This window comes from Dreissena polymorpha, chromosome 5 (genome assembly GCF_020536995.1).
Source record: "Dreissena polymorpha isolate Duluth1 chromosome 5, UMN_Dpol_1.0, whole genome shotgun sequence".
Taxonomy (NCBI): domain Eukaryota; kingdom Metazoa; phylum Mollusca; class Bivalvia; order Myida; family Dreissenidae; genus Dreissena; species Dreissena polymorpha.
The window spans coordinates 9,260,082-9,332,170 of NC_068359.1; positions in this window are offsets into that span (position 1 = coordinate 9,260,082).

The window sequence follows — 72,089 nt, forward strand, 5'->3', positions numbered from 1 at the left end:
TGCTTCTTACTTTCATGACCTTCTATTTAACCGAAGAATTTACCAATACGCTTGCCATTTTATGACCCGGTAGTAACATGTACATACATTTGCGGAAGCTCTATACCATACAATTGCCTATTTGGTTGTCTATTTCACATTATGATGTCATTACATTTTTAAAATACCTATTTTTACAGTTGCATGGTGTTTATGTCCATGTGTCACTTAACGTGAACGAAATACAATTACAAGTATGCTAAAGCAGTTGCAAATATTATACGTATTACAAATGAGAACAAGAAAAATATACGTTTGCGAACCGGGTATATACAAACAATGAGCAACTACACAGCCATACAGTCATTCGTTTATTTAGTGGTGGCAACCAATTCTGTTGTTGTTGTTTTTTTATTGATTTTTCATTTTGATTAAAAAACACGAGAAATACTGATTTTTATATAAGAAAATAGGTCATTAATGTTAAGCCTCGGCCGGGTGTATGGAACAGCACGATAATTTGTGTTCGAGTACAGATAGTACAAACAGATGTACAAATCAGCACATACAAATTTCAAAGTTCAGTATTACTGTTTCCTCACTAATATTATAACTACAACCAAAAGTAGAATTTGGGCTGGAAATTAAGTTAAGAGAATCAGGGCCTTTGGGTCTGGTTCCTAATGTAACAAGATGTACTTGTACTTGAAAAGTATACATGCAGAAGATCCATTCTTAACATGTCTTTATTTTAATTTGGGAGTTAATATTATGTGTTGCTCAACCTCCACATTGCGCTCTACATTTATTCATTATTGTTTGTAAGATACGTCAAATAAGCCTTTAACATAGTAGTTAAATGCAAATACCTTTAACAGATTTTGACATGTTTGATGTTTCTCGTTAAATTGATAAAATTAATGTAAACATTGCTACAAAAGAGCACCAGTATCAACAAGAATAAATTTTACAAAGGAAAACAAGTAATTCATACCTGGACTCAAACCAATGACCCTTGCAATGAAAGTAAAGCGCCAAAAACACTCGACCTTCTGTGCTACTATGGTTAGAATCGTTATTTATGCTGTATATAAGCAATCCTTGTAATGTCATAAAACATCTCAATAACAACAGAAATCTCTCTTTGCCTTAACTGTCTGTTACATTAGCTGGAATCATATGGCTATAATCATATTGGAAAACTGTCTTTACTTATGCATCGGAGTTGTTTGATGCAGTTTATTCAAACATCAGTAAATATATGTCTTTTTTTTGCAAAACTTACTCTTCAGACTGGATTGCATATTGCTTGAAAATTATAACTGTTGTGATGAAACATTTCATATAAGTAAGCATTGGCACTTCTGAATTTCAGATGCATAACAAATCAAAATAAGTGATAATGTTGATACACAAATAAAAGGTCAGGGAATTCCTGACTCCATCTCCTACAGACATGTTCTTCATTTATTATGCTCCCCCAAAATGTATTTTGGGATGAGCATATAGTCGCCACTTCGTCTGTCTGTGTGTGTGCGTGTGTGTGTGCGTCCGTCCGTGCACAATTTTTGTCCGGGCTAATTCTCAGCAACTAATGACCGGAATTCAATGAAAATTTATGCGAAGCTTCACTACCAAGAGGAGATGTTCAAATAATCAGCGGGATCTGGTCGGATTATTTTTTACAGAGTTATGGCCCTTTGAAATTTTCCGATTACTGTACATATAGTGCTATTCTTGTCCGGGCTATTTCTCAGCAACTTATGACCGGAGTTTAATGAAAATCTAGGCGAAGCTTCACTACCAAGAGGAGATGTGCATATTATCAGCGGGTTCTGGTCGGATGATTTTTCACAGAGTTATGGCCCTTTGAAATTGTCCATTAACGGTACATATAGTGCAATTCTTGTCCAGGCTATTTCTCAGCAACTAATGACCGGAATTCAATGAAAATTTATGCGAAGCTTCACTACCAAGAGGAGATGAGTAATGGCCTTTTGAAATTTTCCATTAGCTGTACATATAGTACAATTCTTGTCCGGGCTATTTCTCATTAACTAATGACCGGAATTCATTGAAACTTTATGGGAAGTTTCACTACCAAGAGGATATGTGCATATTATCAGCGGGTTCTGGTCGGATGATTTTTGACAAAGTTATGGTCCTTTGAAATTTTTTATAAAATAATTATTATCCACCCAACTACTGTGCCCTCAAGACGTTTCCTTTTATCTGAATATATAGTGCAATATTCTGACCAAAAAAACCTTTGGGGAGCATCACCCGTCTCCGATGGTTTCGTGTTTATTTTGTCTCATTTTCAGATGTTCGACATCAATTTGAAAGAAAAATTAAAAGAAAATTGACTAAAGAAGAAAAGAGAGTTCCAAATGACGCAAACTTTCCTTGAGAAAATGTTTTGTAGTCAAGAAATAGTCCCAGAAGGGAAAGAGAAAGGAAGCAATACAAGAATAAAACTGAATCAAAACCCTTCGGAAGCAATAGGGAAACCAGATGGGGCTGTTCAGGATGTTCAAAGGGAGAGAACTTCAAGTGTGAAACGTTAACTAGAGCAGGACGCAGCTGCTCCTCCTGCGAAGAAATCTTCAATGCTGCAAAAAACCGTGAGGCAAAAGATGAAAACTGCTGAAACGAAGGACATTGTGACTCAACTTAAAGTGGCAAAGACATCCCAGGACCAAGGTGTAAGCTGCACTCGCTACCAATCTGGCACACCATTTCAGTACAAGGGAATCCGGGATGGAGAGCTGGAGGAGTTTCCAAACTCCAGGACTCATTTCAAGAGCAATGCTGTAAGCATCACCATCAATGATATGCCTTATACGAGCACACCAAAACTAAATGGAACACCTAGTATAAGCACACCAAAACCCAATGGTCCATCAAGTCCAAACACCCCAAAACACAATTGCACACCAAGTACAAATGCATCAACTCCAAATGGAATGCTCAGCACCAGCACACCAAAACCTAATTTTCCATTGGTCAGCAGTGCAAAGAGCATGGTTCCAGCTGCCAGTTTTACTTGTGATGACGGTTTGTTGAATGATTCTGCTGGCCCGGACAAATCCACACTATCACCAAGCTGTGCTGATATCTCACCTATAACAAAGCCAGTGAAGAGGTGCTCGTCTGCTGCTGCAAGGCCTGATTTCCTGGAACTGCTGTCTAGACGCGATGATGATGATGATGATGACATCATGATGGGGCTGGAGAATGCAGTCAGTCGCAGTCAGAAGGCCAAGTCAGGAGGTTCCACCAGGGGTCGAGGAAGGGGAAGAGGTATAGGAACTGGTATATTCCTGTTTTCATTTATGAAATAAAGGATTTAATAAAACACAATGTCTGGGGAGGGGCCTGAAAAGGGATAATTCAATTAAGTTCTTACAAATACCAAGCATCCATTCAAGCATCCATGTTCCTTATTTAAACAGTTTAAGCTCACCTGAGCACAACGTTCTCATGGTGAGCTTTTGCGATCGCCTTTTGTTCGTCGTGCGTTGTGCGGCGTCAACATTTGCCTTGTTAACTCTTGAGAGGCCACATTTATTGTCCAATCTTCATGAAATTTGGTCAGAAGATTTTTCTCAATATTATCTTGGATGAGTTCGAAAATGGTTACGTTTGCTTGGGAAACAATGCCTGCCAAGGGGCGGGGCATTTTTCCTTATATGGCTATAAATGTATGTAGTCAAATCTTGTTAACACTCTAGAGGCCACATTTACTGTCCGATCTTCATGAAACTTATTCAGAAGATTCATCCTAATAATATCTTGATCGAGTTCGAAAATGATGCCGGTTGGTTGAAAAACATGGCCGCCAGTATGCGGGGCATTTTTCCTTATATGGCTTTAGTAAAACCTTGTTAACACTCTAGAGGCCACATTTATTGTCCGATCGTCATCAAACATGGTCAAAAGATTTGTCCCAATGATATTTTGGATGAGTTTGAAAATGGTTACCTTTGCTTGAAAAACATGGCTGCCAAGAGACGGGGCATTTTTCCTTATATGGGGATATATGGCTGTAGTAAAATCTTGTTAACACTCTAGAGGCCACATTAATAGTCCGGTCTTCATGAAACTTGATCATCCGAATAATATCTTGGACTAGTTCAATTATGGTGCCGGTTGGTTGAAAAACATGGCAACCACAGGGACGGGGCATTTTTCCTTATATGGCAATAGTAAAACGTTGTTAACACTCTAAAGGTGACATTTATTTTCCGATCATCATGGAACTTGGTCAGAAGATTTGTCCCAATGATATCTTGGATGAGTTCGAAAATGGTTTTGGTTCCTTAAAAAACCAGGAGCGGGGCATTTTTCCTTATATGACTATATATGACTGTAGTAAAACATTGTTAACACTCTAGAGGCCACAATTATTGTCCAATCTTCATGAAATTTGATCAGAAATTTGGTCCCAATGATATTTTGGATGAGTTCGAAAACAATTATGTTTGCTTGAAAAACATGGCTTCCAAGGGGCGGGACATTTTTCCTTATATGGCTATAGTAAAATCTTGTTAACACTCTAGAGGCCACATTTACTGTCCGATCTTCATGAAATGTGGTCAGTAGATTCATCCCGATAATATCTTCGACGAGTTCAAAAATGATGCCGGTTGGTTGAAAAACATGGCTGCCAGGGGGCGGGGCATTTTTTCTTATATGGCTATAGTAAAACCTTGTAAACACTCTAGAGGCCACATTTATTTTCCGATCTGCATGAAACTTGGTCAGAAGATTTGTCCCAATAATATCTTATTATCTCAGGTGAGCGACTTTGGGCCTTTCAGACCCTCAGGTTTTTATGATGTTAACAATGTATACAAGAGAAGAAAGGGTGGGACATATTCATTGACATGCGGTGTTAAAACAGTGGAGGGGGCTCATATTTTTAATTAGTTTGGCTTTAACCTGAAACTCGAAGGGCTCCACTAGCTTAATCCCTGTATAAATTGTATCATTTAAACGCATTTTTTTTAATTTGGTGTAATTGTAATATTTTTATCAAATTTGCATGTTAAATGTTTTCAATTATATGTTAATTATAATTTCTTCTTGTATGCTTTATTGTCCCCTACCGGTTTTACCGGAGGGGACTTATGGTTTGCCCTCTGTGTGTCCGCGAGTCGGTCAGTTTGTCACACTTTTCTGGCTCCTGCGATAACTTAAGAAGTTCTTCATAATTTCATCTTGAAACTGGAAACATGGATAGATGGCAATATGGACATTATGCACGTCATAACATTTTCTTCCTACATCAAAAATTATGGTTGCTATGGCAACAAATACATGTATATTAAAAACAAATTCTGACAAAAGTGGTAGGTAGGGAACATATATTGCTTGGCAATAGTATTTTTTTCTCATAACTTAATCTATTTCAGTTCAAAATGATCATCTCTTGTTGTATGCTCTACAGGTCGAGGCAATTCTTATCAAGGGTCAAAGGGCACAGGTGTGGCCACTCCTAAAACAAGAGGCCGTTGGCGGGGCAGAGGTGCAAGGGGCCCAGAAAAAGCAAAGTATGGTTGAAAGTACTGGTATCTTATTATGTTTCTATTGCAAGACTTGCGTAACAAAAATAGTTAGTAGAACAGATCATGCCATAGGCTAGAAAGATTGCCTGAAATCTGAGTTAAAATGTAGCACAATTATAATAAATACTAGCCCTGAAATTCCATTTGTCACTTAGACATCTAAGGCAAAGTAGGCTTTGACCAATATGTACTGCAATTCTAAAAAATATACTAGTATTACCCAATGTTTTCTGTGCCCAAATTGTGTCTGCGCCCACATATTGGGAGACGGTTATATTTGCACTTTAATGTACATATTTACATCCCAAATCTTATTATTGTATTAAACTTCTCATTAAATGCTGGGAGGTTCTTGCCCATGTTTTCACAGTTAAATGACCTTAATATGCAGTTGACTGTGAAGAAAAAAAGTATGGCTGCAATGAGTCCACAGTAAAGTCTATAGTTTCCTGAAGTTTGTGTTTATCACATTCTTTAACTTCTATGTGAATAAATCTTAAACTTTCACTCTTGAATTAACTTTATGGAAAGATTATCAAAAAAGAGAATTTTGGTTGCAAAATTTAGGTCCTTTTTAGCTCACCTGAGCACAAAGTGATCATGGTTAGCTTTTGCGATCGCCTTTTGTCCGTCGTGCGTTGTGCGGCGTCACTATTTGCACTGTTTACTCTCTAGAGGCAACATTTATTGTCCTTTCTTCATGAAATTTGGTCAGAAGATTAGTCTCAATAATATCTTGGATGAGTTTGAAAATAGTTACGTTTGCTTGAAAAACATGGCTGCCAAGGTGCGGGGCATTTTTCCTTTTATGGCTATAGTAAAAAACTTGTTAACACTCTAGAAGCCACATTTATTGCTCAATCTTCATGAAACTTAGTCAGAAGATTCATCCCAATAATATGTTAGACGAGTTCAAACATGATGCCGGTTGGTTGAAAAACATGGCCGCCAGGGTGCGGGGCATTTTTCCTTATTTGGCTACAGTAAAAACTTGTTCACACTCTAGAGGCCACATTTATTTTCCGATCTTCATGAAACCTACTCAGAAAATTTGTCCCAATGATATCTTTCATGAGTTCAAATATGGTAACCTTTGCTGAGAAAAACATGGCTGCCAAGGGGCGGGGCATTTTTCCGCTTTATTATGGCTATATATGGCTATAGTAAAATCTTGTTAACACTCTAGAGGCCACATTTATTGCTCAATCTTCATGAAACTTAGTCAGAAGATTCATCCCAATAATATCTTGGACGTGTTCGAAAATGATGCCAGTTGTTTGAAAAACATGGCCGCCAGGGGGCGGGGCATTTTTCCTTATATGGCTATAGTAAAACCTTGTTAACACTCTAGAGGCCAAATTTATTGTCCAATCTTCATGAATTATCGTCAGAAGATTTGTCTTATTGATATCTTGGATGAGTTAGAAAATGATTACGTTTGCTTTAAAAACATGGCTGCCAAGGGGCGGGGCATTTTTCCTTTTATGGCTATAGTAAAAAACTTGTTAACACTCTAGAAGCCACATTTATAGTCCGATCTTCATGAAACTCGGTTAGAAGATTAATCTTACTAAAATCTTGGACGAGTTCAAAAATGATGCCGGTAGGTTGAAAAACACCACGGGGGCGGGGCATTTTTCCTTATATGGCTATTGTAAAACCTTGTTAACACTCTAGAGGTCATATTTATTTTCCGATCATCATGAAACTTGGTCAGAAGATTTGTCCCAATAATATCTTTGATGATTTTGAAAATGGTTTTGGTTGGTTTAAAAACATGGCCAACAGGGGCGGGCATTTTTCCTTATATGGCTATATGTTGCTATAGTAACACTTTGTTAACACTCTAGAGGCCACATTTATTGTCCAATCTTCATTAAATATGGTCAGAAGATTGGTCTCAATGATATCTTAGATGAGTTTGAAAATAATTATGTTCGTTTGAAAAACATGGCTTCCAAGGGGCGGGAATTAGTCCTTATATGGTTATAGTAAAATCTTGTTAACACTCTAGATGCCAATTTTACTGTCCAATCTTCATGAAACTTGGTCGAAAGATTCATCCCGATAATATCTTGGATGAATTCAAAAATGATGCCGGTTGGTTGAAAAACATGACTGCCAGGGGGCGGAGCATTTTTCCTTATATGGCTTTTGTAAAACCTTGCAAACACTCTAGAAGCCACATTTATTTTTCGATCTTCATGAAACTTGGTCAGAAGATTTGTCCCCAAAATATCTTGTTATCTCAGGTGAGCGACTTTGAGCCTTTCAGGCCCTCTTGATCTGTTTTATGCCCCCGGTCGAATGATCGGGGGTAAATTGATTTTGGCCTGTCTATCTGTCATTGTATGTGTCACAAAACCTTGCTCATAACTTTTGCAATATTGATGATAGCAACTTGATGTTGGGCATGCAAGTGTATCACATTTCACATTTGGAGTGGTGACAGGTCAAAGTCAAAGGTAAAAAGAAAATCAAAGCGGCGAATTAGGGGGCATTGTGTTTCTGACAAACACATCTCTTGTTTCTACATTGAATATATAGATCTAAAAATGTGAGCGTTCTACTCCATTTTTACTGGATATTTTTTACAGCGTTATATATATTTTTTTACCAATGTGGATAAATAACCCCATTTTCCAATACATGGGGGTAAATGGTTAAATTTTGCTTTGCTTGACGGGTAATCTGCTAGAAGTAAAACAATTATATAGCCGGGGTACAGAAACACTACTTCAATCATGTTAAACACAATAAACCATTAACTATGTGTATTCCTTCATAGAAGTAGGTTTCTTAAAGTGAATTCCATTGACATATCAAATGATTTACCTGTCAATGGCCGACGTTTGAATGTCGATTGCTTCGTCAGTGGCCAAAACATTATCAGCCTTGTATTGTAGGCAGATTTTACATTTAATAAGACGAACATCGTCCTTATCGTCCACCACCGTGAGCGACGGAAAACATTTTTGCCAACTTTCAACAGTTGTTTTATTAGCGTTTAAGTGTGTTCTGTTTTATTTGAAAACAGAGGAAATAAAATCATTCAGTATTGTCAGTACAATGTTTTAACTGGATACAACTTGCCGTATTAAAAGAATCAATTTTACTTTGAGAAGTAATTTGTTTGGGCGCCGAAGAAACCATGCTGACCTTTTCATGTAAATAAACACATACACGCTTGACTGTCTGTTAAAAAAATCAATACTAAATTTACCATGCGTCTAGATGATACAGAGTAAACATTCCGACTGGCTAACTATTTCTACAATCCTGCTCATAAATTAGCTCTAATTTTTACGATAACCAGTCTCATATTTTGGCGAAAGACAGCTGTTTATTTTTTCTGTTAACGTTGTACCGGTATGCTTAAATGTACGCAGGGAAATTATAAATTGAGCGTATCTTGATATTTCTTATGCGTATATTACGCTAATATGCAGCTTATCTAGAACGCTGTTTTTATCTTGCTGAAACATATGAAGTTGAATTTATTTCATTTGAAGTTGATTATTAAGACATGAATTTTGACTGCAACCAGTTTTGTGAGAATTATGGCCATATTTGTATTTTTTCCAACATTGCATCTTTAGTTTACTTTATTATTATTTTTTTGTAACACCCCTAAAACTGCAAGGTGAATTTCACACAAACTTTCAACATTTGATGAATGCATGGTGTACAAAATTGTAAATAAATGATAGCGACAAGTTTTTGTCAAATAATTGATTAATTAATGTTTATGCTTATATAATGTATATGTTTGGATAAAACATGTATTGTTGGGGCAGCAGTGTCTGAAAAAAAAATTATAGTTAAAGGTATCACAAATTAATGCAAACTTTAAAGTTCTATGTAACCCAGAATTTCACACAGGCTTATTAGCTCTACTTCACTGAAAAGACTGCGGTATAATACTCAACCAAATGTCGGTTTCAGCATTATATTAATATGTGTTATGCCCCCGGATCGAAAGATTAGGGGAATATTGTTTTTGACCTGTCTGTCTATCATTGGATGTGTGTCCCAAAACTTTAACCTTGGTTAAAGTTTGATAACGTCGTTAATATTGAAAATAGCAACTTGATATTTTGCATTCATGTGTATCTCATGGAGCTGCACGTTTTGAGTGGTGAAACGTCAAGGTCAAGATCATCCTTCAAGGTCAAATTTCAAATATCATTGTATATCATTGTATTTTTCTTTCCTAAAACTTTAACCTTCGTTTAAGTTTGGTCATAACTTTTTCAATAATAGCAACTTGAAATTTGACATTTTGAGTGGTCAAAGGTCAAGGTCATCCTTCAAGGTCAAAGGTCAAATTTATGGCTTCAAAGCGGCGCAATAGGGTGCATTGTGTTTCTGACAAACACATCTCTTGTTTTATCATATTTCATGTTTTAATTTATTGAGCTTTATGTTTAAGTTTACATATAGTTTTTGTGGTAGGTATATAAAGTTACTGAACGAATGTACATCATAATATCAAAATAGAATAGTCAAGCAATCTGTCTTCAGCTAGCTCTAGTTTTATCATGTTGACACTCTTGTTGGACAGTTTAGGCCTTCAGACCAGGAAGTTGTTGCTGGTTCTTATTTTCATGAAGTTCTTCCCTCTCCTGTTGATGAGACATCTAGCACTAGAGAATTCCAAAAGGCTTTGCCAAGTGTAATGGCTGCAAAGGTACACATGATCTTTTCTGATAATGCTGTAATCTTTTGTTCATTAAGTCATCTAAATAGTGAAGCATAGATAACATCTGTATAATGTACAAGGGTGACATTAATGGAAACATAATTGTAATTATGTTGTTTATTACCTTTTAGACAATGCCATTATTTCTGATTTCTTGTACTTCTTCAGCCTTATGTGTAGTGGTGGCTACTAATGCTGAATCTGTAACTATTACCAACACTCAATAATAACTTTTGTTAAAAATATTGATTTATCAAAACATCTATCTGTAAGTGGAAAGACTTACATATTAACTTAATTCAAAGCTCAAACATATTTGAAAGAATCAATTGTTGGCAAATTGAAATGCATACTTTTAAGCAGTCTTGTGTTTAATTTTTTAGCAGACTTGTGTTTAAATTAAGTCTGTGTCAGCAAGTTTGCCATTTTAACACATACAATTGATAAGACTTTGGAAATCTTAAAACCACTGATTCTATCCATTTAAAGTCGAATTTTGGACGGTGAATGATAAACGTGTTGAGTGCCATACAAGTTAACAATTTTAAGTTGAAACAATGTGAGGTGACTGGTAAAATACAGTAAATTGGGAGTTTGGAATTGAGTCACATAATTGTCCCCTACCGGTTTCACCGGAGGTGACTTGTGGTTTACTCTCTGTGAGTCTGTCACACTTTCCTGGATCCTGCGATAACTTTAAAAGTTCTTCATATTTTTTCATGAAACTTGAAACATGGATGGATGGCAATATAGACATTATGCACATCATATCATCTTGTTCCTACGTCAAAAATTATGGTCGCTTTGGCAACTAATAGACTAGAAATAATTACAAATAGACTAGAAATATTGCTAAAAATAGTGGATCCTGTATTAACTTTAAAAGTTCTTCATATTTTTTCATGAAACTTGAAACATGGATAGATGGCAATATGGAGATGATGCACGTCATTTCATTTTGTTCCTACATCAAAAATTCTGGTTGCTATGGCAACAAATATGAAAAAAAAAATCTGACAATGGTGGAGTTTCACCGGTAGGGTACCATATTGCTTGACAATAGTCTTGTTTAACCATATATTTTAAATACATCTAAAATACCACACAAAATGAAGAGACCAGACAGTGGTAAGAGTTTATCTGATCTATTTCTGTCAGTGATATTGGACACAAATTAAGGAAGCAAATGGAGGTTTTTTATGCTCATGGTATGGTGGCATACAGCAGTTGCACCTTTAACTCTGTCTGGATTCTGTTTCTGAAGTTCTTTTCCTAAACGCTTTCAGACAGTTACCTTACTTTTGGTGTGAAAGTCTACCTGCATGACTTACAGATGAAGTTTTGTTTAATTTATTTTTGAAAAGTTACGGTTGTTGGACTAAGCTTTTTTTAAGCTCACATGATTGCTGAGGTGAGCTTTTGTTATCGGTTTTTGTCCGTCATCTGTCCGTCCGTCCACATTTGTCTGTAAACACTCTAGAGGCAACATTTCTTGTCTTCATGAAACTTGGTCAGAAAATTTGTCCCAATCCTATCCTGATCGAGTTCGAAACAGGGTCGTGCTGGGTCAAAAACTAGGTCACTAGGTAAAAAAAAGAAAAACATTGTAAACACTGAAGAAATCACATTTCATGCCCAATCTTCATGTAACTTTGTCAAAATGGTTGTCTTGATGATATTTAGGTTGAGTTCAAAAGTGATTCTGGTCAGTTGAAAAACATTGCTGCCATTAGGCGGGGCAGTTTTTCTTACTTGGTTATAGCGAATCTTTGTAAACACTCTAGAGGCCACATTTCTTTCCGATCTTCATGAAACTTGGTCAGCAGCTTTGTCCCAATGATATCTCGGTCAAGTTTGAAACTGGGTCTTGCTGGGTCAAAATCTAGGTAACTATATCGAAAAAAAAGAAATACCTTATAAACGCTGTAGAAGTCACATTTCATGCCCAATCTTCATGTAACTTTGTCAATGTTTGTCTGAATGATATATTGGTTAAGTTTAAAAGTGGTTCCAATCCGTTGAAAAACATGGCCGCCAGTGGGCGGGGCAGTTTTCCTAATTTGGTTATTGAGAAACCTTGTAAACACTCCAGAGGCCACATTTCTTGTCCGATCTTCATGAAACTTAGTCAGAAGATTTGTCCCAATAATACCTCGGTCGAGTTCGAAACTGGGTCGTGCCGGGTCAAAAACTAAGTCACTAGATTAAAAAACAGAAAAACCTTGTTAACACTGTAGAAGTCACATTTCATGCCCAATATTCATGTAACTTTATCAAAATGTTTGTCTTACTGATATGTTGTTGGACTGAAAAAGCGGTTCCGGTCAGTTGAAAAACATGGCCGCCAGTTGTCGGGGCAGTTTTCCTTATATGGCTATTAAAAAACCTTGAAAACACTCTGGAGGCCACATTTTTTGTCTGATCTTCATGAAACTTGGTCAGAAGCTTTGTACCAGTGATATCACGGGCAAATTTGAAACTGGGTCATGCTGGGTCAAAAACTAGGTCACTTGGTCAAAAAAAGGAAAAACCTTGTAAACACTGTAGACGTCACATTTCATGCCCATTCTTCTTGTATCTTTGTCAAAATGTTTGTCTTAATTATATCTTGGTTGAGTTCAAAAGTTGTGTCGGTCCGTTGAAAAACATGGCCGCCAGTGGGTGGGGCAGTTTTCCTTATTTGGCTATTGAGAAATCGTGTGAACACCTTAGAGGCCACATTTCTTGTCTGATCTTAATGAAACTTGGTCAGAAGATTTGTCCCAATAATACCTCGATTAAGTTCGTCAAGGGTCATGCTGGGTCGAAAACTAGGTCACTTGTTAACAAAAACTTGCAAACACTGTAGAAGTCACATGATATGCCCAATCTTCATGTAAATTTGTCAAAATAGTAGTCTTAATAATATCTTGGTTGAGTTCAAAAGTGGTTCCTGTCCATTGAAAAACATGGTCGCAAGTTGGCGGGGCAGTTTTCCTTATTTGGCTATAGAGAAACCTTGTAAACACTCTAGAGGGCATTTTTTTGTCCGATCTTCATGAAACTTGGTCAGAAAATTTGTCCCAATGATACCTTTTAACACACTAGAGGCCATAGTTTTGGTCCAATGATGATGATACTTGACCAGGATGTTTTTCTTGATGATATCTATGCAAAGTTTAAAATTGGGTCATGGGGGGTCAATATCTTGGTCAGGAGGTCAAAATCTTGTAAACACATGTAGAATCAGCATTACTTGCAAATGTTTGCATGCAAAAAAACATGCAAGTAGACAGCACTCAATCAAAATTAATCATATGCTCACACTGCAAAAGTAAACAGAAGAGAACCAATCTAATATGCTATAGAGTACTGAATTTTCAACTAAGCACTGAATAACGTCTTGTAAAAAAAGGTGAGCGAACTAATGGCCATCTTGGCCCTTATGTCTAAAATAACAGTTTTCCTAACTTTTCGATAATGCTTGCAGATATTTACCTGATTTTTGTTGTGTGACTTACCGATTAATTACGATTTTGTTTGCTGTTCATTGATTTTTGGCAAAGTTACATGCCTTAGCCTTAATAATGTTCTCTAGAATAACAGTTTTCCTGATTTGTTTTCTAAACACTTGCAGATATTGACCTTTATTTTGGTGTGTGAATCTATCTTTAAGACTCACTGATTGAGTTCGAATTTTGTTAAGGTCTTTTGATTTTTGACAAAGTTAAGGGACATGAGCTTGGCAATTTTCTCTAAATTAGCTGCTGTGCAGCTTCAACATGCAGTAGGGGCATTGCGTTTCACAAACAAAGCTGTTGTTTACTTTTAAAACACATTTCAGGAGCTACCATGTTACCATGTTTAGTTACTTAGTTTAGAAAGACTCTTTATTTTGCATTTATACTTCTCTTACGAATAAGGTTTTGATGTCAATTTATTTGTCCTATTAAAAGAGGCAAAATAAACTTAACCAAGTGTTTTTCCATTAATTTAACTTCATAATTCTAGTAAATAAATAAATTGAAGCCTAGGCATTTACAATAATGTGTACAATTGCAAAGAGATACATTTTCCAACATATTTGGTATTAGAATCCTGTCTGTTGATTAAATATGCCATATTTAACAATTTCAAAACTTTGATATGTACACTTATGCAGTAAAACCTTTAATAACTCAAGCATGTCTGTATCTTAGTTTGATCTTGAGTTAACTCTTTCAATGCTGGAACCGAATTTTGAAGGCCTTTGCAAACAGTTTGGATCCAGATGAGATGCCACAGAACGTGGCGTCTCATCAGGATCCAAACTGTTTGCTATTCTTATAGTATTACAATCGAAAATCAAAGAAAATGCTGATTTAAGAAATTCAGCAGACGACATTTTAGCAGATGACAAATTTCACAGCATGCAAAGGGTTAAAATAAGTTATGCTATATTTAGATTAAATTGTGTTATGGTTGACTGACACGTGTTTAATTGCTAAACCAGAATTATACGGAAAAGCTTTGCTGTTGGCCCATCAGATAAAGTGTCCAGCTCTCAAACTGATATCCGAAAATAAGAGCCAATCTGTTGATACCATGGCGCATGTATGCAGTGCTGGCATTGATGTGTTCACGTCTCATGTTGCTATGCAACAGAAAGAGTAAGTATACTAGCATGAAGCCAAGAGGATCTGTTTCCAGTTTATTCTTAGAGAAAGTTCATTTGATGATTCAACAATGTGCTATTTGTATGCCCCCTTTCGTCAGTCTGTCACACTGTGTGTCCGCTCTCTAATTTAAATAGTTTTCATCCGATCTTTACCAAACTAGGTCAAAAGTTGTATCTAGACAATATCTAGGTCAAATTCGAATATGGGTCATGCCGGGTCAAAAACTAGGTCACGGGGTCACTTAGTGCATTTCAAGGATTAAGCATGGTGTCCGCTCTCTAATTGAAGTAGTTTTTAACTGATCTTTACCAAACTTGGTCAGAAGTTGTATCAAGACAATATCTAGGTCAAGTTTGAATATGGATCATGCCTGGTCAAAAACTAGGTCAAATGGTCACTTAGTGCATTTTAATAACTTCCATCAAAGCATTTATTGGGGACATATGTCTCCTATGGAGACAGCTCTTGTTTACTCTTATCTACCGATTAGATAAAAGCCAATAATTGGTCTACTCGCGTCTTGATTAACAAGTTGCAGCCGATTATTGCATGTTCTGCTATATATAATTTAATGTTATTTATTTTGCAGAAATAAACAAATATCTTCGCTGATAGTATTTTAAGTGTTTGAAATTTGTAACAGTATCAAATTAAGCAAAACAATCAATTATATTGGTATGAATGCTGATATTTTTTCGAAAAACTGGTAGCTATTTAAATCTTAACAATTGTTGTAAATAAGAAATATGGTTCACATTCTTCAAAATCTTGAATACTGAAAATGCCAACACCAATGAAATTATTTTGTTTTGCAACTCATAAAGCCTTATTTAAAAAATATGCAGAAGGATTTTACACAAAATAAGGCATATGCAATGTTTACTTGACAAGAAAGCTTTAATGCATTTCTTTAATATTGTAAATTCAACAGACAGTGTGATCCCTGTTCCATAAGTATCATCTATAATGGACACTTATTGATGTCACTTTGTTTTATGTAATGTCAGCTTTGTATAGCATAAACATAAACGGTGTAATTTTCACAAAGACATTCATAAATGCATACTATTACTATTTCCCGGAATAGAGGCTACGGGCAAATGAGAGGACGTGGACAGAGTCCTTTGGCTTACGCCTACCCTTCACAAGGGCCATCAAAGTATGGACAGGATCCATAAACCTGTCTCAGAAAGGAGGGGTCAAATATAGAATTTAAACGGGGTAAGTGAAACATTTTTAGCTGGTCGATTAGCCAATTTTGTTTTATAATAGCAAAACATAACATCAGATAAAAAAGTATTGGATATAATAGAAAATTGTCATATTGAATTTGTAGACAATCTCAAACCATGTCGATCTTATTTGCAAATTTTTGATAATTGATGCAGAAATACAAAAACTCCTGAGTCAAGATGTAATAAGGCTTGTGGATTTTGATCAAATACAATTTTTGTCCCCAATATTTCTCAGATTAAAGAAAAACAATGAGTATAGAGTAATACTCAATCTTTAAGATTTGAATGCATTCATTCCTTATCGTCATTTTAAGATGGACACTTTTGAAAACGCTCTCACTTTGGTTACCAAAGATATGTACATGGCGTCCATAGACATACGTCATGCATATTATTCAATTTTATTGGCTTAGGAAGATCAGTTATATTTAAGGTTTCAATGGAGAAACAACACTTATCAATTTCGTGGTTGTCCAAATGGAATTTCAAACGGACCTCTGTGGTTTACAAACAAATTTAAGCCAGTGTATGCCACTCTACGTAATGCAGGAAATATTTTCTCTGGGTTTACAGATGATAGTTTGCTTGCAGGGAAAACAAAACAGCAATGCTTAGAAAACATTAAATATACTGTCGAATTAATGACAAAGCTAGGTTTTATGATAAACCATGAGGAACCTGTAATAATACCTTCAAAAATTATAACCTGTTTGGGTAATGCCATTGATTCAGAGAGAATGATTGTGTATTTGCCAGAGGACAAACAAGATTTTATAAAATCAGAATGTACAAAATTGTTAAAACTGAGTTCAACATTAATTTGAGAGGTTGCTAAAGTGATTGGCTTAATGGTTTCCTCTTTTTCTGACACTGAATATGAGAAGTTGCATTATCGTAACCTTGAGAGAGAAAAAAATAAGTCACTAAAAAGAAGTGAAGGCGACTATGACGCTAATATGCATATAAGTTCTTGCATGAAACTAGATCTCAAATGGTGGGAAATGCATATTATGTATGAACGCAGAAAGATAGATAAAGGTTACCGCGACGTTGTTATTCAGACTGATTCTAGCCCTCAAGGTTGGGATAAAGTTTTAACAATCAATCAGGCGGTGGTCGATATTCAAGAGAGGAATTGAATTCTCATATTAATGTTTTGGAACTAAAGGCCATCCTTTTTTCTCTCAAGACGCTGAAAAACAGTATTCAACATTTGCATGTTTAAATACTGTCCGGTTCATCAACTGCAGTGTGTTACGTAACGAATATGGGTGGATGCAAGTCCTTTGCATGCGATATTGTTGCAAAAGATATATGGAATTTTTGAATCCTCCACGGAATATGGTTGTCCATAGCACATATACTAGGGAAATTGAATAAAGCTTATAGGCCGTCACGAGAATTTAATGACAAATTAGAATGGGAATTGAGTAATCAAATTTTTCAGAACATTTGCACATTGTGGAGTAAACCTACAATAGATTTGTTTGCATCAAGAATAAATCACAAGCTGGACAAATATTGTTCATTTAAGCCTGATCCCAATGCACAATATGTTGATGCGTTTTCTTTTGATTGGGGTGCATTTTTAAAATGTTATATTTCCCCCCTTTCAGTCTGATCAGTCGCTGCATTGGAAAGATCCAGAGGGACAACGCACGGGCAGTCATAATTGTGCCACTGTGGCCGAAACAGACGTGGTTCCCAGGACCATTTAGCATTTTTGTGGACCAACCATGCATTTTGCCGAAAGCAAAACTGTGATAACGATGCCACACAAAGGTCTAGAACATCCACTGTGGAGAAAGATGGCTATGGTCGCTTGTCTTGTATCGGGAATTGATTCAGAAACCGAGGACTTTCACCTAAAGCTACCAGCATACTCATCGCTTCTTGGCGTCAATCAACCAGAAACGAATACAAATCATACATATCAAAATGGTTATCTTTCTGTAAAAAATGGCAAATCAGTGAAATTTCTCCTTCTTTAAACAATATCATAGAAGATCTGACAGACTTAAATGAAAAAGGACACAGTTACAGTTCAATCAATGTGGCTAGGAGCAGTTTATCCTACGTGGGAATCTCATTTGATTGACATACAGCTGGTTCTCACCCATTGGTGGTCAGGTGTCTGAAGGGTGTTTTCAATATAAGACCACCAAAATCAAGATATTCATCTATTTGGGATTTAAATGCTGTTTTGTCATATTTGCGTACATTGAGTCCATTTAAGAACATATCATTAAAGGACTTGACTTTGAAAATTGTAATGTTTATGGCTCTTACCAATGCAGCACGTGTTGATACTGTACATAAGTTACTAGTTACAAATGTTCAGAAGATGAAGTCTGAGTTCATTGTTCAAACTGGAGGTCTTCTTAAGCAAAGCAGACCTGGTTGTACATAATCAAGCTTATCTTTTAAAGCTTTCCCGCCAGATAGGCGTTTGTGTATATAGTTTGCCTTAAAAGAATATCTAGCAAGAACTAGACATATTCGAGACAAAAATAATGCAAAATTACTGAAAAGTTATATAAAACCCCATCAGGCAGTTACAAAGGACACTGTCGCCAGATGGATTAAAACTGTGATTATAAGATCAGGGATCGATGTAAAGGTTTATGGACCTCACAGTGTTCGTTCTGCCGCCACATCCATAGCAAATGAGAAGTGTGTTCCAATTCAAGAAAATTTTACAGTTTTGCAAGAAGCCTATTCAGGCCATTTGCGTTTGCTCTATTAAAAAAAAATGTGTAATCGGACGCGCGAAGAACGAGTTACATTAAAAACCTGAGACAGAAGAGAAACTGCTATCACCGTCCAAACGTTTAAAATACAAAACAATGCATATCAAGTCCTACGGCATTTACTACAAACAAAAAATGTAAAAAAGATTACAAATAGAGTAACCGAAGAATCAAAGCATAGTGGGTTGAAACCTAATGAATTACATTACCTCGACCAAGAAAAACACCAACACAAAACCTATGAACATGTTTAAATCTGTATTAGTTTCAACGCAGTGTAACTAAAATATACAGTATTACATGGTTAATGTCCATCAAAAGTATGTACAATATAATCAGTAAACGGTTTAACTTACACCATAGTAACAGTTCTGCAACTAAATGATGCAAAATGTAACGTAGTTAAAGGGGCCGTCCAACAGATTTTGGCATGTATTGAAGCTTGTCATTAAATGCTTTGAATGCTTTATATTGAAAAATTAATCTAAACATTTGAACTATAAATCATCAGTAAAAAAAACAACACAAGAATACAATTTAATAAAAAGGGAAAAACTTACCCTCAACAGGGCTCGAACCACTGAACCCTGGATTCCTGGAGTAAAAAGACTCCCGCTGAGACCACTCGACCACCCACGCTCACTTTTAGAGCGGATGTATTGTTTACCTATATAAGCAATTCTCGTAGATTCCCAAAATATCGAATCGCATCGACACGACGCTTTATATGTTGGATGGCCCCTTTAATACAAGATTCAGCTAAATAAACGTAAGTAATACAAGATTCAGCTAAATATCTCCTTAATAACAATCTTTCAGACCAAATAATTATTTACCGGTAATACAACGATCCGATCAGCTCATGACAATCGGTATAATATGAAATAAAGAACCACACATGTAAGGTGCTTTTGTAAATACAATGACGACGTTAACTAATAAATAAACATGCAACCGGGCAGGAAAAACATAGGATGAACACGCAAGAAAATCACAATACATTTTAACAATTCATATCGATTCCTTACCAACATGAATCTGCTAATTTTACCATCCAATTTTGCTGTCCGCGCGATAGCATAATGCTCTTTTCAAGTTTTGAACATCGTCTACAATGGACCGCTTCATTTTTGCATTGCGAGACATAATTATAACTGGGCTGGTCAGCGCATTCAGATAAGACGCTAAACCTAGAATCCTTGCCACAATATTTGGAATGGCTTTCTTGGTCAATGAAGAAAAGATACTGCCAATTGTGATCGTGGTAACTGATAGGTGGTACATGATGAGAACAATGATGAGCGTGCGACAGATGGCATTGTGTACCTGATAGGTCTCACCGCTCGCCTCACGTTGCACTGGGCCATTCGAAGGTTGGACCGTGCGCAATGCTTTGTTCAGGGAAACGAAGGCGAGAATAGTTACTATATCTGAGCCAAGCAAACAAGATACATTTGAAATGGATATGATTGTCATGACAGTTTTATATGAGTTTAGTTCGAGGACATTAGCCATGTATCACAAATCGTCACGTAGAGGATAGCGGACCTCCATGGTGAAGATGCTGTAGACAAGGACCATGACGCCTATCCAAAGATTCAACCCAATCAGTAGCTTACTTCGTGCCATTATGTATCCAACGGCGTATATTGCTTTTCTCGCACTATAATAGCGCATAATGCTAATTGTAAATATGTTTATTTTGGAGATACAATTCATTGTCACCAATATCATCACCGCAACTGCACACGCTATCGTTGTAACTCTTAACGAGAATCGCCGAAACGAAAATAAGTTACACGCCAGAAATACAATCTGTGACATTAATGCAAATAAGCTGATTAAAGAGTTCTCTCTCCCATCCCGTGGCGAATAACATATGCTTAAACCACGATATTCAAGGACACTATACAGATGCCGATTGTTCCTGAGACCCAGGTGCTCAGAGCGTATTCAAAGATATTTGTGTTGGCGGTTCTGGGTTGTGATGAGAGATTCGTTATGGCATCACTTGCATTCATTTTCGTCGGATGATAGAACCCGGTTGTCTCTAACAGCTGTCAATTTAAGATATGAATTATTAAATATAGCTACAACTTTGCATGTCGATCACAATTGCATCAAGCGGTAGTAAAATGTCTAGCCTCGTGTTTCTTACGGTATACGTTTAATTAATTCCTTCCATTTGGGTGAGTATATGCATATATATGAAAATAACTCGTTTTAATCTCTACCACTCCATTTACTTGGACTACGTCTCCGCTCTTAATATACAAACAACATATAATCAATTTCAATGCGTATAAATTTAAGATTAATATTGAAATATATGCGTTTAAATCGACCAACAATCGTGTTAATGTGAAAATAAGTCATATACATATTATATAGAATGTTGCTAAAACATTAAACGATCTTGTATAAATATATATTTTTGTTTCATTTAAAAAAATGCGCATTAATGTTTACGTTAACATCAGCTTTAATTATTTTGTCAGCGACCGCCATTAGGGTTACATAAGGGGTCTTTATTGATAGCCAACACAGACCACTTTAATCAAAACAGACAATATTTCCACAATTTTCACTAACAGCGTCGGTCGTTATGGAGATTTTTAACACACATTTCTTATTGGTAATTGTCTGCTTCTTTTATGCATTCGACATTTTGTCAAATGTGAGAAGCTTTATGTACTTATTGTCGAAATACCGATATGTTTGGTGCTTACATCAACTCATTAAGTACATGAGTGGTTTCGTAACATTTACGATGCAAATAACATACAAACATTTTGAAATTGATTCCTTTCTTAAATTTCTCCGTGATGAAAAGTGCACAGATAAGTAGATTGTCATTTAAAGTTAACCGTCATGGATTTCAATCGAAAGATCTTAAAGCTACACAACTAATTAAACATAGTAGATTTAAGTATAAATAAGAAACATATTTTATCTATGCCAATTAGAATCTATCTGGTGGTAACAAGGTAGAAATCCGTTTTTTTGCGCTTTAAAACTTAAAATAATCGAGTTTGTCGAAATGGACGTATACGTATAGAAATCCTACTTTCGGTTTTTAAAGCGGTACCGTATGAAAAATTATAAATGACTTGCTAACTAGGAAATAGATTTTATGACAATTTTGCACACTTTCAAATTGCATCTATATGTATTGATTAAAATGTATTTCATGTGAAGGTCAGAGGCAAAGTGTGTGGCTTTAACGTATAAATGTTTGCTATGTTTAGTACATTTTGTACTTTGTTTTCTTTGCATAATTACATGAACATAAAGGCCTATAGTCATTTAACATGCACGCGTATATTATAGTTGAACTAAATAATAAAATATAAGGAAATTGAACTAATAAATATAAAAACAATAATTTGTTTCAATCCTTTGTTGCGTTATACATGCATTTGTATTCGAACATTTAAACAAAAGAGAACATGCATAGATAAAATACCTGTTAAAAGCCTTCTGGCATATTTTGCAACGTTTCATTCGATCCTGCGAATAAAGACCCCTTGTGTACAAAGACCACTACGATCACATCCCTTGAGTGGTCATAATAGGCAGGTTGGACTTTATAAAGTACATTTTGCAGCGTGTTTGTAAGCTCAACAAAATAGTATTTGCATTTATTTGCCAAAATATTTAGGCGACCTCACTTGTTTCTGAGTTGGATTTGTGAATGGGTCAGAAATATTTTGCCGCCCTTAAATATAGGAATAGTATTACGTGATGGGAAATAGTAATAACCTTATTTGAAATACCTCTTAAAACAAATGTGTACATTGTTGTCGGCAATTTTTTAAACGACGGCATACATTTAACAATAGCTGTGAGTTTTGAATAAAATTAGGTGCATTCCCCCGCTGTTTAGATATTGAAGGAATATATGCAACCGTGATCTTTGTCAGTTACGGCTGCAAACAACCCGGGCTAAAACTGAAGCAGTCATTACCAAATACACCATGAAGCATGTGTAAAACTTGAGAATAGAGTATTTGTAAAGTTATCTCAAAACGTCGTTACTTAAAATTGATCACACATTCACACACACAACAGATTAACTTTGATTGTTTTGAATCAAATGCTTAAGTTCAATAACAGATAATGTCTTCAATAGCGTGAAATTCACAAAAATGTCTTGCACTTCTTTAATTATTCCCAATTTTCAATGAATAACACTCCTATTATGCATCGGTTTGATAGACGAAAGCCTCTTGCGACACAAGGTACGGTGGAGATGTTTGATAGACGAAAGCCTCTTGCGACACAAGGTACGGTGGGGATGTTTGATAGACGAAAGCCTCTTGCGACACAAGGTACGGTGGGGATGTTTGATAATGTACGTATAAAAATAACGTATTCACTTCTACATAGTTTAACAACATCTCTTTAAATTGTCATTTGATAAGCAGAAAATTGAGAGACGAGTTTGCAACACAAAGTACACATCCACAACTATGAAGGTATTTAAAATTTGTCGAAGTTCAATGACACACATGATTGAAATAAAACTGAGCCGTAAACGAAAATACCGTTTTGCAACTCTACACGATAAAAACAGTACATCTTAAAGTTGTATATGGGTACACAGAATTCTGAAGCAAGAATTTGCGGCAAACAGTAAACATGTACGATGAACGGCAGGACTATTCTTGTTTAACTCCGTAAAACTGTGTGTGGGGGGGTTTAAAGGGGCGTTTTAACAGATTGTGGCATGTATTGAAGCTTGTCATTAAATGCTTGATATTGGTAAATCTGGACATTGGATTTTGAAAGCTTCCAGTACAAAAAACAAGAATAGAATCTAAAAAAGAAAAAAAGTCGCCATCAACCGGGCTCGAACCACTGACCCCTTGAGTAAAAGTCTATCGCTTAGACCACTCGGCCATCCGTGCCCATACAATGATTGATTATTTTAATACTTTATATAAGCAATCCTCGTAGTATCACAAAATATAACGACAAAAACAGAACTCTCCAAGTTATTCAATCGTTTCGCTTTGCAACGCTATATAATGTTCAGGCTTTTAAATCGTCAAAAGATGCATATAATGGATATTTTAGAGCATGGTAAAAGTTCAGTATTACTGTTTCCTCACTAATATTATAACTACAACGAAAATTTACGAATTTGAAACAATTTATTTTTTAATTTTATTTGTCGCTTTAACAATACGTGAAAAGGCCCCTTTAAACATTAGACTGAATCCCGTATTTTGCCCAAAGACAATAATCTTCACTTCAGAATATCAACTTACTTTGACATCCCAATTGATTTGTGCCTTTAATAAAAGGAAACATTGGAAAAATGTTTCTAATAAAATATTGATGGAAAATCATTGCTTTACATGGAGGTAAAAGGTATAATAAATATTAAACTTCGTCAAAATATTAACATTTAAATTTCAAAATATATATAGAAAATGCGTACCTGCCACGGAATATAAATACATATAGATCCTGACGCCGGTAAGTTTTATGATTAAACAGCACATGCAACAAATATAAGAAATTACTTTGACATATTTAGGTGTACGGATTCTGAAAAAAAATAAACGAAAACATAATTTAAAAAAAAAGAATGCCATAATATGTGTTGTTATACAAGAGTACTTACCTTTTATTGTCAGTGGAATTTTATCACACAGAGGAAGTGCTGCAACGGTTACTCTTAGCAAACTGAGCGAGTTAACTAATGTCTATAGTTTTCGCATTTGTATAGCCTCGAGTTTATTTAATAGTACCATTCTATAAGCAAAGCGCCGTAAGCGCTGAAGGCATGGGGCTAGATTTAGTGTGCTTGGGAAGAAGTTTAGTTCTTAAAAACAGATAGTTCAACTATGTTTATAGTTGTCAATATCTTTATACATGGTCAAACTTTCTTTTTTTAAGAAAACGTTTTGTGGTATTTTTTTATTGATTTAGTATGTGTATGCATTAATATAAACAGGTTTATAAAAATCAAGGCTGCAGCTGCATTTTTCAAGACGTCACAATGGATAGTCGATCAATAAGTCATGGCCATCATGTAAAAATAAATCAAATACAAACATAACATGAACACATACGTTAACATCACATATCTTGATGTTTAAATGAACTACAACAGTATTAGTGATATTATTTTAAGAACACAATATTAGCAGGCATACAATACAATGTATTTCTTATCGTGTAAAGAATATTTTATAGTTAGATCACTATGAATGAGTTGTTTATCATTAATCAAACAAATGTGTCCACACGACACGGATGCCCCCAACTGTAACTTTGTCACTACATATAAGCATAAGTGTGTAAATGTTTTTGAGATATACATCGCCTTTATTTTATTTAACTATTAGTTTGCTTCATAACAGGTGTTCATTATTTATATTTTGTTTGTTACATATGTCATCTGCTGCAGTTTGTAGATGTTTTTTTCTGCTAATTCTTTGCATGCATGTTCGAACTTGGCCTAGAGACCATCTAGATAAAATTTGTGAACAAGTTTGGTGAAAATCAGATGAAAACTACTTGAATTAGAGAGCGGACACCAAGCTGAATGTTTAAAACGCATTAAGTGACCCAGTGAACTAGTTTTTTGCCCGGCTTGCCCCATGTTCACACTTGACGTAGACATTATGTAGATACAACTTCTGACAGAGTTTGGGAAAGATCGGATGAAAACTACTTGAAATAGAGAGCGGACACCATGCTGAATGTTTGAAACGCACTAAGTGATCCTATGACATAGTTTTTGGCCCGGCATGACCCATGTTCGTCTTGACCTGGACATTATCCGGATGCAACTTCTGACCAAGTTTGGAGATCGGATTAGAACTACTTGAATTAGAGAGTGAATACGAAAAGTGTTACGGAGGACAGACAGACTGACAGACGGACAGGGCGAAAACTATATGCCGCCGCCCGTTGGGGGCATAAAATATATTTTCATGTATCTGACACGGTGTGCAGAAACAAAAAAAATGTAAAAATAAAATATTCCCTTCTCATACTTAATATATTACCTATGGATGACAGACTGATTGGAAAAACAACACAAGATACACATTGTTGATATTTTGTACTCAAATTCATGCACATCAATAAAAAGTATTGTATTTATTCTTTGAAGAAAAATCATCTGTTAAGTCTGGATTAAAAAATCTTATATGTTACAAATTGTCAATCACAACACAACATGAACACAATGTATTGCCCATATTATCATCCACACAGAGTCCAAACTGTCAGTAAACTTGGTAAGCTCAGGTAGCATCAGGATTTGCCGAATTCAATTGTAAAGATCTGCAATAATTAAAATAAAAATGCCTGATCAGAAACCTTAAACAAACACATACAAAATACATATCACCAGTAGATACCATAGGCTTGTCAACAATTTATTGAAATTGAAAACCATGTCATGTTTTAGTTTTGCCTTAATGCTTGTTTAACTTAATCTACATGTATGTGAAAATAACACAAGAAATATTATTAAAATTATATAATCAAGACGAAAAAACGATTATTGCTTGATACATTATACAATCTGAACCCTCAAGTTATGCATAGTGAATAGTATATTGTCAATGTTTAATATTAAAAAATAGTATCCATACTTAACACCATAAAGGTAAACCATCTGTGTTGGGAAAATAAAGCGCATCCCAGTTAACATTTTCACGGATTTCTTTTTAAATAGTTCACTATTTCAAATGGGATAAAGTCGAGAGCCGGCTGATTCGTGAAAGTTTTCTTTAAGTATCATGATTTTGTTAACAAATCAGTATTTTTCCAGTAATGTGCAATGACGCGTTTAAACGCTTAGAAAAATGTCGGATCAGGGTTTGGACTTCATATTACAAACGCGCGATTGCACTTTACTGAAAATTACTTATTTGTTAAAAAAAATCATAAAATCTTAGAACACTCTCACGAATGAGCGAGCTCTCGACATTATCCCATTACAAATGGTGAAATATTTTAAAAAGACATCCATAAAAATGTTTTCTGGGTCGCGACTTATTCTCCCAACACAGATCTTAAAGTCACATGGTATACATGAAGGTGCAGTGTAAACAATGCAAGGTGTAAATCACATCAAACCTGCTATTTAGCAGCACATCATTTAGTGTTCGCACTCCACTTTTGTCCAAGCTGTTTTTCATGAGGTGGATTTGGCACATCCATCTTTTAGCGCTATATCATGATAGTTCATCGTTGAAACTACCAGGTAGTAGGTTCTGCCCCTGAATAAATAAAATATTGCAAAATATTTATGTATGATTGTGTTATAGTTGAAAACAAAGGTCTGCTGAAGTATTACATCTCAATACAATCTTAACGATATTCTGATAGTCCAGAAACATATTTACTGAGAACATTTAATCAGTTTTCTTAAGCTGCAACCTCTTGGTCATGTCTGACAATTTATTGAAAATATAAAGTTTCAAAAGCATTACCACATATTTGTGTAGTTGAACGTGCTTTATGAGAAAGAATTTGTTTTCTTTCTACTTTCTTTATTTGTTGTTATCACAGGCAGCAGTACCATATAAAAAAATTGCCCCCCCCCCCCCGAGCTTACCCCAGGGGTTCCAAATTGTTAAATGTACACCTATTGTGTATGGTTTAACTTTCCAACAACGAATATTGACAAAAAATAACAGTTTAAAAAAATATCCCTCTTATAGGTATTATATATACACAAGGTATGAAACGTACTATATGCCTATTGCTGAAAGATTGTTGAACACTGGACGTGACATTTTTCACCAAAAACACACATGTTCCCATGCAGTTGTCGACAAAATACACCTGGATTCGTTAAAAGACAGTAAAAGCAACGTGATTACACAACTAACCGATCTCCTTCTAGGCTAATAACTTTAATATTCAATTAAATTTGACTTTCTCGCTATATGTCAGTCGGTGTTTCATCTACACATGTTCACCATTTTATTTTATAACGCGTCATCTGGTTGGTTGTTCTCATTGTGTTGGCCAATGATATGGCGTTTTAGAATCGAGCATTCGATCGACATAATATGACAGCAAAACACAGACCCGAGGGGGGGGGGAAGGTCCCGGGGGGGGAATTTATGATACTGCTGCCTGTGGTTGTTATGAATCTTAGATCGTCATTGCTTTCATGTTAAACTTGATCATGAACACAATCATTAATATTGACATCCAAAACTATAATTTTTTACAAGAATAGAAACATTTAAATATGTACCAATACAAATAATCAAATATACATTGTAATTAAACACATTCCTGACATATGCATTAATGCTATCATTTCGCATGGAATTGCCATCGCTAACCTGTCATTGTGAGATTGCACAAAGATTTGCAACATAAATTTGATATTACTTTTTAATACAACCTTGCTCAGTTCACAGTCTGTTAAATGTAAAACAATAATTTTAAGTACATAAAATGAAAGTAGAATACGTCTAATGGAATATATGCCCGTAAATTGTTCAACGAAATGTTAATACTGTCATAATAGAAAAGTTCAACAACAAATGATAAATTGAGAAGTGTTTAAGATTTTGACAACTACCTAGGCAAACAGACACATAAACAGCGTCTAAAATCGTCGCTATGACCGCCAAAACGGCTCATACAAACATCATGATTGGTGTAATAGATTCATTAAACATGAAATTCCATCTTTTAAGACCATCTTTGATTTTTTTAATGAGAAAAACAAATGAAAAACTTATTTTAATTTACCTTTGACAAAAACCAGGAAATTTATCAAAAAGTTGTCACTGTCGACTGTGCCCTACTGTATTCATTGTTATTAAAGCTGAGGTTAATTTAAACCATGTTAAAATCAAGAGAAAATACGGAAAATTAAAGTTTCACTGACTTATTTTTATTGGTTTAGATTATAGTTCAAAATTTATGGCAAACAAGTTGCTCTTGTTTTGACAAACTCCGCGAAACGGTAGTTAGAGACCGTACAGTGAGGAACTTATCCTCGCATGAATATGTAAACAATAAAAACTATGTCGTAGCCAATGCTTAACAATTTTGATTCAATTTTTTTTTACACTTTGTATGACACTGTCATGTTATATAGTGATGTTCTGTATTTACAAGCCGGGCTATTGAGATCTGCAAAGAACTAATTGTATTGCGCACGCACTTATTATAAGTGGTAAATCGGAGTTATACAAATTAGGTTTTAGCAGCCAGCCAAGTCAGCTCATCTCAGAAATCGGTATGAGTACTATGGCCTAGGGGCTTCCTATGGTAAAATAACGAACAAATCAACGAATAGTAGGCTTCTCACATTACGATATGTTCCTTATATGGCATCGCATTACCTGCTCCCGATGCGCAGTGGTCAGTCCTCTTTCCGTTGTCGTCGTTGGCAGTTGCCTCGCCTTTTTTGTATTAATATTTATATTTAATATCCGCCATCAACTATTCAGCAAACTATTGTTATGTTTTGAGGGTCGTTTAAGTTCTATGTTGTTTTATAATACAAATAATTTGTTGTTTCATATATCTTATTTCTTGAGGTAAATTAAATGGTCCCTATACATTTAATGTTTCCAACTGCATGTTTTGCATTGCATTATCAGGTGTTCTAATGATTTAAAACGCATTTATCCCCAAAATGTAAAATAAACACAATACCTATAAGTACACATGTATGTGTGTCATTTCATATTTGCTTATTTTGACACACGAAGCAAAAAGATTTGCACGTGAAGGTTACCTATACTTGTGAGTCCCTGAAAGCGATATATGTTCTATATCTGAGTGACATTAAAAGAAAACACTATTGACAAATGTACACAAAACATCATGATATTACATTATGAGATGGGTGAACAATCTGTTGCTGTACTTTATTCACACAGGGAGAGACCGCTTCATTAACCATTGTAAGCAATTAACGTCTAAATTCATTCTCAAAGTTGATTATAAACGCTTTGCTTGTTAAGCTTTAGAGTAACATGATTTGTACCAAGCCTGGAGGCCGTTTCATCAAACATCGTACGACACATTTAGAATACGATACGAATTTCAAAGAAACATTATTTCAAAAGACTGAAGAATATTTTTGCTTATTTCCAGTCAAATCATTTATGTCATCATTGTCTTACTCGTGGCTTATATCTTGCGGAGCTATTTACCAACAGCTTGTATATTTTCAGTTTTTAAATTTCAGTCGTTAATTAAGATTGTCGTACGATCTTTGTTAACACGGCCCCCTGGTAATGACTTAACACCGTAAGATTAAGCCGCGCTTAGAGCAAACGTAGCTATTATAAATAAAAGCGTATGATTTAGTAAGGACTCGTTTCTTTCGTGGATAGTCCACTGATGATATCAACCGAAATGAATAACAACGTAAAACAGATATGCTTTATTAAGGAAAAGGCAATGTGCCCATCATTCCACTAATAACACAATAAAACGAAATATGTTGACAATGAGGCATGTACCGTCATGTAAGATATATGTACATACATACGGTAGCGTAAAGATACAGCAACGTTTTGTTTTGATAACAAAACACGTTTGGAAGCAATGGGAGAAAAACTAACTAATCAATATCTGTCTTAGAGCAGAGATTGGGTTCTTGCGGAGAAAAAGGTAAACTCTAGCTTAATGAAATGCAACTATTTTATTTTTTTTTTAATTGAATTTGAACAGTATTTTTCTCAAATATTTTAAAAGACATGTTATATGCTCTAAATATGAAGATTGGAATAAACTAAAACGATGAGTAAATACATAGATTACTTAATCGTTATTAAAACAATAATAATTATTTTTAAGATGTGAATAGTATATTCCAAATAAGAAAGCCAAAAATAAAGATAAACTTACGTGTGCATGACAAAGTGTTTCATATCAGTTAAAAGCACATATATTTATGTATATATTATATAACAGTTAAACAACATTACGTTAGTTATCACACACATATAACCTTGTTATTGAATTTTTTTATAATTTTTTGTGTATATTTGTGATTGTGTTGTTATTGTGTAGCCGTTCAGGTTAATGCTTATAACGATAAAAGTATCCGATATATTTGTGTCCATGCTTCACTAGGCGTGTTATGTAAAGCTTTTCATCGATTCATTTCAAAAATGCTTGTACTGCTATTTGTTAATGGGATGTCTCGAATGTTCGCAAAACGAAATTATAGCCAAACAACGGTCAATGGCTTGTCCAAAGCGTTACCAAACTAATACCAGCAACAATAGCAGTATAGTTTTGAAAACAAATCAACACCCTGCTGAATAGCAATATTAAACACCAACTTAATGCGAATGTAAATTTTTTAAGGTTCATGTAGAGGCTTCATTTTGAAAAATGTGAGACCCCTAGCATTGAACTCATATTTGACTAAAGGAAGAGTGCCACATTGAAAATGAATACGTATATGCTTTAAAGGATGTTTTTCCTTCAAACTCCTACCAATTTTGTACATCAACGTATCATATTATCCAAAAAATCAATCAAAATACAATGCGATTTTAACAATAAAATACACATTATCTTCAAAAATCTGAATCATGTTTATTCCACGTATTTCGGCGGAAAATTATATAACTAGTGATTAATATCGACATTGACGAGGGCAAGTTACGCTTAAATAGTAAAAGAAAAGTTTACATAATTTATCTAGAAATATCAAAACTCTAACACATGTCATTTCATCACCATGGGGGCAGCCATTTTTAAATTAATAAAATATAAAGAAACATGCTAAAAACTCACTCATCGTCTAATTGACATTCCAAACGGTTGACGATGACAAATGCATCGGATTGTAATCTTTCCATTGATGTTTGCAAACAGCACGTTCAGACCTCATAAACACTCAAAAGAATAACTATGTAAGAAGCATTTCACCAATGTTTGCAATCGTTGTCGAATCACATGTACTTAATTATTGCGCATAAAATAGTACGCTTACAGACTGACAGAAAGATCGATACGTAACTATGAAATAGGGTAAGTGATGATATCTTTACGTGGTAATTTCTGTTATTTAGTGCGATCTCTTGCTGATTAATGTTAATAGTTGTTTTACTTGTTGCCACCCAACTGTCAAAATAAGTATGTGTTTTATCAGGTATGTGTATACACATACCCGGTTTTCTCACCACTGCACGTGGTTTCGACCGATTTGTTTTGGACGTTTTTCTACGGAGCACAGCGATGGCCACGCTTTCAAAATGGGTAGAAGGAATCGAAATATAAAATCAATCGGTTTGCCAATTTCTTTATATTCCTTTACAATTTTATATGTCGTCTGCAATCTATTTTAATTTGAGATGGTTTAAAATTTGCAATTTGTTTGAGAGGTAAATAACAAAATTGTTAAGCCTTTGAAATAGAATTGTGACTCTTATTATCCACCATACCTGGATTTTTTAAAAGTAGTTACGTTTTAGTTATTTTTTGAACTTTGTTTAGGAAATTTTTCCAAAAAAGGCAGTTGACTAAAAACTCATTTGTTGTTTTATGACAATAATTTTCTATGAAATTTTGCTTACTTGACCTGGTATATGAATATAGCTTTGTATTTATTCAACTTAAGGTATTGCATATCCTTCCTAACTCTAGATTGAGATTTTGTAAATTAGTGTAAAAAATGTATTGGTTTTAAACCAAAATATGAATAAAGCACACACATATTGAATGTCAAAAATGTGTTTATGTTATTCTATCCGTCTTAAGCTTTAAAATGATATTTAGTTTGACCATATTGTACCACATTGAATGAAGAAAAACCAAAGCGAACTTTTAATGAATTTTATCCCCCCATGAACATTTACAAACATATCAGCATGCGCGTTGTGTCGTGAACAACTAATAAGAGAAATTACTTTGGCGTTCTTCGTGTGGCATTTATATATGTGCACTGTCGAGTGCTGTCCTTTTGGTGACCTTTAAGAACATTGGCACGAAAAACAACAGACGCCCGACAGTGGGGCAGGGCAATCTATGAGAGATAGACCGATCAGTGAACTGTTCAATTGATATAATAAGTGCCTTCCGTACAGGATATCAAAAAAATAATTCGTACATATGCATACTTTATTGTCTGCGTTGAATCATACAGATTGTCAAGTCGTTCAGCATGCCTCAAAGAAAAAAGTGCAAACAATATTTATATAATACACTTATACAAAGAGCTACCCATAGTGTGATGAATGCTTCGCAAACTAGTTCAGATAATATGGAAAGCCCCATACTTGGCACAGTTTCACATGTTGTACTAAAACTAAAATTGGGCGTATGATAACTCTTTAAATCTAACATTAACATCCAAAACATCGATATTTACAATCATGACATGTCGCCAATTTCGTCGGTGTAAGAAACGTTTTTAATTTATTGACTAACTCACTATAGAGTTAGATTAGCTTAGCATTAGTTATAGTACTTTAGAAATGTGTTCGGTATATAAGTTGATTTTAACCAACCCTCACACCTTTTACTCTAACACATATAACTTTCATGAAACACTAAGAAAATACATGACAGTAGACCACACCTAGAGGCACTCTTATATATAGTTATAAGGATTTTAGGTCAAATCTACAGGTTTTTTGTTGATCCGCCTAATAGAATCAGAAATCAATACAATCCTCTTCCGAGCCGCCATACAGGCGTGGCAAGGCTGGACGACACCATTTATAAATTATTATAATCAATTATGTCACGTGTTATACTTTCCGGAATTTAAAGCATTACAAAAGATCCCATGTCCACATTTATCAATATCAAGCATTTAATAACAAACTTCAATACATGCCACAATCTGTGAAAAGGCCCCTTTAAACCCCCACACACAAAGTTTTACGGAGATAAACAAGAATAGTCCTGCCGTTGATCGTACCTGTTTACTGTTTGCCGCAAATTCTTGCTTTAGAATTCTGTGTACCCATATACAACTTTAAGATGCATTTTTTTATCGTGGAGAGTCGAAAAACGGTATTTACAGAGCAGGAAATAGAAATGTATTTTAGAGTCGGGACTTCTACTGTAATGCAATTATTAAAGTATTTGACTACATTAGGTTTAAATAGCACTCTTTGCGGATGCATGATGAGCAGTTTGGAAAGTAAATTTTATTAACTAATAAACAAACTTGTTTGGAAATCTTTAAATGTTTAGTGTATGTAGCAAGAAGCGATTTGCAACAGTTAATATTGGTCGAGCATTTAAAGAATTATTTGTACCAATATGAAGCCGAAACAGCTGTTAGGATCAATACAAATTAGGCATTAACGTTTAATACTTGTATTATTATAGGTCAAGAATCGAGCTTCTAGACGGCATTGCAAAATTGTATTACATTAACAACAGGTACTAACCAATGCATTTCATCGACCACTTTTGCAAACAATTTGTTATTGTTTAAAAGCAAGAAAAAAATACAAGCAAAAGCAGCAATCACATCTATCATGTATAATGGCTTTTCGACCAGTGCTTAGTTTCAGGTCAGAGGAGATTGTCACAATGAAGCTTATTACATTGTACACGAATAAATAATTTAAACAGTTCACTTGTTTTCAAATTTTGCCAAATACTAACCACAACTTCTGTCACTGTGTGACAAGAAATCTTACACAATCATCATGGGTATTCTTATATCTTGTTTTCAACAAAATGATAAATTCTAACGTTGGGTTCCACATGATAGATGCACAAACATTTGTTGTTATCGAACAAGCGATGCTATGTCATTTAATTGCAGGCGTTTGCGTTTGTAAATGCATGTTAAATGTGTTAATACAAAACATTCAAAAATGTAACATGCATTTTCAACGTGTGCGTAATATTAGTTGATTTTAATTAATTAATGCAGAGAGTTGATGGTTTAACACGGAGAAAATATAGTGTAATATCTTTCATCATCGATATCACGATCTCATATCTCATTTAATAATATGTAAAGGTATCTTTAGCGGTAACAAACCAAAGAAGACAACACAAAAATTTCATATACACCCTAAAAGTAACTCAGTCACTTTGTCAACTCTTAATCATAACATATGTGGGTAAAGGACTTTCATGAAGCGAATTTAAATCAATCGCGAATGTTTACTGAATCATTCGAATGGAAATATTAAGTATAACCTTAATTGAACCTCAACATCAAAGAAATGGGTATCGTATCATTGGAATAAACAACACAACAGTTTAAACAGCGTGTGAAATTGAAGTTTATTGTAACATTTTTTCCTCTTTCTCGATCGTATTTGTTTCCAGCGTCCTTTATCCGCGTTTTAATAATATTTCTTTTCTAGTTAGAGAGTGAACCAAAAAAAGTGTGCTAATTTCTTACGGCAAAACAGATGACATACATGGACTCCGCCAGGGTATTGTTGTTTAAATTCACAATTAAGTTTACTTAAATATGTGCATTAGACACAAGCAGAAAAATATGTAATATGTATGATATCGAAGATGCACGACGCAATCACATCTCCCAGTAGTAAGTTTGATTTTTAGTTCTATCGATAAGTGTACGACAAAGGATATATATGTATATTTAGTTGCAATAATACGGAAAATTGTTGACTCGCCATTTTGTCGATAGCTCACTTTAATCAAATATTTTATTTTGTTGTTCATAATGACATTCAATATGTAAAAGCATGCGTCGAGGAATAACACTGTCCCAACCATTTAGATCAGTTTAAGGAGTGTGAGGGCTGGACGATGTTGGTGGAACTTATTTATACGTTGAATATGTTCAATCACGTTCCCATATTGTTGAATATGGGAACAATATGGTCAGATAAACTTTAGAAATAGCAAACAACGCTGTCAGTGCTATGGCATATAACAAGCAACGCTGTCCGTGCTATGGCATATAACAAACAACGCTGCCCGTGCTATGTCATATAACAAGCAACGCTGTCCGTGCTATGGCATATAACAAACAACGCTGCCCGTGCTATGGTAAATAACAAACAACGCTGTCTGTGCTATGGCATATAACAAACAAAGCTGTCCGTGCTATAACAGTTAATGTTCAGACTGTGATTTCTGATGTTGCTCATTGTGGTGCATCAACCAATTGTCCACATCAGCCAAAATAATTCAATATGCCATTACAAAGACTACATGGGCTATAATAGTAACCATTTTATTAAACTAAAGTTAGCATAATAGGGCCGTTATAGCTGTGAAAAAAGGATGGAAGTTTGACTTCTATTGCATTTGACAATTTATGTCAAAACGCCTTAATTATTATTGTTCAGTGAATAACATTTACCAAAGTTGTAATGCCGATAACGCAGCATGCATTGTGCCTACGACGTGAATGTCCATATGTCAATTAGTGTTCCGACTATGAACATAAGGCCGATAAATTAGTATTTGCTCAGGATATGCTTTAGTTATTCCTTGGAAACAAATTGAGAAAAGACATTCTTCCAATTTCTGAAAACCTATAAATAATCTAAACAGTGTATGCACAGAAACTTAATACTAAATCTATTGTATGTTCCTGGATATTAAACATAACCTTGATCGCGTTTTTCTATTCTGACAAAGTTTCGGGACCTAAATATAAACAAGTATATGTTAGTAGTTCACCGTTTAAATTGTATTTGTTTTAAACCAATTTGTATTGCTAAACAATTCAAGACGTACTATTTACAACACAAGTATCTGATTTAAAGGCCAATTAATTATTTTAATATTCTTAAAGTCTAAACGGTTTCATGGCATCTTTTAAACATATTCAAAATAACAACAAACCAATGGTTGCTTCCGTCCGAAATGTGAGAAATGGTACATGACTTCAATTAGGCACTAAAGCGGTGTCTAAAATTAGTATTTACTCATAGCAATGAGTAAATTTATTATTATCTTTTCTCATAACATTATACAATCTTTCTCTACAGTACCAACATAAACTTTATCCTCATCAACATTTTCACCAGATTCTGTTCTTACCAATAAGAACACAAAGACAAACTGGGTTTTGGTATTTGGATTTGACAGGGCTGTCGATAAATAAATGCAAATAACAATTAATTACGACCCTGTGGCTTCAATATGCAACAGAGAGCAACCTCTATTGAACCGCTGAATGAGAGAGTCTTGAGACGTCAGTAATATATATATAAGTCAAACCATACTATATCAATAATGTAGGACACGTCGTTTTAAGTATCATTAAACCTACACATGTGTGGCTTGCGAATAGTGTTACATGATAAATACACATCATATGATCAGTCTTAACTGAAAATCATACACGTGCACAATTTAACTGTCCCATTCAAAAGCACAAGGCCCTTGACGCCACGGTCCAAACAACACGGCCGCCCCGCCTATACCCAAAGCGCACACAAGAAGCCTTCATTGCCCACCAACCACGCCTACCACTTCACAGTGAAGCATTTTATTTTATAAAAGTAGCTGCGATATTTAAAAAGATTTATCAACCACCACCAATCAAGAAAAGTGCACATGACTTCGCATACACCTAACCGAGAGCGGGAAACGCTTCCCTACTGCCATTTTTTCTTTATAATGATCACATTCATATCGCAAATTAATACAATAAACACCAAAAGCATCTAACACGCAACCCTGACATCAATGGAAAACAAATTATCTAAAACACAGTACCCATAAATAAACCCAAACCCCTAAATAGCGTAGTTTAATCAAAGATATTTGAATATTATATCTATGCATTAGACGAAAAGTTTTGCAACAACTGCATTAAACCGATATATATATCTAACCAGTCACACCAAAAAGAAAAGATAAATATCCGTTTTAAAATATAAAAAAATAATAACAATAATAAGAACTTGTTACCTATAACTTTTACTACATAACAAAACAAAAATGATATAAATTTAAAGAATTTCAATGTTGCGAATATTTAAACATAATTACGTTTTAATAATTAATGCACGAAGAATTATCCACAGGACGCGAGAGTCTACTGTTTTATACACATAAGTTAGAATTAACAAGAAATATCTGAACAAAGAGAAATGCGGTGTTGATTGTTGTTTGTGTTGATAAAAAGTAAAATACTTTTATCAGTAGGTCAAAGAAAGCGATTGCCTTTTTCTGCGCAATTCTAGCTGCTCCACACTCAAATCAATTTAGGGGTGTTGGGCAACACATATTTATTGGATTATTTCGCATTATTAAATATTATTGATCATGTATGTATATATACAGAACAAAAATACACAAACAGAATGGACATGAAATGAAAAATTCAGTCAACTGACCATACGAGAATAATCCGTACATATTTGAAATATTCAACGCGCGTTTTTCAAACAAACCTGTGGTGTGTAACATTCCGTTAATAATAATCTATAATGTTCTCTCTTTCCTGTCGGTAGCATATTGAATTCAACATTATTGTAACGCTTAAATACGAAGACTCACTGGATTCCGGGAAAAGATGAATACTTGTTTTTGCGTCGAATAAAGTTGGGGAATCTTATAGTTCAATTTTTTTACTCGTCAAAAACATTGGGTGCGAACCAACGCCCCCCCCCCCCTAGCTACGGGTATGAAACGTAACGATTAAATTTTAATATCTAATTTGTTTCTGTTGAATATTGAACTAAGATGGTTATATGCTTAAAGAGCCTGCTTATTAATTGTTTCAACTGCACATTTAAGTGTACCGTTATAGACAAATGTAACACATGAGTTCGTGAAGAAATCTGCTATCTCAATATCGTTACCAGTACGTTCTTCTTTATGAATATGTCTATATTTATGCTTTTGAAAATTACCCACCTTAATTCATCCGACATTTAATATTGAAACACCACTTACAAGAATATAAATTAATAGAACGTATTTGATCATTCGTACATGGGTTTCACCAATACGTTTGAAAACGTAATAAACAAATGGTGTGCAAATTGTTCATCTAACTTTACCCCTAATGATACATCATACAATTATGAGTATGGCATTGTTCTTGTACACTGTCCACAAGATTTTACCATTGCATATATGTATATCAGCATATTCATCATTTTATAGTTGATACCTCAGTTGTATCCACTAAAAATGACCGACAGTATCAAAAATCATTTTGATAGTCTACCAATGTGAACTTGAGTTTTAAATTAAATCGTTTGCTAAACCCTTCTGAATAACACTATGTAGAATAAATATACAGTCAGACGAACTTTTATTTATTAATAAAACCAAATTGCCATTCATTAAAGATTAATTTATTATCGCAGTTATTATAAAAGCGGTTGTGAAGTGTTAAAGAAAATATAATAGCCGAAATATTCGCGAGAGTTATCCTCCTACAATTGTGAACGATTATAATTAAGTTATCGCCTTTTTTGAACACTTCGAAAAGTTACTCCAAGACTTAGGATATACGTTGTTTTCAAATAAATAATTACAGATTATAGCGAGGTATGTCACAATACCGTCTTTCCACGCGAAGTTAGGCTACCGTCCAAATTATCATTTTTATGTCGAGACATTGCAAATATCGTTTAAACAGATTTCACGTTTTGGTAAATTGACAAAATAAAAAAAAAGTTGTTTCAGATTCGCAAATTCTCGTTTTCGTTTTGGTATTTTTTAGGAAATAGTAATACTTACCATTTACCATACTCTTAAATATATATTATATACATCTGTTGATAATTTGAAAACCTGAAAATTACAAAGCGTCGTGCGACGCGAAACGATGGAATAATTTGGAATGATCTGTTGTTGTCGTTTTATTTTGGTATACTACAAGGATTGCTTATAAAGGTAAAAAATAAATCCGCTCTAAGCATGAGCATGGGTGGTCGAGTGGTCTAGGCTGGATACTTTTTACTCCAGGACTCCAGGGGTCAGTGGTTCGAGCCCTGTTGAGGGTTACTTTGTTTCCTTTTTTAAATTGTATTCTTTTTTTTACTGGAGATTTTTTGTTCAAATGTTTAAATTTATCAATATGAATTATTTAATGACAAGCTGTAACACATGCCAAAATCTGTTGGACGGCCCCTTTCAAATGACTACACCAGTCGGAAATAGACCATCGTGAGAGTCAATATTCATACCGTCTGAAATTTAATAATTGCAATTGCATTTTGTAAACAATATTCGTTTATCCGAGCTGACAGTTGTTTAAAGTCTTTGTTTATTGATGTACATTTATATTGGTATACTTTTTATTCCCGCCTTTGAATTTCTTAATATATTTTTAACATTGTGAGAATCAGTTGTACTCATGTATTTAAGACGTTTTTTCTGTGTTTTGTGTTATTTACTTTTCCTCTTAAAACACAGTATGCCCGCCTATCTTCTTAACAATTTCAACGCGTTATATATTTTTGTTTGATTATAACATGTGTGTTTTTTCCATCTATGAAATAAGTGCTTTGATTTTTTACAATCAGCGTTAAACCAATGCGGCCTTTTATTACATGTTTATCCTTCCTCGTACTGCTGCTTCGTGTGCCGTTAACACGAAATGATATCTGTTCAATTAGCATCGTCGGATAACCACGACTAATTCAGTCCGTTACTCTCCAGCACATCGTCGGATAACCACGACTTGTTCAGTCCGTTACTCATCGTCGGATACCCACGACTAATTCAGTCCGTTACCTCCCAGCATTAAATGGAGAGTAGCGGAATGGGTCGAACGTGGGTCAGTCAATATATAAAAAACGTACGAGAGAAACCACTTGATACGTGTGAATACATAGCTTGCAATAAACGTTTAGAAGGGTTTATATGATTGAAATATATTAATCGCACGGCCTTTTAGGTATTGGGCGAATTGATCACAAAAAAATATGAAAATAATATTATTTTATTGAACATCTGTCAAGAAAAAATATCACTACCGTTACAAATAATAAAACATGCTTTATTTAACAAATAATAGCTAGTGCTACAAAATTTTCGATTTTATGAAGAAATTTCATTTTCATGTTTTAAATACAGCCGCTTTTGAAAACATGTTATGAATAATGTACCCAAGACTTATACATGTACGCAAGAATTTCCAAATACTACAAAAATGCGCACTTTTACTTTTTCATTGCCATTTATCAAGCGAAACATTTGAGACGGCTCTTGCACATACACATACTATTCAACCTATTATTAACTGACGTCACATATTACAAAACAAGAATATGAGCCTTATTCTTAGAAATCACTTAAACTTTGCTGTTACGGTAATGATAAATCGTAACGGTATTTTCAATTTGGTAACGGTAGTGATAACATCATGTAACACAAACTAGAAACAATTTATGTAAAACACAACACATTTGCTAACATTATAAACATATTAATTGGCTTATTGATATTTCATGGCTACATGTAAATCAAACTGGAAACAATTTATGTAAAACACAACACATCTGCAAACATTATAAACATATTAATTCGCTTATTCATATTTCATGGCAGCATGTTTGACACTGATCTTGATAACCCTAAAAACAAAATGCCACATGAGACAATGCCGAATTTGATTTTTTTTCAAGGGTTGACAAGACCAATATCACACAAACGTCCTAGTAACATTTAATTTCGTTTATGCCCAACACATATCATATTTGTGTTGTATAGTATTGGTTGCTCAAAAGTGTTGGTTTTGTTTTAATGCCATTTAAAGGCCGAGTTCTTGTTCAATTAACATCCACAGATGAGGTGGTATCTGTCGGTGTCTTGACGTAACTTGCTCTGGTTCTTTTTGGAGCAGTGTTATCATTTTGTCCTGGCTATACCACAGCACATCTTCCATCCTCGGCCAGAAGAAGCGATTTCTGCCGATTCTGTGCATAACCTGAGATTAACGATATCATATTTATTATAGAACAGATTGATGAAAATGGAGACGCATGGAATTTCTCTTATTTAGATTTTAGATCTGTCAATAATACTTATATTTTTGCGAAAATAGCAGTTATGGTCAAGTTTTACAAATTTTGGAGATAATTTGATTTGGTCGTAATTGTAAGGTGATCTAATATGAAGTTATTGTCATACAATAAAATTATATAATATGTAGTAAATGCCATTGACATTATAATGTTGAAGTCAATATATATTTAAGGGACCTGCGGATTTAAATGGGTATATTTTTTATTCACAAAATAAACCTCTTATATTTAAAAAAAGATTGCTTAACCTGTACTTCAAGATCATTTTCAGCGACAGCTTGCACAACACCAGGGTATGGCATACCATCATAGTTTACGACCACATATCCTCCAACGAGAGATTCCTCTACACATGCAATTTTTTCCAGAACTGTTATCTCTTGAAAATAAATGGTAAAACAATCTCAAATAAATGGCATATTGATTGTAATTGACATGCAAAATTGACGTCCTAGGAAAGTAATTACAAATGTTTGCTACACATTAATACAGGTTATACTTTTTACAAAAATGCCTAAAACTTAATTTGTATTAGTAAACAGCGCATGTTTTTAGAAAGGCCACACACATGTAATTTTGAATGGAACTTGCCTTTTCTACCATTGACATCTTTACCTTAGACGTCTCTTCAGTAGCTTGTTTCAATTGCTTTCCTTCATCGTCTGCTGGCAACTGAAATCAGAAAATCAGATTTAAAGTTTTCATCTTTTGAAACGGTTGAATTTAACTAAGCTTTAATTCGTAAAACAAATATTATTTGACAGGTTTTTGCCGCCCCCTTCTAGTAATGGGTTTATATTAAAATAGCAGTTTATAATCTCCTTACATTGTCATAGTTCCAATACCATCAGTTAATTGTAGTAACTTAAGAAATGTTTATATGATTATTATTTTCTAATAATACGGAACCAACCTTTCTCGGGGGCAACTGGTGAGTATCTGGCTGATAACAGTCGCACAATAACGTTGTTGGATGCTAAGAAACATGACACCACTCTCGTATCGAATGAATCCGGACCCTCAATGATCATCTGAAATGTGAAAAAAAGTGTGACAGATTTTTTAGATTATTATTCATCATTCTATTTTTTAATTATAATATGAATTTTAATTACATTATAATAATGATAACTTTTTATTATTATCGTCAATATTATACATATTGTTATTCAATATATTTTAATTAGATATACAATATAATTATATAACTTATCAATATGATTATTATTACTATGAATATGATTGTTATGATTATTATTATTATTTGTTATCGTATTTATTGTTCTAATAATAAATTTAAACTGTAACACGTGACGAGCATTTTCATAAAGATTAATGGGTTTAAAATACACTCGTATACCTGGTGGATTTTCATTGTGCTTGGAATAGGACGAAGGTCACTAGGTAATTCAGCATCAACTTTCTTGAGTTCATTCTCTTCAACCAGAAACATTTTCACTGTGGATGTAGATGTACCACCAGATAAAATCTGATAGAAGTCCTTAGGACACGTTATGTCATTCTTTTTCAATATGAACTGTTGGTCGGCTGCACGTTTAACAGCAGCGCCGACGCCGTCAACGGCACCTTTCCCATGTGCTGCTTCTAGGAAATTCCAAGTAGATTTATTGAAGCCGTACTCAGCGATCTTATGTCCCCACAAGTAAATGTTATTTTTATTGCGGTATTGGGTAGTTGGCCCATCACTTATGAAATGAATGCTTGTGAAATTCCTATCTTCTGTGACATATTTCAAAATGGATGTGAGATGAGCCCAAATACCCGCGGGATCGTGCCGCAGAAAATCGGACACAGTGCAAATTGGGATCACTTCATCTCGAAGATAAATAACGCCTGTATGGAGAGAAAGCTGATTTCTGGAGCCTCCAAAATGCATTGACTGGATCTCGTCTGAGTACTTGCATGCATAATGTTCAGAGAAATCAATGTGAACCATTATTTCTTCATGTGTCAAATTCGATCTTAAATATTTTAGTGTTTTATATTGATTCCTAATGTTAAATATGTGCCTACATGCTTTCTGCATTTCAGCATTTATTTCAGATGCCAACACTTCTCTTGTACCTTGATCTTGGTCCTTTACAGTCTTTGTTACAGTTCTAGAACTATCATTTCCCTTGTCCACTATTTCTTCCCTTCTAGTCTTCCACTCAAACCATTTTACTTGTTCGCCATTATCATTGGTGTAGTCAAAGGTTGGAACCTTATCTTTGCTTTGTGTGCATTCTATGTACATACACGACTTGTTTGTTTCATCACAAACAATCTCTGTGACCAAAGTGTTGACATCCTTTGTTCTTACCATTCCAACTGTATGAGCAGCATGCAGTGTTAGACGAATATTGTCATGAATCCTGCACAGACAGGTTTTGCGGTCTTTCTCTCTAGGTTTAATGACCCAAAACGGGCGAAGCTGACAGAACAATGTGTATGATATTGTGTTCTTTTCACTGATGTATTTTAAGTGTAGATTTTTTAGATCGTCACTTAAGAGGCGGATTTGTCTTTTGTCTCTGTTCCTTGTTATTGTTGACTTCTTGTCGGCTGTAAGCTGTGATACGTCATCTCTTTCTTAAAAGGATTTTACGTCTGACTTCATTTGCAAACTCTTGACATTTGGTTTTCTCAGTGGTTTCTTTTGTAGATGTCTCCTTGACATGGAAAGCGTTGACTTAACAAATGTGATTAGACCATATTGCTTTAATATGCGTTTTCTGGCTACTAAACTTGCAATAAAACGCCTCTCTTTATTTGATTTAGCGGTAGTGTATCTGCGCCTAATGTTATTTATCATGCTTTTATACAAGAAGTATTCCTTTCCTGACAACTGGTTTGTATCTTGATCATGATTGCCATCATTGTTTACATCATTTACTTTTCTCTTCAGACGGTTATATCTTTTTTTGTATCTTTCGGTTAGACGTTGCTGACATTTTAATTTAATATCTAGCTTTGAATTTTGTCGGTAACATTTAGCCTTCTGATTCTTCCGTTTCCTGGCTAGACTTCTTCTCATTGACAGGGAGCGTCGGTTATCTTCGGGTATAGGATTTTGATTCTCTTCATCATTGGTATTAGGAGATGTTGGGGGTGTTAGGATGTGTGCAGATGTCTTCTTTCTTTCTCTGTATTCTCTGGTGTTTTGGCGCCATCTCTTTCTTACTTGGCGTTCTTCTCTTGGCGTCATATTTTCAACGGATTTGAACTGGCCTGTCTCTTTTCTTTGTTGATTTCGTTCTCTTTCTCTCTGCTTGTAAAGCTCGTGGCTTGCTCTATCTGCCCTTTGTTTAGCCCGCCATCTTGCCATTCTTTCCGTTGCTGACATAGCCATTTTTGTAAATCCCTATAAAATGTACTATTTTTGAGCTGCTAAACACAAACAAAGATGGAATTATTCAAGTTACTAGCGCGTCAAATGAAAACTTTTAAGGTAGTGCACCTCTAATGGGCACATATCCAAATATAATCTAATTAATTATTTTCTTAAGCAGCATCATTTCACTGAACTACATGCAAATTTGTAGGTAGGCTTTCCATGCTTTTTAAAAAAATATACCGATTTTTTCAAAACCACCCCCACGCTCGGCTTTTGTCCAGTTTATTTTCACCCCTGGGGTATATAAAAGTTCCATAATTCATTCAAATTTCCAAATATGGGCATGCAGTTGGTGTGTACAGATGCTGTAAAGGTGTTTAAAGATTAAACAAGATGAAATAAGTATTCTTTTACAGACATTTATTTTTTACAAATTTTTATCTATGGAAGAGCACCATGAAATGTAAGTGATTTCAGCCAAGTAAAAATTGGGTCGGTTAAAAACAAAGTGTCATAAAATTCAAAATAGTATCATTTAAGTCATATTTTAAACTTAGTTTTTATAGAAACACTATATACAGCATAAATACCAAGAACTAGACAGATTTACCGTTTACTTGTTTAAATAAAAATAAAAATGCAACATGCATGGTTCGTATTTTCAACAGTAAATCACCCACAGGGTCCAGTAAAAAAAAAAAAAAAAAAAAAAAATTGTTTATGTAAGAAAAAGGAAAAGGGCACCAACGCAATTCAACTACTGGACATGCATTATAACGCACTGCTAAACAGTTCATATGTTTATCACCAAAAACTCTGCACAGATTTACAGCAAAATAAATTATCTCTCAATCGGTATCAGTGTCATTCGATTCGACGCAGTATTAAACTGTCCACAGGGCCCCAAACACGAGAAATTGTCCAAAATTCGGTCGATGTAGCTAAGCCTGTCCACTTGTGTTTACACGGGACGAGTCCTGTTGGGCACGTAATAAGCGATTCCCCGATAAATTGTCTATAACTCCATATAAACCACATCCAAGGAACACTGTCCACATCAATTACTCGCTCCGTCTCCGAATATTAGCCAAGAAATCGACTCGTTTTTACACACAATAATTCTACACGTCAAAAGTCGCCATTTGCCGGCTTGGAATCCCGCACTGCGCAGATATTGGAACGCGTTATTTGATTGGTTGAAATTGTAAAAAGTTAAAAGGTAAGATAACAATTGACATATAACTCAAAATGTTTAAACTTTTGCAAAAAATTAAATCCTATATTTTTACAAAACGATTTAAATATGAAAACGATTTTTGCCATCACTTAAACTGTGTTGTTTGATATAAACATGGAAAGGGAACCAGCACAGCGTCCCTTGCAGGGAAACAGCAGAGTAATAATAGCGGCAAGATTGAAAATTTTGACAGACCTCAAAATGAGTCTTGTAACCTGGTAATGTGAACTTAACAAACAATTTGTCCTTCCCATATTGATTATTTAACCAATTGCCCATGATATAACGTCTTTTCACACCTTTGCGAACAGAGTAGACTCATATCAGACAATACTGTGCCAAGTGCTGTTTAAGTCAATGCAATACTTAAGCAAAGTGCTGTTAAATTTATATGCAAAACTGAGCTACATGATGTTAAATTGTATGCAAAACTGAGCCAAGTGATGTTAAATTTCTATGAAATACTGAGCTAAGTGATTTATATGAAAAACTGAGCTAAGTGATGTTAAATTCCAATGCAACACTAAGTGCTGTGAACTTAACAAAACTTAGCAATGAATTGATCGACCTTACGATAATATTAAGTAATGGCTGAATCAACCTATGCCTACCATGCAGAATGATTTTGTTATGTCAGTGACTCTGGTTCAATGCTGTATCATCGTTTTGACAATGTTTCAGCATGGCATTTTTCTACTAATAGTCACTACACTGCCTTTCGGAGCTTGCCTGGTCAGGGTCTAGTCAGTTTGTACAGCATGCCCACTCTCTTTCAATAGTGGTTATCGGTACCCATTAGGTTTTCAAAATGTGGGAACAGAACTAATAAGATGTGTATGTGACCCCCCCCAATATAATTGACCTTTGACCTTGTAGGACGACCTTGATCTTTCACCACTCACTATGTGCAGCTCCATGAGATACACATGCATGCCAAATATCAAGTTGCTATCTTTAATATTGCAAAAGTTATGGCCAATGTTAAAGTTTGACACAAACCAACAAACAAACAGACAGGGCAAAAACAAAATGTAACAAGAGCTGTCACCATAGGATGACTTATGCCCCCTATAAACGATTGATAGAAGTTATGAGTTTTTCTCTAAACCTAAACGCAGATTTCGAAACCTTGACGCGGACCCTAAGTTCAAGGTCAAGGTCACAGGGGTAAAAATTTGTGTGCTTATGGAAAGGCCTTGTCCATATACACATGCATACCAAATATAAAGGTTATATCTCAAGGGACATGAAAGTTATGAGCATTTTTCAAAACCTAAATGCAGATTTCGAAACCTAAACGCGGACCCGAAGTTCAAGGTTAAGGTCTCAGGGGTAAAAATTTGTGTGTGTATGGAAAGGCCTTGTCCATATACACATGCATACCAAATATGAAGGTTATATCTCAAGGGACATAGAAGTTATGAGCATTTTTCGAAACCTTAACACAAAGTGTGATGGAAAGACGGACGGACAGACAGACGGACAGTCCGATCACTATATGCCCCCTTTTCTTCGAAAGGGGGCATACAAATGTGGGTACTTAAGATTTATTTGCTAAAAAAGACTTTATAACATAATATTTATAACATAATATGTGGTAAAATACTTAACTAAACACATGAGGATGAATAATCAGAATATTTTGGTAGAATTTGCAGCACACAAATTTAAATTAGCTCTATTATATTGCAGATAGCAATGTAGATCTTGTTTTTTATACACCATAAGAAAACCCAGTGACTAAAGAAGAAATATCTCATTATGAGCATTTTTTTTCTTTTGTCTCTAGGCTTTCAAATGTCATCAGCCGCAAGATGCAAAAATGCTTCTGCAGGGAGCAAAAAATTAAACATCATTTATTGTCAGGTCTACATAAATATGATAATTCAAATGGAATGTTACTTAAAAAATATCCAATAATAATAAACATGTAAATCCTATGTTATTACTTATGATATCAATCATTCTAAAGAGAACCACCAATATAGGATTAAACTCTTTTCCAAACGACACATTTTGGACTGTCCCAAATTTAAAGAAATTGCAGACGACCATTAAAATTATAATGGAATATGAAGAAATAGCTTTGGAAGGGTAGAAAGCATTGTGATAAAAGGAGAAATTGTTCAATATGAGCAATTCCTCGTTTGTTCACAATGATTTCTAGAGTTGTCATCACCAAACCCGTAAAATCCCGTTATCGTGTGGTAATAGCTTAAACAAAGAATAACCAAAGTTGTAAAACAAAAACCCTTTTAACTAAATGGTGTATTTATATTATTATTATCTACTGATGGCATTTTGCACTCGGCAGGAGATGACTTAAAAATTATACTGAGACAAAAGAAAAATTGCTTTTGCAACTTACTTATAATGTCAAACATGAGCAATGTATTATTTTGTCAAAATGTTGATGTATTCCTTATTTCCCAAAGAGTTAAATCTTGTTATTGTTATGTAATGGGTCAAACAAATGACAATATTATTCACATTCTGGACAACAGAACTTTCTGTTTACTTTTGTGTAATACTTCCATTTTGTTAAACTAGATAACCCACAACACCGTCGATGGTACCACTTGTTACATATATCACAAGCTATCCATTCTTCATTTTCAGTGTAGGCTTTACCACATTTGTAACATGACTCCTCTTCCTCCTCCTCCCTTTCCTCATCACCATCATCATTATCTGGCGGTTTCTCAGTTTTTTCCTGACTTGCAGCTCTTTTAGTCTTTTTCACTGCTGTTTGTGTTTTTAAAGACTTCTTTTTACAAGACACTCCAGATGAACCTGGCTGTTCTGAAGAAGCCAACGCGCCTAGAAAAGTATGATTTGAATGTGTTGAAGATGATCTTTTTTTTGAAGACACTCCAGATGTGCCGGGCTGTTCTGTAGTAGTAATAGAAATAGGGTTGAGACTTTTGGTTTGTTTGAAATGTGTATTGTGAGCGGTCTTTTTTTCTGAAACTTGGATTTGTTTACGGTGTTCCATTTTCTTACGAGTGTTGCAGGACTCCATAAAATCCCTTGAAAACTGCTTCAATAGTATTGAGGATACCTTGTATATGCACTCTCTGTAAAGTGTTCTGATGTTGTCATTTGAAGCTGGGTTTGCATTATTTTCACTACACATTTTATAAAAGCTTGCAAAAAACTGGTTATTTTCTTCAAGGGTCTTAATTACATGATCATGAAGACTATTTCCATGTTTGACCAAGTTTTTTGAACTTAGTTCATTCAATGATGCTGTTACAATACTTTCAAAACAGTGGTAACATTGGTCAGAGATATTTGTCAGACCTCTATTAATATTCTGTTTTCTTGAGGTTTCTGATAGACTTCCTGGATCTTCAGTTACAGCAATCAAATGGTGCTCACTAACTGTCATCTTCTCTAGGAACTCCACCATTACTGACGCTGTGTTAAATTTACTAACGCCCAATGCACTGGTTTTGTACATATTCGATTTAACTTGGCACATATAGTTGTATTTGAGCTTGGCAACAGCATAACCACCTATATATCTGATTTTACCTCTGGCTGTTGCATCAAATCCATCTGTAGCTCGTGATGTCATTTTCTGGTTATCTATATATGATAACTGTGCAGCTTTATCTGATAGAAGCAACTGACGAACAGTAGTGCAGAGTTTAAAAATTGCAGAATACAATGCAGGTTTTGTTCCTTTGGAGGAGAGCAGAATTAATGGAAGACACTCACTTTCATACTCTGCTGATGTCATATGACTTTGCCACAGTTTATAAAAAGCAGTTAACTGACACTGTGGAACTGGACTCTCTCTACCTGGTTCGGAAATCACAGTTTGGGCATAAAACTTCATGCAACGGTCATACTGTTAGTTTAAGAAGCATCTAACAATTTGTTCATTAGCCATAAAACTTGCAAATATTTCATTCACCATAGACTGTTGTTCAGTAACGGGACATGTGTAACTAAGTTCATTTATTTGTTCCTCTAAGTCAAAGGTGTCTGGAAGAACAACAGCTGTGTGTTCTGCCAAGGAAGAACCAATATTTGCCAAGAGCTCGTCAAACACTGGATCGTCCATGTCATCTTCCGTGTCTAAAATGCCTGTTGCATGTTGCACTGGGCTACGATTGCTCTGTTGCATCTCAGGATATAAACTGAAAGAGCAAATTAAATATTTGACACATCTCACACAAAAATCATTTAAAGATATAATCCTAAATGTGTCTTTTAATCCATTATCATACAATAATGTGATTTTACGTGTTTGTTTTCGACAACTCTTAGAAGTCGTTGAGGTAATAAAAGAAATTGCTCATGTTGAGCAATTTCTCCGTTTTACAACGATGACTTCTACCCTAACAAATCAATGTCTTAATACTCTCTTACAATTTAATTTGTCATCTCGAAATTATAATGTGAAAAAGAGAAATTGCTCAAGATAAGTAAATTCTCCTTATCTCACAATGATTTCTACCCTACCAAAACAATTTCTTCATATCCTATTACATTTGTAATTGTCATGTGTAACTTCTTTCAATTTGGGACTTAAACAAATATTGATTGGTATTGAGTTAAAAAACCTGTAGTTTTGCAAATCTTGCAAAGTTTTCGTTTTATTCAATAATCACTAAACCTTGCAAGAGGTACAAGCATTTTTTATTTGCATAAATAATATAAATAATATTCATTAGGTTTATATTTTTCATATTAAAATGAATTTCATATAAATCTGATGAATATTATTTTGTGTATGTTCCTTTTGTGTATAAATTTTTATCCTGTTAATCACTAGTATTAAACATTAACCGTTTTCCACTTAGAAGCAAAGTGAATAGGCTATGTGCAAACAGCATAAAACCAGAACAGCCTGCAAGTAACTCGCAGTCTGTTCAGGTTTTATGCTGTTTGCTGCTCATCCGTATCTAAGGGTTGGAAATGGAGCCGTTGAATCTAGCTAGTAAGAAAGGTTTTTATTTAAATTTCACTTTCTAAGGGACTACAAACACATCAAAATACATATCTAAGTGGTAAGGGGTTAATACTATCTGATACAGAGAAGTCTGTAAATAACTTACAAATAATCAGTAACCGTATATAGTATTCAATATTTTGATCATTAAATAAAAGCTGATTTTAGTAATTGTATTATTTAAATCCATAAATTGTTATTGCAATTATGGTGTGTAATTTAATTTAACCTTCTAAGTTGATTGTGCACATTTTCCCTGTACATGTTTCTAGAGCTTATATGTTTACATCTGACTGATAACTAGGTCAACCCTCAGCAGATTGAACAGCTGTTATCATGCATATAGAGGTCATAATCTTTATAATTTTCCCACGCACTTATGTAAACAATGTCTAGACTACTATGATGGAAAGTGTATGCAAGAATTTTCAATTGTTGTTATAGGTAAAACCCAATACAAACTCACTATAAACTTACAAATGAACACATTTATCCCAGTAATACTTCAAAAATGAGAAACAAGCTTGCAGAGGATGTGCTGGACTCTGAAATGCTTAATCTTATGCTTGCATACAAGGACAGTTTGGGAGAAAAAGGCAGTGAGTTAGATGGTGCCATAGAATTCCTCAAAAACACATCTAAGTTGATAAGTGTATATAGAGATAAACGCCCTGTACATGTGTTAGAAGACCAAAGGCTAAAGGACCTCAAAGAAATACAGGCATGGTTCAATGACTGGAAAACCCATTCCTATGGCAGCAAAGTCAAACCTGGAAAAGGTAGTGAAAAAATGTCTGAGCAGTGCATGGAGGACCTACAGTCAACAATAATTGGTTTCTTACAGCTATGTTGTACCATATCCCATGAAATCAGTGGTTGGTCAGTAGTACCAGCAATGATCAACTCCGATCCCATCGAGAACCACTTCTGTCAACAACGTGGCAAATTCAACGGATTAAATACAAATCCTACAGCTCTTCAATATCAGCGGAATGCAAATAGTGTAATAATCGGACAATCGGCATTATCTAAGAAAAGTAACACTGGGGGAATAAGCTCAAAATGTCAAAACTTCAAACATTCTATAAAGCAGTTGGATTCAACAAACAGTCGCAAGAGAAGAGTTAGTGAACAAAGCCAAAGTACACAGCCCTTAAAAGTGATCAGAATGTGATTGAATTTTGGTTTTAGACCAGTTTTAACATTGTTTCAGTCATATAATGGCGGTCGGTGTATTTTCTCACCAGTACTGCACAATATTCTGCAAAATAGATACTGTTTAATACTCACCAATCTACCAAATTCCGACAGCATGAACAGTCATCAATAAATGGACTGCCTTCTTGGGCTACAAAATCAGTGACAGCTTGTGTTTGTGGTATCACAGCATCCTGGGAGAAGTTCACGATTCTCAAACCTTCTATAGACCTGGCACGACCAATTGCCACACCCAACTGACCAGACTGGAATATATGCCGGCAGTTTACTTCAACCCTGGAAAAACAATGATGAAACACATGACATGTAAGTTATTATGTTAAAGTGTGTGTTGCTATTATGGTACTCTAAACAGGTGTTCATTTCATGTTCATAAATATGGCCCCATTTCCCTTCTGAGAAAGCATACATGTATTACTCTCCCATACATTTGACAATTGAACAAACATGATCAAATTTTTCCCTCATAATGGCCTCAACAACATTCCCCTAACACAAAAAACAAATGAGTTGATATTCTTAAAAAATAACATATAAACTGTCTGATCTGGATCTATTTAGTTGTGCAGAGGCATCAAAAGTGGTATCTCTCAGAGAAAGGCTTAAATTTTTATTTTGTAATCTTGGAAATAAAATTACCTGTCTAGTGACATGCCCTGGGATTTGTGAATTGTCATGCCATAGCTGAGCTTCAGTGGAAACTGGTATCTCTCACAAATGTTATGTCCAGTAGTCGGGTCAAAAACTGAAGAGTATAAACATATAAAACATGTCAAAGATTAAATTTTCTCCAAGGCATTTTCAATTTTTTTTTCAGTAGGTGGCTACAACAGTGTATACCCTAAAAAGAGAGATATTATATACAGGTGTTCTCTTTGATCTGGATCTTCACTGGTTGCAATAGTACATTAAGTATCATTTTGCTGCAAACAGTGGTAAAACAAATATTTTGGGTGTCTTTTAACCCTTTACCGCATAGATACGTATGTTCACACATTTGAAGTCATTTAGAAAGTAAATTTAATTAAAGACCTTTCTTACTATATTCAAGTTTAAAAGCTTCATTTCCAACCCTTAGATACTGATGAGCAGCAAAAAGCATAAAACCTGAACAGACTGCGAGTTACTCGCAGGCTGTTCTGGTTTTATGCTGGTTGCAAATGCCATTTGCACTTCTGAGTGGGAAAGGGTAAAATCAGCTAAAGTAATAAATATTATATCTAAAAGTTTTCCAAAGCTTCTGATTATAAGTTATACAATTTAATTCTTTTTTCCACTGAAAATTACTTTTTAATTTACTTCTTTCCATTTCCTTTAATTGTCAAAGTAATTATTTTCTTAATGTGAGAGGCCAGGACTCTTCCATTAAAAAAAAACCTAATCTGTGTCTACCTTAAATGCAAAGTAATTTTTTTTTTATATAATGCAAACAGTGAAAATGTACTCCTTAAGTGAAATAAGCTCACATGCAAGCATGCATTTTATGCTAAATAAAACATACTTGTGAAAGCACATCGAAGGATAGTGGCCACTTCATGTAACATAGGGAAGAAAACATGGACAGCATCCTCTCTGATGTCTCGAACATCACCCTGCAGCCCATTCATAAGTCTGTCAGACAGATTCTTTAGAAGCATTACCCTGCAACCGATCTGTAAACAAGTATTAATAACATTCTAATGAATTTATAGACGAGTCATTTTTTTCAAAACCTACTACAGAACCACAGGGGCCAGTAACAAAAAATGGGTACTGTATGTAAGAAAAAAATTATCCCTTACAATGCGGGAACCGAGTTTTGAAGGTCTTTGCAAACAGTTTGGATCCAGATGAGACGAAACAGTTTGCTATTCTGATAGTAATTTTTTTTTTTAATTCGAAGAAATGCTAATTGTAGAAATTCAGCAGACGACATTTTAGCAGACGATAAATTTCCCAGCATGCAAAGGGTTAAGTACAGTTCCCATTTCTTTTTGACTGGCCTCTGTGTACATAACCTAATAATCTTAAAACATGAAAAATAATTGGTATTGCTTTCATTTTAAATAAATGAATTTGGAATGGTGCATACCTAGATGAGAAGGCAATTAGGGCAAATAGTTGTGGATACATGTGCACTAGACTTATTGAAACTTGTATGAGGTTTAGAAATTGAGTCCACAGTACATGGCTGCCTCCACTGAACAGCCATTGTCACAAAAGCCTTTACATATAACCATACCCCTCATGCATATTTATTTGCTATTAATATATAATGAATTAAAATGTAATTCTAGTGTACTAAAAAGCACATAATCACCATAAGTTGTATTGTTCACTATAACTTGTTATAGAATATAATATTCATATTTATAATCAAACAGAGTAGGCCTGTGTCTTACAGCTCATGTAGGAGCTCCTTAAGATTGGTCATCTTTGCATGTTAATTGTAAAGGATTATTTGTTCTTTATTTTTTTTATTATTACCTTTAACCATAATGTTGGTGGTACCACCAAAGTGTTCAGGGCTCGTTCATCTCCTTTATCTGTGGATTGGAAGGAATACATTTGGCCGTCAAGGTCCATGATTCGACTTCTGTTGTGAAGGTTTACCAATATGTTGGTGGCATATAGCTTCACCAATTTACCATCCTCTTGTGGCAATTCCCGGGCTAGAGAAGTTATTAGCTTCTGACTGTCATTACTGAGTTGCCCTAAAGATAACTCTCTGATGAGGCTTATGAGAGATTCGTCTCTCTGTCTAAACACAGAATCTAAAAATATGCTGTGTGGTGGCCAAAATTTGCTGGTAAAGGCAAACTCATCCAGGTCCTCATATCTTAAATTTCTTACTGGTGGAAGTTGCAAAAAATCACCAACAACTATTATCTGTATGTTACCAAATGTGTGGCTTGTATCCTTTATTCGCAAAACTGTTTCAAGCATATCAAACATTCTTCTGCTGAACATGGAAATCTCATCAATTATTAAGATATCTGTTGACAAAATTCTGTTTCGTGCAGGTATTAATCTGTCATCAGTTGCCATCATCCCCCTTAATTTTATACCACACATCCTGCCATCCCCAACTCCACACCACTTGTGAATTGTCATGGGCTTCAACACCTGAAAGCGAAAGGTCATTAAATTAATATTGTGATGGTCCCCATGCATTTGTTGTTTCTGTGTGGAGGGAGATGCCCATTTTACGCACTAACAGCTGAAAACTGATGCGATTGTGAAAAAAGGTGAAATTGCTCGTCTTGAGCGATATCCCATTTTGTCACAATTGTTTTGCTGCACTAGCTTCGTAAACATGTTCTTTTTTTAAAAGCGTTGTCTGCTGGTGCTTTAAAATTTGGTCACTCCCAAAATTCTGCATGGGATGGGATGGGAAGGTTTAGGATCCATTTCTTTCCTTTAAATAATAAGTAAAAATTCTGGATTGTGGTTATTAAAAAAGGAGCATCGCTTGAGTTACATGAAATATATTTCTTAGTTAATTCCATGCAAAACAAACCAAGAATAAAATCTAATGACACCATATAATATATTTATATATATTTGAAACAAAATCCTTGTGTTGTATATGTATATTTAAATATAAAAGTTAAAGAAAAAACTGCTTCATCTTCATGAACTTAGTTATTTTAACCAGGTTATTAGATTGGCGATGTTGGCTGGCGGGCAGGCGAAACAAGCTTGTCTGCGCCATTACTTTGTTGTTTATTGTCAGATTTTAAAATCATTCGGCACATGTGTTCACCATCATAAGAAAGTGTGTCATGCTAAAGAATTACGTTGATATCTCCAAGGTCAAGGTTACAATTTGAGTTTGAAGGTCAAAAATGGCCATAAATGAGCTTGTCCGGGTCATTACTTTGTCGTTCATTGTCAGATTGTAAAATCATTTCGCACATTTGTTCATTAGACGGTGCGTCACGCGAAAGAATTACGTTGATATTTCCAAGGTCAATGTCACAATTTGAGTTTGAAGGTCAAAATTGAACTGAAAACCTAGTTTTGTGACATTTTAGTCCCTTGTTTATTTTATTTACTAGAGCTTTCACTAATTTACAACAGATCGTCATGTTTTTTGTTCCATATATATGTACCCTTTCTATACATGTTAAAGAACTTGATGAAATCCCACTTGTCGTTTCTGTTAAATAAGTTAAATTATGTTTTGCAGTCAAATCACAAAATCAACATACCGGTGAGAAATTGCTGCAAGCAACACCTGTCGTGCATGTTAATGCGACCGATTTGCGTTCATTCTCCGCCCATTGCATTATATGGGTTACGAGCGTAGACTTGCCGCACCCAGCCTGACCGCCTGATGTAAACATTGTGGCCTGCTTTGACCATTGAGAGGGCCAAATTCTGTTTTGCAGTCCAATACGTCTGCTGTTCCATGGCTGCATCCATTTCCCGCGATATGTCAAAGTTTTTAATCTAACGAAGTACTCAGAAGTGTTCCAAATGAAATCGACCAATAAAAACTCACCGTTTAGGCTGCGTTCGTCTCAGCATTCACTGCGGGATAGCCGACCGGCAAATGGCGTCTTTTGACATTCAGAATTATTGTGTGTGAAAACGAGTTGATTTCTTGGTAAATATTCGGCGACCGAGCAAGTTATTGACGTGGACAGTGTTTTTTGGATGTGTTTTATATGGAGCTATAGACAATTTATCGGGGAATCGCTTATTACGTGCCCAACAGGACTCGTCCAGTGTAAACACAAGTGGACAGGCTTAGCTACATCGACCGAATTTTGGACAATTTCTCGTATTTGAGGCCATGTGGACACTATAATACTGCGTCGAATCGAATGACACTAGTACCGTTAGAGAGATAATTTATTTTGCTGTAAAACTGTGCAGAGTTTGTGATGATAAACATATGAATTATGTAGTAGTGCCTTGGATTTCATGTCCAGTAGTTGAATTGCGTTGGTGCCCTTTTCCTTTTTCTTACATAAACAATTTTTTTTTTTTTTTTTTTTTACTGGACCCTGTGAAATCACCCAATTTCGCCATAACGTTGTTTTAATTTTAATAATTGAAAAATGTGCATAAAAATTGCAACATATTTAACAATAAATATAGCTTATATGCCATATTAAATCAAATTACGTTAGAAAATAAATAAAACGCGTCGCAAAAAAGTATACGTTGTCGGCCGGATTCGAACCTGCGCGGGAATATCCCAAAAGATTTCTAGTCTATCGCCTTAACCACTAGGCTACGGCACCTACTAGTAGGCTCTTCAACCTTCGAAGAAATCGCGGGAAATCATTAGAGGTGCACTACCTTAAAGTATTTTTTCAACAACTTTGTTCTCATTTTGTTTCATTAACAGTTGTTTTTGAAAATGTCTCATATCACTATGTGTAAGTTAAATGGTTATAAAAATGCCTGTTAGAGTCAATGTACATCAGAACGTCTTGAAGTAGTAAAAAAAAAGAAGGAGTAAACAGTTTCAGAAACAAGTGCTATTAAAATACTGACATTGTGTCATCAACTTCATTGCATTTGCGGTTTATATTTAGCTTGTGTATTTCAAATTCACAACATGAGTTTGCTTTGTTTTGTTAAATCATTAATGAGCCATGCTCTGTGAAAAGTGGTTAATTGCATGTTCGTAAATGGTCGTGCCAGATTAGCCTATGCAGTTCGCACAAGCTAATCGTGGACGACACTCTCCGCTTTTATATTTTTCGTTTCAAATAATTCTCTTGTTAGCAAAAATCCACTTAAGCCGGACACTATCGTTCGGGATTAGCCTGTTCAGTCTTCACAGGCTAATCTGTGACGACACTTTACGCATATGCATTAAACCCCCTTTTCACAGAGCACACCTCATTTATGATCGTCTGCATAAAATTGCTTTGTATTTGTTTAAAAATGACTCGGTGACTCGCAAATTGGTTATTATTAAAAAAACATTTTGCAATTAATATTTTATATTCTATTTTGTAACTTATATATAACATATATATAGAAAATATCCTTTATTATTATATCAATCATTACCGTTACACTATCAATCATCACAGTTACGCTGTACTGCAAAAAAATAGGTAACGGTAATGATTGTAACGGTAATGAAAATTATATACAGATTCACCAAATGTGCCACGTCATAAACCAAATTGGCGCCTTATGTTTATTTCATCTGATCTTAACACACACATGTTATGTATTTTGAAGGTCAAAGTCGACATAATCTTTTAATAAATATACAAAAACTGACGTACGGTAATGACTTTTCAAAGATGCACGTCCAATACCATCATACTAACCTTTGATTCTTTCCTCTAAATCGTCCGCCATAGAACCAGCATTTTTCTACATTAAAAAGTACCCGCGTTTAAACTGATGACGTCACGTAAAGAAGTGCTGTTTAGGGGAAGTAATCAGCACATTTCCACAAGTCAACAAAGTAGTAACGGTAAAAATAGGGACGGCATTTAAACAGCTCAATTGCAATATAAGTGTAAAGTTTTGATCAAGTTTGTTTTATTTTGGTTTATGGCGGTCTATTTATATACTTCTGAGCATAAATTGAAATTAAAATAGCATGCTTGAGATATTAGAAAGATGACATCAATTTCTATACAAACAGAGCGGGACATAGGGTTTCGAAAAACTGCACAATTCTATTAAGAGAATAAGAGGCTCCATAATGTTCAAGTATCTCAGCTATTTCAATCAGGGATGATTTTCACGCAGCAATGATTAGTATCATGATTCAAAGAGCGTTTTGAAATATATTTGTGTGTGGAAACTCTCATACTATTTCAGGGACATATGATGTACATTTTTTATATATTGACTGGTTTAACATACATTTCAATGATATCACAAAAAAATAGTTTTCTTAAATTATCTGTTATTTCAAAGAGTCTTAATAGAAATACATAGATGAAGAAATGTTACTTATTCTGTACCATAAAACTTAAGGGGTAACACAATATACAGAACATGTATCATATTATACTTTATAGCAATTACATGTTTATAAACTGATGTTAACGCCTTATTTTAGACTACCTATTCTATACAATCGACAGTGGTAAAGCAAAAAAAAGAAGATAATATCCAATAAATAAAATAATCGCAACCATTTAAATGTAGTCTATTAACGCCACGTTTAGACTGTCTATCCTTAACGAAACCATTAACAGTCTTGAGGCTTATTACACTGCAATTCAGAATATAAGATTAGAACATAGATTATTTAACATCCTTGTTGATACAGGTGTTTAAGTATACTTGACAGCAAGTATGTTTTTACAGTTTTAAAATCGCAAACAATCCATAGAGTCCGCATTGGGTCCCACTTTATAATGTGTAAGTAACAACATTATGTATGCTGTACATAACAAATACAATTACAGTAACAAGAAGATATATGCGGTACAAAACACATCAGAATACATTAATATGATGGTACAAAGGAATAATGTGATTGAACCTGAAGAGTGATAAATATAACAGCCCAATTTTTTTTATTGAAGTAACATTATTACTCAGAATCAACGACAATTTCGTACAATATTTCTTAAAATAAACTTAACCAATTAAACATTAGTGTTCCTGGAAATTGCCGAAATTTCAACGCCAGATGTGGTCAAGTCAAATAGATGTTTGTAGATACGCAATGCTCGTTGTTTTTCCATTTAAATTTCCCGCAATTACATCTAGTCATGCGACACATGAACACTAACATGGTGTTCGTGTGTCGTATGAATAGATATATTGGCAGGAAATTCAAATAGAATTAATTGTGGTCACAAATAAATAAAAACGAGCATTGTGTATCTACAAAAATCTAAGTACCGGTAATCATACCACATCTTGCGTTGAAATTGTGGCTATACCTATATGAAACACTGATTGTTTAGGTGTTAACTTTTTTTGACGAAATACTTTCCGAAATTTTCGTTGATTTTGAGTGTTATAGAGACTTTTATAGCCCATTAATTGATGTAATAAACTCGAATAAATACACTTTCTTTGATCTAATGGAATAGACACAGGTCTAGCCATCTACCTGTCTCAATATTTAATCTATATGATAAAATGCATACTTTTGATAAACTTAATCGAACCTTTTTTCATGACAAATATTCAGGTATGGTTGAAATTGAAAAACAGCAATATCTTGACACAATGTGCCTTCTTTAGGCAACAACAGGATTAAATACAAAAAGGAACAAAAACAATCCTGCTGATATATTAAAAATATTAATTTTTTAGCAGTTAACGAGTAACCTATTAAACGTACTGATGTATAAAATGTGTAAAAAGGCGACTGTATGTAACTAAGTATAACACACAGCTTGCATGAAACAGGAATTAAGAACAATTAATTTTAACAAAATGTACATAATTAGTATTAAAATGCACTTTTCACCCACAATCTAATCTCAACTACCTATTTGGAACAATATACAGCCAAAAAGGGCAGGGCTAACTCTGCCATTCACCAAATTTAGCCAATTACTGCAAGTTGAAACATTTTGTTTAAGAAATTTATATCTTCATTAAAACCCATTTATCATAAAGTAGCAAAAGTTACAAGATTGTATATTATATATTGATGCAAATTTGGCTTCAGAAAGGAAAGCCTTGAAGGGCATTGTTCACAGGTTGTCAAAATGACACTATATGGCGTAGACTGATGATGGAAATAAAGTTTAGTTTATGAATAGTGATCATTTGAAATTGATACAATTATAAAGTGTTACACACTCGAAACTAGTGTTACACACTCGAAACGATTGAATATGTTGGAATAGCTTGTTTCTGTTAATTCCGTTAAAATTTGTAGAGTAGCTAGTTTCTGATAATTCCTTAAAATTGTGTAACAACAGTACACGTACATCACTTATATAAATAAAGCATCAAAAGCAGACTTTGTATAGCAGTCCGGATTGCCAAGTGGTAACAGCAATAACTGTTTAATCAATGTAATGACATACAATTGTTCGAGTCCCGATAACGGCAAAAGTGGTTCTTAATACTTAACTATTTTAAGTTCTATTCATGTTATTATATTAACTTAACGCCTTAATATTTAAGAATATATATATAATGAAACAAAGACAGTCTTATTTTGAGGATGACACAATAAAAGTCATAATTTAAAGTGTATAAGGTAAGATTAAAATTGTAAACCTTATTATTTGTAACTATTAACACAATTAACAGTCATATAGAAAGTTAACTAATCATCATAATGTTCTTTGGCCATGGCTGATGTCATCGTCGAAGGCTTGGTGCACCCTCCTCATGGCAGCCACTGGCATTCGAAGCATTGCTTTTATGAAAAACTCCATGTAACTGTTTGTGTTCAGAAAGACTTGCCTGACGGCTTCGGAAAAAGTACAAGTTTAGGTTTATTATTATATGATCATTTAAATACATGGGCTTAAATATCCCAAGATATTTAATTTATAAAAACATGATATTTACTTACTTTTCCATGGACAAGTATTATTGATAACTTTTCAAATATACAGTGCTATTTAATTCTGATGATCTGTTTTTAAAACCTCAAATGTTATGGCAGTTTAATTCATATAGTCACCAGAATAACACATTTTTTAAAATTATCTGCACAAAGAATTGCACTACTGCTGACTAGTACTTTATGCTGTTATAAACGTGTACTTTTACGTAATACAAAACGCATGTTAACAACCAAAGAAAAAACTTCAGGAATAGTACGTAACCTATCCTGTGTGGTCTGTCAGAAGACAACCTTGCCGATTCCCCATGGCACTAGAAATGTGGGCTGGCTGTTGAGGGCTGGGTCTTGTCAACAATAGTGGTGAATCTTTCAATGAAACAACGAAACACAAATATTCTTAATTCTTACAAATAAGTTTAAACTGTATACACATCCAATTTAAGTGAGAGTACAAGTAACAAAAACAGCAAAGTATGAACGCGCGGTAAAAAATACCCCGCAAATATATATTACGAATCGATAATTCAAATTATTCATGTACCATCACGTTATTTACGAACAAATCTACATGTGCGTAAAAAATTAAAGTTAATTATATATTATAATCAACAAATACTAACTTGAACTTTAATGAAGATCTCCGAAACAAAACGCAAGACGCAATGTTTGTGTTCGAACGCCTCATTTAACTTGGCCGCCAGAAAATTTCCTTAACCGAACGAAATTATCGTTTTTGAACGAAAACATTTACAACCACAACGGGCCGTTGTGGGCTCGCTATCGGCAAAACAAGCACAAGATGCATATTAATTATTGACCATATTTATGTTTTATGGTACGAATATATGTATTTTGTAATATTTTATTAAACACGTTGCCTGTATAATGACTTTTTCGGTAGTTACATATATCGGGCGGCGAAACGGATTAACATCGGATAGACATCGTGTCGATTTGCCGATATACCGTTTTGCTACCGATATCTATCCGATAGTGGTGTGCTTGCTGGGTATAGCTCATTTTTTCCCAAAAATAGATGAGCTAAAAACGATATAACAAATATCTGTACAAATACATTTCAAACAATTTCGAGTGATCTTTATACAAACGAATGAACAAGAATAAACATTTATTATATGCAAGCAAACAAACAAACAGACATATACCTTTCACTTCTTCCTCCGTTATTCCAGTATTTCCACATCGGATATGATGCCATCGTTGGCACTTGTCACAAGTGACCGCTCTTGAGGTGAAGTAAATTCTCCTCAAGCATAATAGCATAATAATAATATGGCAAGAACGTCTCCATACCTGATATTTACCGTACCCGGGGTAAATTGAAGTATAAACATTTATACACAATATCTACGAAATTATTTCGAAAAATATTTCGTGAAATAGAGCTACCGGTAACTCATAAAAAATCAGGGTTCCTTACTGTTTAAGGCGAATTTCAGCCCTAGATGTGGTAGGGTAACACAGATTAACGAGATACAAAATGCTTGTTATTTTTGGCACAATATATTCTAATTTAATTTCCCGCAACAATATATACTTATACGACACACGGACACTTATATGCTACATTAACATATTGAATATATTTTCCCACAAAAGAACAAGCAAGAGGGCCAGAAAGGCCCAAAGTCGCTCACCTGAGATTCAAAGGAACTGACCTGTTATGTGCAGCCCAAGATGTCATAAGAACAAATGTTCTAACCAACTTTCATCAATAGTTAACAACCAGGCGGCCACGTTTTTCAACAGACCGGATATATTTTCGTACACATCCAAAAGATCATTTAAACAAATATTCTGACCAAGTTTCATGAAGACAATAAATGTGACATAAAGAGTGTTAACAAGTTTTTACAATAGCCATATAAGGAAAAATGCCCTGCTCCCTGGTGGCCATGTTTTTCAAACAACTGGAACACTTTTTGAACTCGTCCAAGATATCATTGGGACAAATCTTGTGACCATGTGACATGAAGATCAGACAATAAATGTGGCATCTAGAGTGTTAACAGGGTTTTACTATAACAATATAAAGAAAAATGCACCGCCCCATGGTGCCCATGTTTTTCAACCAACCGGAACTATTTGTTAACTCATCTAAGATACCATTGGGACGGATCTTCTGACCAAGTTTCATTATGATCGGACAATAAATGTGGCATTAAGAGTGTAAACAAGGTTTTACTATAGCCATATAAGGAAAAATGCCCTGTCCCCTGGTGGCCATGTTTTTCAACCAGCCCAAATCATGTTCAAACTCGTCTAAGTTATAATTAGGATGACTCTTCAGACCAAGTTTCATGAAGATCGGAAAATAAATGTGGCCTAGAGTATTAACAAGGTTTTACAAAAGCCATATATAGACATATAAGGACAAAATGCCCCGCCCCCTGGTGGCCATGTTCTTAAGCAACAGGAACCATTTTCAAACTTGTCCAAGATATCATTGGGACATATGTTCTGACCAAATTTCATTATGATCAGACAATAAATGTGGCCTCTAGAGTGTTAACAAGGTTTTACTATATCTATATTTGGTAAAAATGCCCCGCCTCCTGGCGGCCATGTTTTTCAACCAACTGGCGTCATTTTTTTAACTCATCCAAGATACTATTAAGATGCATAATCTGACCAAGTTTCATGAAGATTGGACAATAAATGCGGCCTCTAGAGTGTTAACAAGGTTTTACTATAGCCATATTAGGAAAAATGCCCCGCCCCTTTGCAGCCATGTTTTTCAAGCAATCGTAACCATTTTCGAACTCATCTAAGATATCATCGAGACCGATCTTCTGACCAAATTTTATGAAGATTGGACAATAAATGTGGCCTTAGACAAAACATGTGGCCTCTAGAGTGTTAAGAAGGCAAATGTTGAAGCCGCACGACGCACAACAGACAAAAGGCGATCACAATGTGCTCAGGTGAGCTAAAAAGAGCATTTTCTTGTTAAACCTATTTTACAAGACCACACCGTGGAATTTCGGCTTTTGCTATAAGGAACATTGAATGTTTATGTGTTAACTATATGTTTCGAAATATTGTACAAAATATTCGTTGCTTTTGAGAGTGTATGGGTTTTTAAGAGTACCCATTGTAGTAGTACCCGAGCCGACGATTACCAATCGGGCCTAAATTGGTCGTTTGCGGCTATTTTATTTTGTAAATTGATTATGCTCGTATTTATGTCAATATTTTGCAAAATGGCCTCTATATTTTAGCAGCTCATACTTAAAAATGAATGTCGAGGCAGGTTTTGTTCAAATCGAATTTCGTATTCCGTAGCGCGTTTAACGACATCAGATTTTGGTCTGGAATAAAACTCGGGTACAGTCTAAATTGGTCGGGTACGTTTAAGTATATTTTCCGTACCCGGGGTACATTTAAGAATAATTGAGTTTCCGGGGTACATTTAAGTAGCATCCGAGCCGACAATGACAAATGCAGCCAAACTTAACATAACAATACAAACCCCATGCGAGCCACAATGCGCCTGAAAGTTTTCTACAAATACACGAACATGTACTTAACAAAATAGTTCAACATATATTGTGTAGACGTGTTATAAAATATAATATTATATATAATTTTATAGGAAATTGTGTATTTTTGATTCAGAAAGTTAAGCTTAATTTAATTAACGTTCATTTTATTGACGTACATTTTCCCGCATTTTAATGTACGTTAAGTCAATGACGTAACATCCGCTTTCTGTTATTATTTGTATTATCCTGAACAAGGCGTAAGCCGAAACGATGATAAAAAAGGAAAGAAAAAATATGTGTTTTTGTTGGATTTATCATACTATAGACGTGTTATGTAATACACAAATAGTTTGTCGATTTAATTTAGTTATGAAATAACCATTTCAACTTTGTCAGAAGATATAACGCGGCAAATATATAATTGAACAGAAATATAAGCTACACGATTAATAGGCGGATCTCTGTGTTCGATATCATTATTATATTGGAATAGAGCTAAATACCGGTAATCACACACACACACACAAGCTGCAAAGTTGTTTTGAATCAGTAGCGAAGACTTTGTTGCAAAAATAATTCATTATTGTTTATTTAACAGGCAATATAAACTTTTTAATTTAATGGTAATGGCTATTGATTGTTTAACATCAGTTATATGAAATGTTTATATTGCGTGTGATAATATGGTACTAAAAGCTTAACGAAAGCGTACCGTACTGATAAAAATACGCACATGTATTCATATTTAAACTAAAATAACTTATACATACTGTATTTTAAAATTTGAACACTTAATTAAAGACACAATCAATAGAAGATAATGCAATTTTCGCGTTTTACCTCTTCATGATCTATCATGACGTTAACTTTCGGTAATAAAAAAAACATTCTTTTTAAAAGTATTGCGCTAAAAATGTACATATGTTAATACGTGTGATTGCGGTTTGGTTATGGTGGAATATACTTAATTAATTAGCATGCCGATATACATCAAAAGCATATACAGCTGATTTGGCGGATACATGTAACCATCGAATAACTCTCATTGTATCTGCTTCTTTTCAATTAAATTTCTGTATCTAAAATAGAATAGACTTAAACACTTTGTCTGCGCTCATTCTTAGTATTGCTACTGAACCAATACATTTTCTAGGATTTGTGAAATTTTGAATTTGAAAAGTATGCCTACAAGAGATAGAGGATATTTGTTCATGTCAGTGTAAGATCGTTTGTTATTTCACGAGTGATCATAGAAAATATATGTTCACGAGTGGCGCAGCCACGAGTAAAAATATTATTTTTCTATGATCTATAAACACAGGCTTATTTGGGACAACACTTAACACAAGTACATCTATATTAAGCCCCTATTTATCAGTGTGCGGCTTATTTAGGAATTTTGCGCAAACTCTGCACACAATCATGAATGTTAGTCTCATCCAGTAAATGTAACAGAGCTGTCTCATCCAGTAAATGAAACAGAGCTGTCTCATCAAGTAAATGAAACAGAGCTGTCTCATCCAGAGAATGAAACAGAGCTGTCGCATCCAGTAAATGAAACAGAGCTTACATTGTCATCCAGTATCGTGCGCATTTTGTCCTCATGTGTGCGTTTCACAGCCCAGTAGTTTTCAATGAGATACTCCCGCCCGTTCAGTGAATATTTCTCTGACATCGCCCTACAATACAAAAACAGTTTACAAATCAATACATAAAGGATGTAAATTTGTAATGGATTAATTTATTAAGAAAGTTGTGTGACTGATCCCCCACTATGGCAGAGTTACAATCTGTTTGGGTTTCATCTTTTTTTTAAATCAAGGTTTTTTTCGCACAACATACTGTTTTCGATTGTAATTATTTCAAATGCAAAAAAATCATAACCCAAATTTTACTTCTCACATGGCTTTTAGAAATCATATTCTGTGTAAATCCTGTGTCCCGATCCTGTGTCCCGATCAAAAGCAAGCAACACTTATAATGCATGTATACAATGTCATCCGCCTGAAAAATATGGGGGTATTAGCGGCAAAATAAACTTCCAAGAATGTTTACTTTAGATTATAATTAATTAAGGGCTTTTTAACAAAATTACATGGTGCAATATTTCGATTAATCATTTTTTATTAACATCAAACACAATTCAGAGATTGTTTTTTAGCACTATGATTGTTCGGATTCAGTATTGACCCGTCCGTCTGACAGGTAGTAATTGAATATAACTCTACGTGGATGAAGCGCAATTCGGCTGCATGTATCAATTTGATTGACTTTCAGCTTCATGTCAATTTAAAATTCAATGGAGGACATAGCAGTTTTTTTATTCGAATCGGGTCCGGTATTGGGCCCGATTCCCAATGGCAAAAAGTGTATATTTTTTCCCAAATGGAACCTAATTATGCCCCATTATAATTAACAATCATTGTTAAAACATGTTTAAACTGAAATATATTTTTATCCACTGTGTAATTAAACAATTTGAAGGGGGACTCTTCTTTAAAGAAATAGCAACGCATCTATGGAAACAGTCTGTATCCATTACATTTATATACAAGATAAGTATTGATGCAAAGCATTAAAGGGCGTCGGGAATTTCAGTGTAAAAGGCACTCAATAAAGTTGCATGGAACGATTTTTTTTCTACTGTAAATATTAATATATTGGCTGATTATTTTAAACAAATTAGAAAAAGATACTGGTATAACCATTATCTATGATTGTGTGTTATAACCCCCAAATAACCATTATCTATGATGTTGTGTTATAACCCCTACATAACCATTATCTATGATTTTTGTGTTGTAACCCCCAAATATTTCTTAGTTAATTTTATTTGCATTGGTTTCCTTTTTTTACTGACATCCGTGTGCAGTTTTCATTAATGGAACAGAACTGTGTAGGTTTAAAAAAAATCTGCTTCATCTTGTAAGCGTAATTATTTTTCTCAACTTCAAGGTGAGATGACTCTGAATTTATTCTTACGTTGCTCATTTACGATAGGGATTGAGTACTCATTGATATCAAAACACGGTAAAAGTTTTAATGTGTTTACGAACCCCCACCCTCTCACACATACATTGCATGGGCATTATAAAAACAAAAAATGGTTACAATAAAACAGCATATTTATTTAAACTAAAATGTCTACATCAAAACAAAAAGTTAACATAGAACACAAATAAAATAATTTGATTCTACTGGGGCTCAAACCTTGGCCCTCTCACATATGAAGCGAGCGTGTATGCACTACACTACGGAACCGCTTGAAAAATCACCTTCTAACTAAGATATTAAGGTAGTGGGAGCCTAATGGGTACTTTTTCAGAAACACTCTTTGTTATTATTTCCACATAGTAAATCGCATATCACAACTCCTTGCAAAATTTACAAACTTTTTACCAGCCGGTTTACTTTTTATACTTGGTTGAATAAACCTACCCCTTGACTCGGTTGGGCGTTTTCTACGGATTTACCCAATATCCAAAATATATAGTTTTTTTGTAATGGGATATGCATATATTTCGACAATTAACTTAATAAACGTACTCGACTGGATTTTGTTAGTAGATACAGAATTTAAAAAGTGTAATTGAAAGCGAATTGTGCCTTTGATGTCCAATAATATATGCACTTATCTGGATAAAATGGCAAAACGACAACAAATGGTTCAGTGACAAGAAACTTTAATTACGTTTTATGTCACGTGTAGTGTGATGAAATGCATATATTGTACATATTTATTTAACATTACATATGTTTCTACACACTGAAAGAATGTCAGGAAGTTTTACCGTTCCTATTTCAAGAAATTTTACTTTGAGTATGCTTACCCCAATTCATTTTCACGCAATGAATTTGAGTATAAATTTGTATATCACTTCTTTTGGGGGGTTTCTAGTTGCTTATTTAAAACTACAGTTATAAACCATGACTTGTGAAAAAATTCAGCTAACTTTGCATTAATATTTATATAATAATACATTAACAAGAGCACCGCATAACGGGTGCCACGCTCGGCTGCGAAAGCTTGTCAGAATTTTTTTTTAGAGGTCACAGTGACCTTTGACCTAGTGACCCAAAATGGGTGTGGCGTGTAGAACTCATCAAGATGCATCTACATATGAAGTTTCAAAGTTGTAGGTGGAAGTACTGTGATGTTAGAGGCAAAGTTAAAGTTTTAAATTAGAGGTCACAGTGACCTTGACCTTTGACCTAGTGACCAAAAAATGGGTGTGGTGTGTAGAACCGATCAAGGTGCATGTACATATGAAGTTTCAAAGTTGTAGGTGGAAGCACTATTATGTAAGAGGCAAAGTAAAAGTTTTATATTAAAGGTCACAGTGACCTTGACCTTTGATCTAGTGACCCAAAGATGTGAGTGGCGTGTACAACTCATCAAGGTGCATGTACATATGAAGTTTCAAAGTTGTAGGTGGAAGCACTCTGAAAAGTTAAAGTTTTATATTAGAGGTCACAGTGACCTTGACCTTTTACCTAGTGACTCACAAATGGGTGTGGCATGTAGAACTCAAAGTTGTAGGTGGAAGCACTATGATGTTAGAGGCAAAGTTAAAGTTTTATATTAGAGGTCACAGTGACATTGACCTTTGACCTAGTGACCCAAAAATGGTTGTGGCGTGTAGAACTCATCAAGGTGCATGTACATATGAAGTTTCAAAGTTGTAGGTGGAAGCACTTTAATTTTAGAGCCAATGTATAGGTTTTACCACGACGGCGGACGTCGGACGGCGGACAGCGGACGACGAAGAGGCTATGACAATACCTCGGAGTTTTCTCCAAAAACAGCCGAGCTAATAATACAATCTTAAGGTCACCTAAAGTCAAAAGGCAACATATGAATACAGGCGCAGTTCACCACAAAATGTCAAAGTTTTTCCAATATTACGTACCTTAAAGATGTATATGTTATCTTGTTTTTTTAAACATTTAGCACAATAATATACAACTTATATTTTAATAAAAACAGCCAGATTAATGACAACTAGATGTACATAATTTAGTATCAGTATAAAGCCATTGCATGATTTTGACTGGCCGCGTGTCATTTGAAAGCCATATTATCTCGTTCCGTCACTTTTCGTCACTGAAAAACTTACCGATTTTAGGGACCACTTCACATAAAAAAAAATTTTTGCGTTTGTGAGTTTTGGAAGTCCCTCATTGTTTTTAGCAATCAAAGTATCCCTTAAGTAATCCTCTCCGGAACTAGAAAATATTTCTTTCAAATGACACAAGGCCAGTCCATATCCCGCAATGTTTTCAGCTGTTGGTCGCTTTTGAGTTCCTCTATGCAAAAGCACGTCTAACAATCTAATGTTCTTTGCCTTTAAGGCTTTTCATGACTTAAACAAACTGACTTATGGATTGCAGTTTAAGTAAAGATGTGGGCCATAGTGTCAGTAATTTTACATGTTTTAAGCAAAGATCCCAGTGCTTCAACATCATCAGGAGCACTGTGGGCGTTGCAGGTTGCCTGGAGAACACGTTCACTAGATCTTCCTGTTTGTGTGACTGTCAAGGATACGATTTTTGAAAACCGGCAAAGAGTCAACAAAACTGCTTACACAATTACAAAACGTTTTAAAACAGTGTGTTTTCAGCAATGCACTAACCAAAACCGGAAAATTAAACCTGCGCCCATTATGAGCAACACAAATGGCTCTGGGAAACTTTACAAGCCACATCATACAATCATGTCGAGAGGTTTTAATTGAAACACTATCAACACTTCCACCATTTACACGCATTATGCCATGATCATCAACAGAGATGCCAATCACTTTCTGAGCTTCGGAAGAAATTGGCACTGTTGTCTTCACATATGTCGAGAACTTAAAACCCGTCTTCAAATGCACAGCAGCAGTTTGATTAATATCAGGCATTAATGTACCTCGAACTGAAATACACAATTAAATTCACACAATGCTTATTTCAGGAATTTTATAATTCCCCTTTAAGTTTCATTCTGACGCCTTATATGATCGTTGGTAATGAGAAAAATCAATTTTCAGCACAACAAGCACATTACATATTGACAAGTCGTTGAACAAAATTATCGCTTGTGAAAAGAATTCACCATTTATATGAATAGCTCAGAATTTTAATATACCTATGCTCCTTCATAAGATTTATTACTAAAAGTAATGAATTTATTGTTAAAAATTGTAATATTTGGAATAGCTTTTAATATTTACAATAACAATCACAAATAGTTTTAATAATGTGCCTGCCCTGGGTTTCTTATCAAAAATCTTTAAAAAAAAGTTATTTAACCAAACTATGAACACAGTGCCTTTAATAAAACAATTATTATTAATATGTTTCATGTTCATCTGGGATAGGAAATAAAAAGACAGTTGATGAGAAAAAATACAAAAATTGGCACCAGAATAGTCAATAACATTGTATTAAAAGTTAGTTTTTACACTTACTCCATTTCTTTCTCATAAGCATCAATGACAGCCTTGTTAGACGACGCAGTTGAGATTTTCTTGATGGCCTCCCCAGCACGAGCCTCCATCTTCTTAAGATTTCTATTTGCAATAATCGTTATGT